The sequence below is a fragment of the Herpailurus yagouaroundi genome, unplaced genomic scaffold (assembly GCF_014898765.1).
Source record: "Herpailurus yagouaroundi ecotype Mexico unplaced genomic scaffold, PumYag 140, whole genome shotgun sequence".
Lineage (NCBI taxonomy): Eukaryota > Metazoa > Chordata > Mammalia > Carnivora > Felidae > Herpailurus > Herpailurus yagouaroundi.
The window spans coordinates 51,376,506-51,448,594 of record NW_024412395.1 but is presented as its reverse complement, the minus strand read 5'-3'; the positions used below and the strand labels follow the sequence as shown (position 1 = coordinate 51,448,594).

Genomic DNA, 72,089 nt, shown 5'->3' with positions numbered 1-72,089 from the left:
CAGCTTAGGTTATGATCTCAGTTTGTGAGACCAAGTCCTGTGTTGGACTCTGTGCTGACAGTGTGGGTGGGGCCTGCTTGGGATTCTCTCGTTCCCTCTCTCTCTCTGCCCCTCCCCCACACATACTCTCCTTCTCTCTCTCTCTCTCTTTCTCTCTCAAAATAAATAAATAAACTTAAGGAGCAATTGGGTGGCTCAGTCAGGTGAGCATCTGACTTCGGCTCAAGTCATGATCTCACGATTCGTGAGTTTGAACCCCGTGTCAGGCTCTGTGCTGACAGCTTGGAGCCTGGAGCCTGCTTCAGATTCTGCCTCCCTCTCTCTCGACCCCTCCCCTGATCTCTCTCTCTCTCTCTCAAAAATGAATAAACATTAAACAAAATTTTTTAATAAACTTAAAAAAAAAAGCCATTTGGAGGAAGGCAAAGCAGTTCTGGAAAGCACACATTGTGGAGCTGGCTACCAGAGCCAGCAGGCAAGGAACTGCCCCATTCAGAGGGCTTTCTCAGGCCTCTCCATGCATAATTATTCTCCATACTCCAAGATGGGATTGTTGACATTTTGTTTTTGTTTCGTATTTACCTTGTCTGTCTCCCTGCTTTTATAACTCCATTGCCTAATACAGTGTTGAGCACATGAGAGGCCCCAGTAAAATTTCAGTGAATAAATGAAGGAATGAATGGTAGGCTAAGCAAAAAGAGGAGCCAGAATGAAACAGCATCTAAATTATTTTACCGTCTTTGATCCTGCCATCAAATAGTGATCACCCTCCGACTCTCAAGCCACCTTCCTCAACTATCTGAGCAGGAGTAAAAATATGAGACACCACTGTGGCTCTTTCCAAGTTCTATCTGCCTATGCTGCTATCTCACACCACCCCCAGATTCCATCTGCTCTCCCTGGGAGAACACGGACCCCTGGTTGAGGCTCAAGGTAGCCTTGTCTTTGAGGGGAAGGTGTTGCGCCCCTCAAATTTAGGAACTTTGCTCTGAACTCACCAATTCATTGATCGTAAAGTGGACACAGACAGCAGAGGAAGGGAGAGGGAGAGGAGCACCATGGTACCAGCATCTGGACACACAGCAGTGAAAATGAAATAGAGGCTCGTTTGTTAGAGCCAAAATCTCTCAGATTTTTCACTCCACCTCCTCCCATGACAGACACCGTAGTTTCACCATCCGATGTTGGAGAAACACGTACTAAGTTACTATGAATTTAGTAACACTTTTAAATGAATTTCTGTTTCATTCTTTGCAGGCACTAGAACATCGGCTGTGTCTGTTTTACTTTATTTACAACACATTCTGGAGGGACTTGTGGATTTGTTGTCCCTCTGTGATACTGCTATGGCCTGGGCGCTGAGGTGAATGTGGAGTAGAACACAGATAAATTTCTCTACTGCAAGAGAAAACAGGAGAAGTGGAAATAGGAGCTCTGATCCAGAGAAAGGGTAAATACAGAACAGCATTAGTAAGCCCAAGAGCAGCTCTGTGGAGTTTGGTTTTCCATATGTGGGGCTAAAGATGAGGAAAGCCCTATGGCCACTTGCCAAGACATACATAGACTCTGAATACTTTGAGCCTGATTCTGTGTACATTAGGCACAAAGCAAAATTAAACAAGGATGATCTTTTAGCTATTTTTAAATTTTAAATATCATTATGTGGGTTACCTCAGTCAGAAGGAGAAATCTGTTATTTAGGAGAAGTTAGATGTAGAAACAAAATGGTTTAGTTAGTGCATTTAGATAAGACTGTATAAGCCAGGGGTACCTGGGTAGCTCAGTCGGTTAAGCATCTGGCTCTTGGTTTTGGCTCAGGTCATGATCTCACAGTTCATGAGCTTGAGACCCACATAGGGCTTTGTGCTGATAACATGGAGCCTGCTTAGGATTCTCTCTCTCTCTCTTTCTGCCCCTCCCCTGCTCTCTCTCTCTCTCTTTCTCTCAAATAAATAAGTCAACTTAAAAAAAAACAAAAAGAATGTACAGGCCAATGAGACCTTGGAGAGATTAAGGGAAGAGGGAAAAGAAGCCAAGAGACCTTTTTATAGATTTTCTTTTATTGTTCCCACTGCCAGAATGAGAAGAGCCAAGAACACCACGTATGATCAGGTAGAACAAAGTCTTCACAAAAGGTTGAATTAGCTAGGTGAACCCCTCCAGGTTGCCCTGGCAATAAGGCAACACTTTATGATGATATGCTAATGAGAAAATGAGGGGGAAATATGAAAATGAAGAAAATTGTTTACGTGGAGGCAACATTTAGCCTTAGCAATTAAAAAGTAAATCTATTTCATAACTCTTAAAATAGGTCACATCGTCTCCTTATAACTTAATTTTTGTCCACAACTCAAAAATTTTGTAAATCCTAGCCAGACCTCCCCCCCAAAGAGGAGGAACTTACCAGCCTACTGGTTCTCAACTCTGCCTGCACATTGGAATTAAATTTTTTTTAATTTTTTAATTTTTTAAATGTTTATTTTTGAGAGAGAGAGAGAGAGAGAGCACAAGTTGGGGAGGGGCACAGAAAGAGAGGAAGACACAGAATCCGAGCAGGATTCAGGCTCTGAGCTGTCAGCACAGAGCCCAACACAGACTCAAACTCATGATGAGATCATGACCTGAGCCAAAGTCAGATGCTTAGCTGACTGAGCCACCCAGGTGCCCCAACACAGGAGCTTTTAAAAACACAAGACCTGGCTCTACACTAGGCATTTCTTATTTAATTGGGTCAGGGTGGGGCCCAGGCACCTGTCCACAATGGCTGATATTATTAATAACAACAATAGCGTCTTGATCATACAGAAACAATTTTATTCAAGTAGTTCCTTAAGACTTACAGCGTGTTGACTATTATTTACTATGCAGTTAGCAGACCAGATGCGTAGAGCCGGGAGCTACCACTATATATGAACAGATTAGAGGAAAAGGAGCAGCATTGTGCATTTTATACTATTAGCATAACCTGAATGAGAGCAATAATTGGGGGCACATTAAAAATCCTGTAAAATGAAGTCTGCTGCTCCCATCCCAGATGCCAGGGAGGGGAATGATTGTCATGCAAATCCAGTACCACTGATATGCTTGTGTGAACAGTGCCATATGAAGGGCCCACCACTTTTCTAGCTCCAAATCTTGTGGATCTGGAAAGCACGGGGCTGGAAGTCAGGAGACCCGGGTTCTACTCCTGCCTGCCTGCTGAGTTGTCTCAGGGGAGTCGGTTGAATTCAAATGAGGTACTGAGCCCCTTCAGGGCAAGGGATGGTGACTGGATTGATTTTTGTATTTAGATAATTTTGGAGGACAAATAAAAGCTCAAAGTTTGCATAGGACATAAGGAGCATTCCAGAGAGAGGGAATTCTAGGTGGCAAAAGAAGGAAGCGTAAAATGGCATGACATGCTTGGGGGACCGCAAGTGCTTTAGCACAGCTGGAGCATAAGTATCCAGAAGAAGAGGAAGCAGGAGTGTGGGGACATAGACAGACTGCCTTCTGAGGGTCTCATGAGCCATGCTGCAATTGTAGGCAACTGGAGAGTCGCTGGTTACCGTCAAGAGTGAGATAACACAATCATGTATATGGTTTAGGAAGATCATTCTGGCATCAGAGAGAAAGGGGGAAGAGCAGGCTGGAAGTGGGGGAAAGGGGAAAAATCCCAACCCGGTGGCAAGAACTAACTAGGAGTCTCCTGCAGTCACTTTCCTGTACTGTCAGTGTCTTCATGTATAAAAGGGGGAGTATATTAGTAAGGATGCCATTTGTAAGTGATAGAAACATAACATCAACTGGCTTTTTTTTTTTCAAGCTGGCTCTTTTTCTTTTTGTTATGGTTAGAAGCAAGGATGGTGATGAAGATGCATTTCTCTGCAGTCATTACAGTAAAATCTTTATAGGAGTATTTTGTGATCAGCGAGAGAATTTTACTGATATTAGTGGTAAAGGAAGGAGAAAAGAGTGAAAAAATTAAGCTAGCTTTTTAAACAAAGGTAGTTTCTTGGCTTATATTTCAGAAATGTCCAGGGATAGATGGATTTCAGGCATCACTCAAAGAATTTGATCAGAGTTTTCACTCTAACAGGATTTTCCTACATAAAAACCAGATGCCCACCAGCAAGCCATTGTACCCAATCTATCTATAGTCCCCTCAGTGGACTAAGAGCTCCAAAGGCAATGTCCCAGGGAGGACTCTGGTCTGATTTGGGTCATGTGTCCAGCGCTGAACCAATCGCTATGAATCAAAAAATGAGCTCTCTGAATGGCCAGGTCTTAGTAGATACCCACTTCTGCAAGATGGGGGCAGGGTCTGTCCCACTCAAGCCACATGGAATGGGTTCCCCATAGGAAATGGAACTTATGTTCCAAGATGACAGGAGAAAGGATACTGAATGGGAAAAAACAACAGATGTCCAGTAGAAGTTGGACTAAATGGCCTTTAAGATTTCCATGCTATAAGCCGTGTTTTCACCATAACCTCATTCTACTTTCTTCATCAGGCCAGGTTCCCAGAACCCCAAGTCCCAGTTCAGGAGGGGAATTTGGACATCTCTTACTGATGTTGGATAAAGTTAGGTCTTTTGAGAGAAGACAGCACACACATGGATGCCTGCTGATGTGGAATAATGAACAGACTCCATGACTTCTTTAGTTCTTGTACAATTCATCTTTACACTAAAAGAAAAGGGAGGAGGACAGATTCCAATGAAGCAAGTTCCTTCTAGAAAAAGCACTAGGTATCAGAAACCCTACTTAATTACTTTTGTTGTGGAACTGGAGAGAGTTGAAAAGAGAGCTACAAAATTAAAGTCCTAGAGAATAAATTCCCGAAAAAGCTCAAGAATCTAGAATTTTTCAGTGCGAAGAAAAAATTAAGAAGATTAAGTAAATGGCTTGTACCAGGAAGGTGACTTGGTCCTTATCTGCAATACTGAAGAGCTATACTAGACATATGAAAAACTGTATTTATTTTTTCCTCTTTTCCCCCTCTTTTCCTGCTCTGCCTTTTGAGATGAAGAATTTTGGGGTATCTTAAATTGATAGATAAAATCCTACTAGTGAAAGGTATTGGAAATTAAAATGGCTACTAGGGTGAGTTGAATGTTAAAGAAAAAAGAGAAAGAAATTGAGAGAGAGAGACACAGAGAGTTTCTATAGATCCAGTGGGTAGATTTGAAATTGCTGGTTCTTTCCAAAGGTAAGAACTAAAAGATGTTAAGGTTTCTTGAGGTTTTCTGTCTAATCTTAACATTAAACTAGGTGATCGTTTATATTCTTCTCATTTGACTTTTGGTCATTTTTTTTAAAGTCCCCCTCATGCATGAAAATATCCAAGTGCAAATAATTTAATCAAACAATATTCTGTTTTCACATCTTGTAACACTTCAAGAAAACAACAAAGTACTATATTTCTAACATTTTCTGTCTCAAAGTACCAAATAGGATGAATGCATTGCTAATGAGACTTCCAAATCTTAAAAATGAAACAAAGATCTCGCTAAGAAACCAAGTAACACTTAATTTTGTTCTTAAACCTCATGTTACCCATTTTCGTTTAAAGTGGCTTATGATTCAATCAATAGATGTTTACAGGATAGCTATCATGTGCAAGGTATTCTCCCAGAAACAGTGGGGAACACAAAGAAACAAAATGTAGGGTCTCTACCTCTCTGAAACATCTAATTAAGTCAAGTAGACAAACCATAAATATTGTGACAAATTAAACCAAAATGCACAAGAATGCAATATAAGAACTATCATCTGGCAGGTCACAAGGAACTACAAAATGAGGGCAATACACTCTAGGTCCCAGCATGGCCCACTGCGGTGGGCTGGGGAGATTGCCTGGAAAAGGAGAATCCTGAAGGGGATCTGGATGATGGGTAAAAACACAAGAGAGGGAAGGGCAGTCTGAGAAGGTATGTGAGGCTCTGCAAAACACAAGACACGTTTGATCACTCAGAGCCAGCAGAGGATTCCTCCCCCTCGGGGGGGAGGGGGCGGGTGGCAGGCAGCAGGGTCAGCCTGGGTGAATATTTTGGGATAACCCTATCATTAAATTCTTCAGGGTTAAGAAGTTTCTTAAGAGAATCCCAATGTCAACATGTGAGGATGTCTGGCCACAATGTATTTATTCTTACATACCGCTTACTATGTGGCAGAGCCAGTTCTAATGGCTTTATAAACAGGAACTCAGTTTACCCTCATGACAACCCTTTGAGGTAGATACTAGGAAGCCAAAGCACAAAGTGATTACAGAAACTTGCCTGTGCCCACATAGCTAGTAAGGGGTTGAGCCAGTATTCACAGCCAGCAGTCTATCTCCAGGGTTTGTGCTGTGAACCACAGTGCTATGCCTTGCAAAGAACAAGCATAAAGGAATGTGCCTCCTGGAAGCAGATTGGGAATCCCAACCCTGGGAGCTGAGCACTGAGTCAGAGCAATGGTGGAAGGAGAGGAGGAGAAAGGACACGGTAGAAGTATAACAAACTGGACAGAATGACGAATGGTTGGATATGGGGGAAGGGGGTGATGCTAAAGGTGATAAGAAAGGAAGAGTCAAAAAGAATGTGGAATTTTTTACTTGTAGGCTCCCTCTGGAGAGGAGGAAGTCTGTTTGGGGAAGACGAGTTCAAATGTCGATATGAAAAGTATGAGCTCCTTGAAGTTTAACAAACCTGAGTTTGAATTTAGCTGTGTGACTTTGGGCAAGTTACACGATCTTTAAGTCTCTCTTCCTTCATTTGAAATGGGAACAATCCTAGGAAGCGAGATAATGCAAGGCAGGGGGTAGCATAGTAGCTGGCAAGGAGAAAGCCTTCCATCTGATGCCCCCAGCCCACTGGAGGTGTGGAACCCAGAGCACGGGGATGAGTTCATGGATACGAATGTGGATATGGAGGAACGGAAGAGCTTAAATAAGCAAGGACGAGCAGTGTGACTGCCACTGTTCTGGGCTCTTTGAATGCCTTATTACATGTTATTCTCACAACAGCTGAGTGAGGCCATTTATAGATGAGGAAACTGTGGCTTATGAAGGCTGAGTAGGAGAGACAGATCATCAAGCCAGAGACACCAGACAGGGGGAAGAAGGATGAGGAATGAACACAGGAAAGGAAACCAAGAGGAGCCGTGGGAGCATCTGCCCTGCCCCAGGGTCCTGTAGTCATGGCTGCCACCTGCAAACTGTAGGTATAAGCTGGCAAGCAGGGTTGTTATTCAGATGTCCAAAAGTCAAAAGAGGGTAAGACCATAGGCAGCAGTGGTCTTGTCCACATGGCCTACCAATGAAATAATAGGAAAATAATAATAATAATAATAAAATCTGTATATCTGTATATTGGTCCCTCTCCCTGGTTTCTGGTGCAAAACTCCTAAAACATTGTAATTTTCTAAATCATCAGAGCACCAGGAGCATTTTTTTCTTCTAATATTCGGTCTTTGACCTTGGTTCCTGACACAGAGTTCCTAAATCCCTTCAAATTTCCCTGGTGATAAACAAGTGTCTTTTGTTCTGAGGCAACTCTTTGTGGGCTCCTGGCTAGCTTCAGAGTGGAGGCACGTCACCAGAAAGACTAAGCCATGATTAGAAGCTTGGAACTTTCAGGGGCATCTGGGTGGCTCAGTTGGTTAAGTGTCTGATTTCAGCTCAGGTCATGCTCTCACCGTTCATGAGTTAGAGCCCCGTGTTGGGCCCTGTGCTGACAGCTCAGAGCCTGGAGCATGCTTCAGATTCTCTCTCTCTCTCTCTCTCTCTCTCTCTCTCTCTCTCTCTCTGCCCCTCCCCTGCTCGTACTCTGTCACAAAAATAAATAAACATTAAAAAAAATTTTTTTAAAGAAGCTTGGAATTTGCAGCCTCTCCCCCTATCCTCCCAGGAAGGGGGATTGAGTTAATGATTGATTATGACTATGTAATGAAGCCTCCATGAAGATCCCCAAAGTAAGGAGTTTGGAGAACTTCAGGTTTGATGAACACATTTATGTGCCAGGAGGGTGGTGTACCCTGATTCCACAGGGAAGGACAGAAGACCCTTCCAGACTTTACCCTATGTATCTCTTCATCTGACTGTTCATCTGTATCCTTTATCATATCCTTTATATATAATAAATCTGTAAGTATAAGTGAATGTTTCCCTGAGTTCTGTGAGCTGTTCCAGCAAATAATCTAATCCAAGGAGGAGGTCATAAGAGTCTCAAATTTGTAGCCAAGGTGGACAGAAATTGTGGATAACCTGGTGACCCACTTCTTACAACTGGTCCAAAGTGTGTGTGTGTGTGTGTGTGTGTGTGTGTGTGTGTGTTGGGGGAGGGGGGAGGTTAGTCTTGTGGAACTGAGCCCTGAACCTGTTGGGTCTGCTCTAGCTCCAAGCAGTTAGTACCAGAATTGCTTGGTGTGGAAAATCCACACATCTGGTGTCAGAAGTGCTATGAGTGTGGTAAGTAGTGATAGTAAAGGAGAAACAGGGAGTTTTTCCAAGTCACTATCCCACATGAGGGCTCTCCAATCAACTCCACACAGGGACTTGTTCCAGGTCTGGTACCCAAGAAAAGCCCAGTGCTGCACCCCAGAAGCCAGGTGGGGTGGGGGAGGGGGTCTGCTTTCTCTTCTTCCTGCCAGTCCTATCACCAAGGCTGGGTTTATTTGCTGAGAGTCCTCTCTCTACCTCTAGAGACTTGACCGAACACAGCCTGTTCTGCAACTGAAGTCCCATAGCTGTCTACCCTCTCAGAGATGCACTCCCATTCTGCTCCCTTAAATACTGACATGGGTCCAGAATTGAACTGGAATTTTCCATTGCCTTTTCTTTTCCAGAGTGTTCTAACCCACTGGCCATTGGCCTTTTCCTGGGAAGGAGCCACCCCTTCTGCCCCAGGGCTTTCCTTACTCTTTAAGCCCAGTAGTCTCTATGTTCATATTCTCTGCCTGTCTTGCAAGTGTGAACTCCCTTCTATAAAATATTTCTGGCAGAGCAGTTAGTGGGGATCCCAGCCATAGACAGCAGAGCTTCAAAGACAGAGCTGTTAGGGGTGCCTAGGTGGCTCAGTCAGTTAAGCAGCCAACTTTGGTTCAGGTCATGATCTCATGGTTCATGAGTTCAAGCCCCATGTCAGGCTCTGTGCCAACAGCTTGGAGCCTGGAACCTGCTTTGGATTCTGTGTCTCCCTCTCTCTCTGCCCCGCCTCCACTCAAGCTCTCTTTCTCTCATAAAATGAATAAACATTAAAAAAAAATTTTTTTTTTAAAGAGAGCAGTTAGTAGTGATAAAGGCTATGAGAAGACTGAGGAACAGAAAAAGCCATTTGACTTAGCTTGTAAAGGTTAATGGTGTCATTCAAACATGCTGAACGACGGAGGCAGGATCCACATTGCAGGGGTGGAAAACAGAGGAGTTGTAAACATATCAGTGACAGGAAGGGAAAAACAAGATGATGTAGAAAGAGGGCATATGACCACATGATCAACAGAAAGCTTTTCTCAATTTAGAAAACAACCTGGGGTTATTCTTGAGCCTAGGATAAAGAAATAGAATATGAAACCAAAGTCTAAAAGTAATAAAATTTCCCTCTTGTTGATGAAATATTTATATCTATTTGTCATCAAAAATTAACTTCACCTTCCAAAAGCTTTCATGAGTGAGCAAAGTATATATAAATATAAGTATTTTTTTTCACTTGGATTTTGAACAAGGTGCACATAAAAGCTAATATATGCAAATCCTTTTAAAATTATAAGCCTTGTAGTACTCTCTGACTCCTTCTGATTAAATTCGACTGGCATAAAAACAAGTAATTGAAGTATTAAGAATCAATTAACAGCGATCTGGCTGATTGTCATTACACCTTTAATGAGCAATACTGGTTTCAGTATCACAGTGCAATGGTGAGTGGCTACGAATGAATTGATTGCCCAGCCACCAGCTGACATTTCGAGAACCTTGATACATCATCACTTTTTCCTGATACTAATTAAGATTTATATCTTCCCCTGTATTAATATTGCAAAGGCTTTTGTGATGGAGGCAGGGTTTTTCCACTGCCTTTGTGTCCGTGGGTCTCATCAGTTACAGCGCACATGCTGGGATCACTGACTGGTAAACTCCATGCCAGGGACTCAGTTCCAACTGGAGTTCAACAAAGATTTACAAAACAATGACCATGTGCAAATCACTGAGCTAAAGGCTAGAGCAAGCGAGGAAAGACAGCACCAAGAAGGATAAAACGAGCACCAAGAAGGATAAGACACTGGCCTGAATTTAGGGTGCTTGTCATTTCCAGGGGAGACACACATACATGGTATTCACAGTAACACAGTAGGATGCAAATTATAATAGGATGGAAATAATGCAGATGGGGGCACAGATGAGGGAGCAATTCTTCCAATTTCCAACAAGTGGTGTTGCTTTTTTTTCTTTTTTTTTTTTTTTTTTTTTTTTTTTTAATGCTACTGTCACCAAGATTCAAGGGCTCACCTGAATCCATACAACTGGGAAGGGGAATTTCCATGGATAATTCCATGACCCATCTGAATATTCGTGGAAAAGGCTGCTCATCCCATCTACAGCTGTAATTCCTCCTCTGCAGGGAGCAGGGACTGGCATTGGCTTGGCTTTCCATCCACTGATCAGAGTGGTACCTGCACCTCAAAGGGTATAAATTCTCCCTTCCTCCCACAGCACCTCAATGCCCACTGTCTCCCACAGCACTTCAATGCCCACTGTTGCTTATTTAGTTACATAGGTACAGCTACAATTGAATACATGTGCCTTAAGAAGCACTTTGGAAGCATTTTTAAATGCCCGTCTTTAGGCCCCAATGTAAAAGATTTTTTTTGAACTGATAGTCTAGGTTATTTGATGCTAGAAGTCTCCAGGCCACATTTTGAGAAAAATGGCCTAACCCAGCTCTCTAGCTTTACAGCTGAGGGAACTGGGACCATACAGGTAATTGCCCTAGGACCCACGTAGTGCATAACAACAGCAAACACTGCTCTAGCACTCACCGTGAACAGGTACGGTTCCAGATGTTCCCTACCCACGCAGAAGCAATTTCTTCTATTCCCACAACAGCTCTACGAGGTACATATGGGCATCATCTCTTGTGTATATAGGTAAGGGAACTGAAGTACAGAGAGGTGAACTAAATTGCCCAAGGTCACACAGTGAGAAAATAGCAAACCTGCCTTTGAACCCAGACTCCCTGACTCCAGAGCACACACAGAGGCAGATGCGGGTCGGATCCCAGGCCGTCTGACTCCCAGACCAGGGTGCACTCCACCACACCACACTGCTTCAGAGGCTGTGATTCTCAAGTGAGGACTTGGGGGTTCTGTTGGCCACTGAGAGCTCCAGTGGGTTTTCCTCTGAGAAGAGCTGACTTCTTTTCGGAGACTTTCCCACACCACTTGTTTCTCCACAACATTCCACGCTTCTCTTTGCCTGGGGCTCTTTAAGAAGGAACCAGTGACTTTAGGGCTACGAGTAAGCTTCCCTTTGACACATTCTTTGAGCAATTCAACTGAAGCATCTCATGAGCAATTCCAGTAGGGCCCGGAAAGAAAAAGATGTCACACACCCATTGTTGAGTGTGTGCTGAATATTAGAACCCCCCCAAGTTATATTTCCAACTCGGCCTCATCATTGAACTTTTCTTTTTTCTTTTTTTCTGCCTGAACTAGGAGACCAAACTTCTCAAGGAAAAGTTTGGAAAAGTCAGAAGTTCCAGGTCATTAAGAAGAAAGTATAGGGCATCTGTCTGACAGAAATAAACTCAAGAGAAAGCAGAAGAGCCTGACTACAGACTCGAGTGCACCCATCTGCACATGAGAATAACCTTCATGAGACATTTCTCTTTATGACTCTGCTGTTTGGAATCTCTGGCAGGCTGTAACATTAATTAAGCAAAGCATTTTATTTGAGTCCCTTCATTACAAAAAAAAAAAAAAAAAAAAAAAAAAAAAAAGCTACCTGGTCTCCTTAGTGAGCCCTTTCTTGCTACTTTGTTCCTTGGTGCTGCGAGCTAAAGGTTTGTGTTTCAGCTCATTCTACAGCCCTGACTCAACTGCAAACTACTTACTGACTTTCAGAAATCTAATTTCCAGGTCCCCGCTGTTTTCCTGGGTGAGGATGAGTGTCAGCTCTAGTTTCCAGGAGGTACCCAGGCTCAGCTGAGCTGCCAGCTTCCTGCCACACGGCCTTGCTCTCAGAGCCTCTATCCTTGTTCAGCAAACTGCTTCCCCGCCAACCTAATGTTGCCTTCACCATGCGGTTCCTGCACAATGTCATCGCAGAAAGACATCAGTGTGCAGTCCTGATGCCAGTGTCATGTGAGACATGGAGCAGAGCTCACTTTTGCTGCACCTGTGCTCTCCCCCAGCTGCTGGTCTCTGAATGGTTCAGAACTAAGAAGCACAATTCAGGAAGTGGTGTTTCCTGGGACTTTACTGCTGGACCACACCTGGACGGGGAAAGCAACTGTCATGTAATGTTGTCTGGGATCTAAGCGGCCTTCATTGGTTTTGCCACATTCAAGGCTTTTGTAGATGCCCTGTATCAGGTGGAGCTGTTCCCCACCATTCCTTGTTTGCTGCAAATTTTTAATCACAAATCAACTTGAATTTTGTTTTCAAATGCTTTTTCCTGCAATAGTTGATACGATCATGTGCTTTTTCTTCTTTTGACTATTAAGAAAGTGGATTACATTGATTTGTGTTCAAACATGGAACCAGCCTTGCATTTCCAGGACAATTTCCACTTGGTTGTGGTGTAGTATTCTTTCTTTATGTAAATGGCTGGATTTGATATGCTAATGTTTTCTTGGGGATTTTTGTGTCCATGAGGATATTGGTCTGGAGTATTTTCTTGTACTGCCTTAATCTAGTTTTGATATCAGCGTAGTCCTGGCCTCATAAAAAGAGTTGAGAAGTGTTTCTTTCTCTTGTGTTTTCTGAAAGAGATTATGTAATATTTATTTCTTCTTTGAAATATTTGGTGGACTTATCTAGTGAAACCATCTGGTATTTGGAAGGTTTTTGACTATGGATTCAATTACTTTTGATCATTATATGACTATTCAGATTATCTTTTTTTATCTATGGGCTAGTTTTGGTAGTTTCTGGTTTTTTTGTTTTTTGGGGTTTTTTTTGAAAAACTGGTCCATTTCACCTCAGTTGACAAATTTATTTGCATAAGAAACTGAAGCCTCAGTCCTGCAGCCTCGAAGGAATGAGTTTTGCCAAATAACCTGATGAAGCACAGGTGCAGCCTGGTGAGAGCCTGAAGGAGAGAATGCAGCTAAGTCATGCCCAGATCTCTGACCTACAGCAACTGTGAGACAATAAACATATGTTGTTTTTAGTCACTAAATTTGTATTGTTATACACCATAGAAAGCTATTATAATCTTTTCCCGTCCTCTACCTGTATGACTGTATTTGAAGTGAGTTTCTCAGAGACAGAATATAATCAGTGTGTTCGGACATAGTTATCAAGAAGTTTGGGTTTAGGTCTATTTCATTGTTTCATAGGTTCTACTTTTTGTTTCTCTGTTGTTCTTGTGTGTGTGTGTGTGTGTGTGTGTGTGTGTGTTTATTTATCGTGACAATCTCTGCCTTTAATTAACATAGCTGGAGTTAGTTCCCTTTTCTCTGCCGTCTTTTGGAATTATTTGAACATTTTTTAGTATTCCATTTAAATTTATTTATGCATTTTCTCACCATAAATGTATAGTTTTTTCAGTGGTTGCTGAAGTGATTACAACTTAACCAGCATTCCACTTGAAGAAACACAGTGGACTATGAAGCATCATAGAGTATGAGTCAGTGTTACGAAATGGAAAAAGATGTGGTGGAACGGGATGGAATGAATGGCATGGAATGTAATGAAAGAGAGCCTGTGTTCCACCCTTTCAACTCAATCCAGAATGCCAGCATCAAAATGCTCAAAAACAAATTCTCTTTTACACTACCAGACCATCAAATAGAATTCTTTCCTAAACCATTTATCTCAAGTATGAGATGGGTGTTACGTTCTTTGGCAAGATTTGATAGACTCTGGAAGTTAAATTTTTTAGTGTTCACTCTGTAGAACTACCTACCCTGCCTAGAGGCAGCTCTTGTGGAACCTGTGGCACTGTTTTTAAAAAGTGATCACAATTCACAGCCGGGAGCCCCAGCCAAAGCATCATTCATCATTGGTCAGTCCTCACTGTGTCTAGCAGACCATACACATTCACCACTGGAAGCCAACTCTGTGAGAAAAAGTCAGGTTAAGACAGTAGTTCAGACCCTCAGTTTGGTGAGTACATTGGGAGAGGCCCAAAAGCAGACACCAACCCATTTGCCATCATTTTAAGTTGCACCAGTAGACCTCTCTGTTCATGCTTTCCCCTTCCCCTGAGCGAGGTAGGGGAGTGACCATGATTTCCAGCCTTCTCTCTCCTCCTTGCATGAATTGTGTTCAGCACCGTGCCGAGGATCTCTCAGTCCCTGGGCCCTTAGCACTGTCCTCAATGGTAGAGATGCCAAGATCTCTTGAGAGTCCAACATAGAACAGCCCCACACAGTCACCAAAATAGCAGAAGGTAGAGAAAGGTGACTGAGCAGAGAAGTGCCATATGTGCAACCAGAGAGAACTACTCAGAGGCCTCACCCTCAGCCAGACACGGACTGCACCTGGAGAGTGCCATCTGGGTTACTTCAAGGTCTTAATAAAGTCCTTAATAAAGTCCTTAATAAAGTCCACTTAGATATACTTTAAAGGTGCAAGGGAGAAGACACGGGCACACTCTTACTGTTCTATGAACCCCTGATGACTCTGACCCTAGATGCCTGAGGAGGTTGTGTTCCAGTTTTGCTTATACTGCTTCTTCCACATTCCCTCCCATTGACTTACACTTAGGTGACAAGGTGACAGAGTTAATTACTTAAATGCATAATGTTTAATTCTCTTTCCCCTAAATTTATAAAAGTCAAAGAGGACATGTATACGGTTGTGGGTATACCATTTACAGAATTCAAGGGGCACAAATGATTACTCGGTAGTGAAAAGAATAAACCATGATGCCAAATGGGGAAGCACATTATAGCTAGTCCTATCTGTCTGTAAATGGGCAGCTGTATACATGGACAGGAGTTTCCCTTTCCCCTCCCTCTCTCCCTCCCTGCCTCCTTCCCTTCCTTCCTTCCATAAATATTTACCAAATATTCCCTCCATACTGGGCACTGTGTTAGGCACTGGGGTATTTATAGTCTAAGAATCATTCTGTAAGAGTTTAAGAACACTACTGTACATCCAAAGCTGTTCTTTCTTTCATAGTAATGTGATTGCAGCGGGGGATGTGGTTAGACTGATTTCCTAGCCTCGATTGCAGTTATGTGTGGCTATGTATCGACATTATCCCCAATGGAAAATGAGAAGTAATATGTGCCATTTATGACCAAAACCTTTAAGAAATAGATATTTTTTTCTCCATGCTCTTTCTTCTTTTATCCAGTAGGTGCAGGTCAAAATGAGAGGGTGGCAAGACCCCAAGAGGGAAAGGAAGTAGATTCACAGTCTTGAATCTCCATGTGAAGGAGAGATACTCTTTGATCAGGAATACTTGCCTTAACTGTTATATACCTACTTTCCTATTAGGTCTGTGCTATTACACATCTTGGGGTTTGGGATGGGGGTGGGTGTTAGCAGTTAAACTCACTGACACAGAAATCGGTATCTCAAAGTGGGGAGCTGCTGCATGAAAAATGTGTATGTGAGAATTGATTTATTGGTTTGGTACCAGATAGCAGGCTGGAAAGGTGGCAATTCCTCTTGTCCTGTGGCCAAAACATTTAATAAAAGTATCCTTTATTGTTAACATAGGAGGTTAACCCAATATCTATCAGGCCTGTAGCTTTAGGGCAAGGGCTAGAAAACTATGACTCATGGGCCAAATTTGACCTGATGTCTATTTTGGTAAATAAAGTCTTATTGGAATATAATCATGCTCATTTCTTTACATATTGTCTATGGCTTCTTTTGTACTGTAAGGGAAGCATTGAGTAGTGGCAAGAGAGATCATATGACCCCCAAATCCTAAAATATACACTACCTGGCCCTTTAGGAAGAAGTGTGTCAACTCCTGGGGTTGACAGTGACAATGATGGGACCTAGGTGATGATGCGGCTAGACAATGGAAGGTCCCTGGGTTCCTGGATCACTGTGTCAGAAGAGCCACCCCGTAACCAGGACTTGTACTGTTAAAGAGAAATGAAACTCTATGTATTTGAGCCACTAAATGTCTTGGGAATGTATTTGTTTCAGGAGTGTGGCTTCCCCTACCTATGGCAGAATGAGAGCAAAAATGGCTCCAAATCCTCTTTACTTCCTGGATCTCTTTTTTATATGACTTTGCAGTGCCTTCCCATTGTGGGTGTGGTGTCCCAACCCTTGGCTCTGGGTTCAGCCATGAGACTTACTGTGATCAATGGGACATTAATAAACGTAACACAAATACTTGAAAAAGCACTTACACATTCACTTTCTCCCTCTTGTTGCTCTGACATTGTCATGAGAACAAGCCCAGGCTAGACTGTTGCAGGATGAGACACACGGACCAGGGCTGAATTGGCACAGATGTCTCAGCAAGGGCCCCCAGACACACGGGAGGGCCCAACCAAAATCAGCAGAGCCACCCATCCAACTTATAAACTCACAAGCAAAAATAGTGTGTATTGCTGTAGGCCACAGAGATTTTTGTGTTGTTTGTAACACAATGTTTCCCTGGGGTAATAAATACCCATATACTTACTACTATATACATCCATAAGTATGTTGCTCATTCTTATTTATAAACTGAGGTCTTGGGGCACCTGGGTGGCTCAGTCGGTTAAATGTCCGACTTCGGCTCAGGTCATGATCTCACGTTTCATGGGTTCGAGCCCCGCATCGGGAGCCTGCTTCAGATTCTGTGTCTCCCCTCTCTGACCCTCCCCTGCTCACTCTCTCTCTCTCTCTCTCTCAAAAATAAACAAACATTAAAAAAAATTAAAAAAAAAACTGAGGTCTTTATCTTATATAAAGCCTTTACAAAACCTTATGAGGCAGTTACCAATTTCTATTTTGCATATAAATAAAAAGACTCAAAAGGTAAAGTGATCTGTCCAAGTTGGCCCAGCTGAAAAATGCCAGAGCTGTGGTTCCAGCTCTGATCTTCACACTCCAAATCCAATGTGTTCTTTTTAATGTTTACTTATTTGTTTTTGAGGGTGGGGGAGAAGAGAGGGAGACAGAGAATCCCAAGCAGTTTCCATGCTATCCTTGCAGGGCCCAACATGGGGCTCAAACTCACGAAGCATGAGATCATGACCTGAGCCGAGGTCAAGAGTCAGATGCTTAACCAACTGAGCCACCCAGGCATCCCCCAAATTCAATGGTTTTTACCACGAAGTCAAAGCAGCCTGTCCAACATCTTCCTCAAGCGTCACGAACTCTAGCGCACTGGAGCCAGGCAGGCACACAAACAGCAAAAGGAGCCGCTCGCATTGTCAGGGAAGGCAGGGATCGAGGGAACTGGAAACCCTGCGGCCCACCTAAACTCAGGCCAACTGTTGCCACATAGAAATGGGGCCTATGTTTGCCACAGGGCTTGCTTTTTCAAGAGAAGCCAGAAACCCAAAATGTTATGTAGATCGTTCCATTTTTAAACGTTAGGTTTATTTTTAAAAATAGAGTGCAGGCCAAATACAATGCACACACAGTGTTTGGCCCAGAAGGTGTCAGCATGTGGCTGCAGCCTCATATCTGCACCACACTCTACAGTTTAACAAGTCGTTTGACATCCTTTATGCCATTTCTCCTGTATAAAGCTGCTATAATGACTGGGAACATAGACACTATTCTTGATACGCTTATAGATGTAGAAACTGAGGCTTTAGAGAAAGGAAATAATTTGTCCAAGTTCACATGGCCAATTAATATCCATCAAGACTAACATCCCCAGGCCTTCAGGTTTCTGTACCATTTTCCTTCTTTTTCATATCAAACGCACGTGAGGGTTCAGGCCTGGGGTGTCTCATGTCTACAGCACAGTGGGCAGGTTGCTGAAGGCTCCATTATTTCAGAAGCCATGGTCTCACCAGGTCTGCAAAGCTCTGTTCTGTGGGCAGATCTTCGTTTAAATTAGGAAACTGATTATAGTCACTCCCCCACATAGTTTACTTTCTCTGATTATTTTCTTCTTTTTCTCTGTAAGTGAACCATATCTACTTATTTATAAAACGCTGCCTGCCCATCAAATAGCTTAGGGCTACAAAAACAAAGAAAATTCATAATCAAAGTATTAATAGAGTTCTAAAAGCTAGCAGAAATAATGATAAAAACATAGGCATCAAATATATAAATTAAGCACAAAATTACATTCAGAAATAATTTCCTCCCAGTATCCAAATCGAGGTGGCTCAGCAGACTGCAAAGATAATATAACACGCAGCAAAGCATCTAATAAATAAATGGCCCTTATCAAAACAAGCATGTAATTTCTATACAGGAAGCCATACTGTTTTTACTTACTCACTCTTTAACCATTTTAGAAAACTTATATTTGAATAAGGAGAGACAGGGGGGAAATGTGGGAGGCAGGGAAGATGAATAGACGGTTTTTCACAGTTCCCAGCTGGTCGGGAGTGGCCACAAAGGCTTTAGAAGGTCGGGGTCTTCCTAAACTCAATTTGTCTCCATTCTGAGGGCTCTGGGTTTTCAAATGGGCTGAAAGCTAAAGAGAAGTTTACAGTAAGCACAGTGGGATGGCAGCAGGGACACACAAGGGCACCCATTCTTCCAGGAAGGCACCCATCTTCAGGAGAAAGACCATTCACAAGCAGTCATATTTCCGTGAGCGCTCATGAGATATTAGACACACCAGCTTGTAGACTGACAGCAAACCACAGATTGCCCACATACAAAGAAACACAGCTGAGTTAATGCTGGGCATAAAATGTGCTTGAGGAATCCCCTTTGTCGAAATTTCCATCTTTTTTATTGTTATTTTGACATTAAAAATATACTTCCTTTGGACTCACTGTGGGGGAAAAGAACTCAAGGTCTTTTTATAAGACCAAAATAAATCAAAATCACTTGCTCACAAAACCATTTTCATCCTGCCAAGTAAGTAAAGTGACCACTTGATGAGCAGGAATTGCACACAAGTCCTTAGACAATTATCCATCAATACAAGCTCTGTGAGTTCTTACTGATCGCTTCTTTTTGTCCTAAGCAACTCAGCAAAAATATTCTGAAAACATCAGAGCAACAGAAGTGAGTTCTATGGAGACAGGACACCTAGATAAGTGGTTTGAGGAGAAAGGCTATGAACATAGACTCTCCACCATTACAGTCTCAGAATGTTCTTCTTTAGAACTGGAGTTTCTGGAAAGATTCCTTTGGCAGAGCTTTAACTGCCTGTCAAAGTTATAGCTGGGGTGAATCTCCCATTTGAAGCAGGTTAACATTTCCTAACTGGCTAAACTTTTGTAGTCTTCAGACCAGATACTTGTAGGCATTTGCTTCCAGAGAGTTTGGAAACTACCTACAAGGGCACTTTGCTGAGCCAGGCAGACATCTCAAGTCCCGCCTGGCTGAACACCCAGATTATGTGGAATGGAGAGACTGTAAGGTCAGGTTCCTTCCTCTACAAGCAGGTTTGGCACTGGACAAATCCATTATTTCCCCTTGAAAGAAACAGGCTTGTCAAACTCAGAGAGGATGGAGCTTCCCCTACATCCTGCAATTGCTGCTACAGATATTTTTAGCATGGAACCAAATACTGGTATTTGGGATTCCAACAAAGGACACTCTTGGTTAAAAACTATATGCCAGATTTGCTCTTCCACTGAGGCAACCACTTCTGGACCCCATCTATAATATTCTCTCTAATAAAAGACTACTGGGGCTTAAAATGAGAGTTTTATTAGATCCTTCCCAAGTTATATCCAATTAGAGTATTTTCGTTCCGATCCATTGATTGTCCTTTTGACGTCAAGTAGACTGAATCTCTGGCAGCACCGTTAGTTGCCTCCTCCAAAATCACCTTCTTTGCACCATAGATCCTTCTCTAATTATTCATTCCACAAACACGTGTCCAAGCCCACGCTGTGAAAGCTGCTCTGCCAGGCCTGGGGAGAGGCCAGCAAACAAAATGCTGTCCCTGCCCCGAACACATACTATTACAGCTGAGTCAGGGAGAATCTTGTGCAACCTGCTTTTTCACATCCCAAGGAAAGTTTCCTTCCACCTTCATCTTATATGAGACTATTACTCAGTATCCTACTTCTTGGTTTTATCAAAAATTTCTGATGAGAAAAGATATACATACTCACTGAAAAAACTGAAAAATATAGACCTGCATGAAGGAAAAAGTAAAATATTATGTAATGCTCTCATTCAGAGATAACTGTTAAAACATCAGGGGGGTATATATTTCCAGACCTTTTTCAATGTGTGTGTGTGTGTGTGTGTGTGTGTGTGTGTGTGTGTGTGCTCATGCACGTGCAATTATATATACTATTTTTAATTTTTTAAAAGTTTATTTATTTTTGAGAGAGAGACAGAATACAAGCAGGGGAGGGGCAGAGAGAGAGGGAGACACAGAATCTGAAGCAAGGCTCCAGGCTCTGAGCTGTCAGCACAGAGCCCAACAAGGGGCCTGAACTCAGGAACTGTGAGATCATGACCTGAGCCAAAGTCAGATGCACAACTGAATGAGCCACCCAGGTGCCCCTATACACACTGTTTTGTAAAATTTACTGACAGAATAAATGGTATGAGAGAAAACAAAGAAGAGAGAAACAGAAACAGAAAGAAACAGAGTGGCTAAAGCAAAGAACCAGAGACAGAGAGAGACAGAGAGAGAGAAAGAGAGAGAGAGAGAGAGAGAGAGAGAGAGAGAGATGGCAGGCTGGCAGTTTCCCTGAAACCAATTTAAGGCTCCTTCTGTTCCAGGAAGAACAACCAGTCTCAGGGGCCTGGGCCAGCCAGTTAATGAGCCAAAAGCCATTCTCCTACTTGTCTTTCCAAGCACACTGTATCTATAAACTGACCCAATCCTGCAAGAACCTGGCCACAAGCTCAAGGCCACTAAAAATTTACACGGGGACTATTAATAGTAAAAAGCCTCACTGCCTCCTGTCTGGTTTAAGAAAACATTTATTTAAAACATTTTTAAAGGAATTATGAGTTTAACAGTGCATAGAAAATTGAGAAAATGTCAATAATTTCTATCATGAATTTTTGACAGCACATTTTTTTTGTTTTCTTTATGCTTATATTTCAGTATCTGTTTAATTTGTCACATCACCTCCTATTGTGACGTGAAATGGGTTTATTTGGCAAAAAAGAAAAAAAATGCCTAGTCACAATCCAGCCAGATTCTGCCTGAGCTCAAGGTCATCACTGAAGAAAAAGCAGATTGATGGCATTCAAATGTACTAGAGCAAATGTTTTTTGGTTAAAAATACACCCAAGTCATGTGTCAGAGCCAAGATACCAAAATACATCATCTTTTTAGGCACAAGATCCTTATGATACAAAAAATACCTTATGATAAGGTATTTCTTGCTCATCAGTGAGGGTTTTGAGGTCATATGGAGAATGACTGATTTCATTCTGGTTAGAAATGGAAAGCAAAGTCTCTGATGATCCCCACTGGGGGGTCTCCCATCTGCCGGGGTATCCTCCAGGAAAACATTCTTCATGTTTCCAACTCAGGGCTTGACAAGCAGTTACTTCCAAAGAAGCTGCCCCTGAGGGTCTGGGGGTGGGCTGGGGTCGTGGGGACGAGAACACAAAAGCATTCAGTTCTTCAGCAGGAGAAGGAGCAAATGCTTGGGAACGGCTGCTCCCAACAAACTGCACCGAGCATGGCCCTCACCTGGTTCTCACAGAGCCCACTGTCTTGGAAGAAAATGTGCTCACTCAACCCACTGCTGCCTCATTACGAGAAGGGAAATGGGTCCAATCACCAGCTTTTCTGTTAGGCGTTACCAAAGGTGAACACACTGAGCTCTTGATGTGTCTGTGATCACAGAGCACACCCTGCAGTCACTTCAAAATCATAATAAACTCTCAAAAAAGGCTGTGTCTTTTTTGAGTGGGCTATGTAAGCATTAAAAGATCACCCTTGGGGGGCGCCTGGGTGGCTAGCTTGTTTAAGCGTCAGACTCTCTCGACTCAGGTCATGATCTCATGGTTTCATGAGTTTGAGCCCTATGTCAGGCTCTGCACTAAAGATGCTGAGCCTACTTGGGATTCTCTCTCTCCCCCTCTATCTCTGCCCCTCCCCTGCTCATGCTGTCTCTGTCTCTCTCAAAAAAATAATTAAACTTTGGACTTCAAGCTGTATTACAAAGTTGTAATCATCAAGACAGTATGGTACTGGCACAAAAACAGATACTCAGATCAGTGGAACAGAATAGAGAACCCTGAAATAGACCCACAAACGTATGGCCAACTAATCTTTGACAAAGCAGGAAAGAATACCCAATGGAATAATGGCAGTCTCTTCAGCAAGGGAGTGGTGCTGGGAAAACTGGACAGCAACAAGCATAAAAATGAATCTGGACCACTTTATTACACCATACACAAAAATAAATTCAAAATGGATGAAAGACCTAAATGTAAGGCAGGAAGCCATAAAAATCCTCGAGGAGAAAGCAGGCAAAAACCTCTTTGTCCTTGGCCGCAGCAACTTCTTACTCAACACATCTCCAGAGGCAAAGGAAACAAAAGCAAAAATGAACTACTGGGACCTCACCAAAATAAAAAGCTTCTGCACAGCGAAGGAAACAATCAGCAAAACTAAAAGACAACCGATGGAATGGGAGAAGATATTTGCAAATGACATATCAGATAAAGGATTAGTATCCAAAATCTATAAAGAACTTATCAAACTCAACACTCAAAAAAACCAATAATCCAGTGAAAAAATGGGACATAAGACACGAATAGACACTTTTCCATCCAAATGGCCAACTGACACATGAAAAAATGCTCAACTCACTCATCATCAGGAAAATACAAATCAAAACCACAATGAGATACCACCTCAAACCTGTCAGAATGGCTAACATTAACAACTCAGGCAACAACAGATGTTGGCGAGGATATGGAAAAGAGGATTTCTTTTGCGCTGCTGGTGGGAATGCAAACTGGTGCAGCCACTCTGGAAAACAGTATGGAAGTTCCTCAAAATTTAAAAATAGAACTACCCTATGACCCAGCAATTGCCCTACTAGGTATTTATCCAAGGGATACATGTATGCTGTTTCGAAAGGACACATGCACCCCAATGTTTATAGCAGCACTATCAACAATAGCCAAAGTATGGAAAGAGCCCAAATATCCATCGATGGATGAATGGATAAAGAAGATGTGGTATCTAGATACAATGGAGTATTACTCGACAATCAAAAAGAATGAAATCCTGCCATTTGCAACTACGTGGATGGAACTGGAGGGTATTATGCTAAGTGAAATTAGTCAGAGAAAGACAAAAATCACATGACTTCACTCATATGAGGACTTTAAGATACAAAACAGATGAACATAAGGGAAGAGAAGCAAAAATAATATAAAAACAGGGAGGGGGACAAAACATAAGAGACTCTTAAATATGGAGAACAGAGAGTAACTGGAGGGGTGGTGGGAGGGGGGATGGGCTAAATGGGTAAGGGGCATTAAGGAATCTATTCCTGAAATCATTGTGGTACTATATGCTGACTAACTTAAATGCAAATTAAAAATAAATAAATTAGATAGATAAACTTAAGAAAAAAAAATCACCCTTGGAAGGCAGGCGGTTTTCTGCGACTACTTCTTGGTTACCAGCCCTCTGGTCTCCCTGTTTCCCCTTGTCTGCAGAGAGGCTGCCCGCAGGATGCTCCCACCCTGGCTTTGCAGCCCCTCAAAGGGTCCACATCGATTTGGGAGCAGGGATTGTGATGAGAGGAAGGAATGCCACCTGCCTCTCTGGTGTCTCTCTACCATCCTGAACCTTGTCATCTCACACTCCTCTCCTGATGACACAACGTGGCCTTCCATCAGCCACCTGCCCCTCTACCCTGCAGATGCCTGCCTTGGGAGATAGGGAAGAAGGGAGGGTGCAGAGAAGGGGACAAGGCCTCCTTCCTTCCACCACCTACCCAGGCTGGCAACCCTGGAGCCCTCCCAAAATGTGGTGAGAACTCACTGCAAGCTACAACATGGGGACTCTAGAGGAAAAAACAGGTAGATGATTTCCTCTAAGCCCTGAGAAAGAGCAAGGTCTGAGCAATTCAGCAGCCTGCCTGCTTCCAAAGTTCCTGTTCTGCAGGGACAAACCTGTGGCCTCCATCTGCATGGACCCCCCCCTCTTGCACCACTACTCAGGGCTCCTCTGCAAAGGGGAAGGTCTCACACAGCCCGCAGAAGGGAAGGCTGGACAGCAGGACCCCCACACAAGAAGAACAGGGGGCACAGAGAGCAGAGCAAACGTTATTTCACCAAAGGACCTAATGAGAAGGCAGAAAGTGCATATTTACTATGCACACCTAGTTGCACTAAAATTCACAGCTGCTGCTTAACATATTTCTGACAAGAACATGTTAAAAATATATGTGGAGGGTTGCACAGGGAGTAGTTTGCAATCGTACTTTAAATCACATTTACTTAAACCTCCCTAATTTTAATTCCCCTTACGCTGCAGCTGACATAATCATGATCACATGATTAGCAGATGTAGACTTATTCTTTTTAAAAAGGGAAATTCTTCTTTGGGATGAAAAGCAGCACACGCCAGAAAGATCAAGCCTGACTTGGGCACATCAGCTAGGCCTACATACAGTCCGGTTCTCCAAACTGGAAGACATGGCTTAGGGAATTCTTTCCCTTACCCTGTTTTGTTTCCTTCGGGGCTTTCGCTGCTCACCTCCGAGGCCACTGAAACAAACAAGCAAAAAAGGAGACTTAAGACAGCCACCCGGCACCTGCGGGCCTCAGCCTGTGCCAGCCTGCTGTGGCCACCTGGACGCCAGGGTCCAGGCACTACTTTTCACTCACTCAGCTCCTGGCCAGAGGACAAAGAACCTTACCTGCCATTGTTCTACTCGACCCGGTGAGACTAACCCGGAGAAGTCCGGCTCCCAAGATAAAGGACTAGGAGGGATGAATAATTAATCATTCACTGGAACTTGAAGCAGACGGTAAGTGTGAGGCCAGGGTGAATAAAAGAAAGAAACACTAAGCAAAAAGGCCAAGTTTTATTCCATAAGGAAGCTCAGACCAGACAGGGAGGTGGTGGGGAGGTGGTGGGAGGGGGGTATGTTGAACTTCTGGGAGCTGGAGTCTTTTTCTTCCAAACACTAGTTTTGGACTGAGAGAAATCAGACCTTGGTTTCCAAACAACTCCAAGAGGATACTTGCTGTTAAAGGAAAATGCCATCTTTGGAGCCGGTCACCTGGTTTCTGCACCTGCAAGTGGGTGACGAAGAGTTCATCATGTTCCTCGTGCCCAAGTCGTCCCCATTCCTAGGAAACTTCCTTTTCATTCCGAAAGCAGTTGACTATTGCAGGCACAACAACTCAACTAAGCCATTTGCTGATTCTTTTAACCATGTGTCCTTCATTCAACAAATCTTTAGGAAGCCTTTTCTCTGTGCCAAGATCTGTGCTGAGACACTTGGGATCAAAAAGAAAAATAGGACCAAAGCATCTCCAGACAGACTTGCGGGCTTGTGGCATTAAACACCTGCCTGTGTTGGTGACTTCCACATCACTGTCTCCAGCCCAACATCTCCCCTGCTCAAAAATCAGAGCCAACATGTCTCCTGGATATCTCATGCTATCTAATAGGCATCTAAATGGAAGTTGTCCAAACCCAGACTCCAAACCTGCTGCTCCCACAGCCTCTTTGTACACACGTTTCTAGGAGTCATCCATGCTTTCAGCATTGGTCAATCTTTTGGGGAACTTGAAAACACAGCAGTTTTTTTAAAAAATTATTTTGATGTTTATTTTTAAGAGGGAGAGAGAGAGAGAAAGAGCAAGTATGAGCAGGGGAGGGGCAGAAAGAAAAGGAGACAGAGAATCCAAAGCAGGCTCCAGGCTCTGAGCTGTCAGCACAAGAGCCCAAGCACGGCTTGAACCCACAAATGGTGAGATCATGACCTGAGTCAAAGTCAGAAGCTTAACAGACTGAGTCACCCAAGAGCTGACTAAAAATCATTGTTAACTGGGCTCCTGGGAGGCTCAGTCATTAAGTATCTGACTTCAGCTCAGATCATGATTTCACAGTTCCGGAGTTTGAGTCCCACATCGGGTGAGCTGGAGCCCCACTTCAGGTAAGCCCTGCTTCTTTCTTTTCTTTTCTTTTCTTTTCTTTCTTTCTTTCTTTCTTTCTTTCTTTCTTTCTTTCTTTCTCTCTTTCTTTCTCTCTTTCTTTCTTTCTTTCCCTTTCCCTTTCCCTTTCCCTTTCCCTTTCCCTTTCCCTTTCTCTTTATCTCTCCCCCCCCATCCCTCACAGGATTCTCTCTCTCTCTCTCTCTACTACCCCTCACTCACTTGCGCTCTCTTCTCTCAAAAAAATAAATAAATTTAAACTAAAATTAAAAATCTTAAAAAAAATAATTTTAACAAGGTAATAGAGAACTGAAAAGACAAAAGAGGACCCCTGAGGTAGCACAGAGGCGGTCATTGCTCAAAGAAGCCACTACCCCAAGAGCTAGGGGAACAGAAAGGAGGGTTGGGGTTATCTGAACCTACAGTCTGTGAGGAGGGGCCCACAGAGCTAGACTTCTGAGGAGGGAACCAAAGTCAGAAGGTGCCGGTACCTCTGAGGGGGCCCGGTGAGGCTGGTTCTGGGAGTGTGAGGAAATTGGAACCATCTACTGTTGCAGTGTCACTGACAGGAACAGGAAGTCAACATGATGGAACAGCGCCCCCTTCCACCCCAGGCTTGGTGTGAGGAATCGCCTCTAGCATCTCCTTTCAGCAGAACTGAAAGTGGACCAAGCTAGAATAGCTGAAGGGTGGTCTGCAGACAGACACGAGCCTCGAAACAAGAACTTAAGAACCAGCACAGTCCACCTCTTTAGCTACTCAGCATCCACACACCTTTCTACCAAACTTCTTTCTCTCGAATGCCACCTCCAACTTGCCAACGGATCCTCTCGGCTCTACCTCTAAAATATCTCTAAGACTTGACTGTTTCTTACCCCCATACTGCACCAACTGTGTTCCAAGGACCAGTCTCACCTGGATTGCACAGTAACCTCCTGACAGGCTTCCTTTACTTGACCTACTGTCAACTCTCCACACAGAAGCCAACATCACTATATTCATGAGCTAGGGCTGCCCTCACCAATTATCACCAATTTGGTAGATTAAAACAGAAATTGACTCTCTCATACTTCTGGAGGCCAGAGGTCTGAGATCAAGGTCTCAGCAGAGTTGCTTACTTCCGCATGTTTTGGAGGGAGAACTTAGGTGTTCCATACCTCTCTCCTAGCTTCTGGTGGTTGCAGGCAATCCTTGGTGTCCCTTGGTCTTGTAGACAGATCACTCCAATCTCTGCTTCTGTCTTCACATTGTCTTCTTCTCTGTGTCTCTAGGTCTTTCTGTGGCCATTTTTCTCCTTATAAGGATGATAGTCATTGAGTTTAGGGCCCATCCTAAATCCAGTCTGGTATTATTTTGAGATCCTTAACTTGATCATATCTGCAAAGAATCTATTTTCAAATAAGTTCTCATTCACGGGTACTGGGGATTAAGACTTGAAAATCTTTTAGGGGCCACTGTTCAACCCAATACAGTGATAGTGGTAAAACACAAATCAAATCACGTCACCCCTCTGCTCAAAATCCTGCAATGGCTCCCATCGTACCCTGGGTAAAAATTGCACTTCTATACAATTCTGGATGCTACACCTCTCTGACTATTCTTGCCTTTTTCACCCTGCAGGAACTACGTCATTCCTCACCACTTCCTACACATGCCAGCCTCAAGTCTCTGCACATGCTGTCCCTCTACAGGGAACATTCTCCCTCCAGATATCCCCATGGCTTTCTCCCTCAGATTCTTCAGATCTTCTCTCAAAAGTCACCTTCTCAGCGGGGCTTCCCCTAACCTCACTGTATAAAATTCCACCTCATTTCCTGCTTTATTTTTTGTCATAGAATTTAATAATACATCATCCTATAAGTGTTGAGTTCTATTACTTTATGTCTCCTGCCATTAAAATATAAGCTCCACTTGGGGCACCTGGGTGGCTCAGTTAGTTGAGCATCTGACTTCGGCTCAGGTCATGATCTCACAGCTCATGAGTTCAAGCCCCGCATTGGGCTCTGTGCTGACAGCTCAGAATCTGGAGCCTGCTTCAGATTCTGTGTCTCCCTCCCTCTGCCCCAACCTACTCGCATTCTGTCTCTCTCTCAAAAATAAATAAACATTAAAAAATTATAATATACATATATATGTGTGTATATGTATATATATAAGCTCCACAAAGACAAAGAATTTTTTTGCCAATTTCATTCCCTGCCATACCTGAAGCACCTAGAATGTTGCCTGGTGCCTATAGGCACTCAGTAATTATACTTTAAAAGGCAGTTTATTCAACTAGAACTGCACAAAACAAAAAGTATAAAAGTTCCTGTGTTAACGGGGCCCAATCCTAGAGCAGCACTAAAGCTAGCAAGTACGTCGTAAATCACAACACACACAAATCTCGTTTTGGTGTATCTGATTCACCTTATACTGGTGATGTCTAATGATACCATAATTGTCACCAGCGGAGTAAAATAGTTGAAACTTTTCTCAAATATAAAAAATAAAAAAAAACAATTTTAATTAACAGTGATAGAGGAAAGACTGAATTCTTTCTATTTTTGTTGTAGAACATAATGCTACAAAACCTTTGCCATATTGAAAGGCAATTAAAGAGTATTCAGCAAAAATCCCTAGGAAAAAAATTCCTTTAGAGATGTGTCAGAAGGTTAATTAATGAAAATATGTTATTTTCTGGTTTAGTTTACATTTGCAGCATCTATAAGCTTTTTAAAAGACTTTTTAAACCACTTTACTGAGATATAATTGACATAAAATAAACTGCACATATTTAGAACATACAATTTGATAAGTTTTGACATTTCTATAAACCCATGAAATTATCCCCCTCAAGAGAGTGAATCACATCATAAATAAGATAGTGAATATAACCATTACCCTCAAAACTTTCCTTGGGACCCTTTACAACCCCTTCTAACCTGCCCTAACCTGCTCTTTGATAGTCTGTGGTTTTATTTGCATTCAGTATAAAATACTTTCTAATTTTTCTTTTGATTTCTTCTTTCACCCATTTAGAGATATATTCTTTAGCTTCTAAAGATTTGGAAACTTTCCAGAGATCTTTCTCTTGTTGGTTTCTTATTTAATTCCATTATGATTACAGAGCATGTTTTGAGTGATTTAATTCCATTATGAAAACAGAGCAAGTTTAAAAGGTGAATCCTTTTAAACGTATTGAGACTCTTTTATGCAGCAGAATATGGTCTATCTTAGTAAATGGACCATAACATAAAAAGAATGTGTATTCCACTCTTATTATATGGCATGTTCTCTAAATGTCAATTATGTCTACTTGGTTGATAGTGTTGATTTGATTTTCTATTTCCTCACTGACTTTCCTTTTTTTGTTGTTGTTGTTGTTTTTAATTTTTTTAATGTTTATTTATTTTTGAGACAGAGAGAGCCACAGCATGAATGGGGGAGGGGCAGAGAGAGAGGGAGACACAGAATCGGAAGCAGGCTCCAGGCTCTGAGCCATCAGCCCAGAGCCTGATGCGGGGCTCGAACTCACGAACCGTGAGATCATGACCTGAGCTGAAGTCAGACGCTCAACCGACTGAGCCACCCAGGCGCCCCTTTCTTTTTTTTTTTAATAACTTTAAGTTTATTTATTTTGAGAGAGAGAGAGAGAGCAAGTAGAGGGGGTGCAGAGAGAGAGAGAGAGAGAGAGAGAGAGAGAATCCCAAGCAGTATCCACACTGTCAGTGCAGAGCCTGATGCTGGGCTCAAACTCACAAACCACAAGATCATGACCTGAGCTGAAGAAGGACACTTAACTGGCTGAGCCACCCAGGTGCCCCTTCTTATTGATTTTCTAATTTTCTCTACTTATCCTATGAATTATTGAAGGAGGGGTATTGAAATCTCTAGCTATAATTGAAGACTTGTCTACTTTGCATTTGTTAGTTTTCACTCATGTATTTTATTCTATTTTTTTAAATTTATTTATTTATTTATTCTGAAAGAAAGACAGAGTCGGGGAGAGCAGAGAGAGAGAGGGAGAGAAAGAGAATCCCAAGCAGGCTCTGCACTGTCAGCACAGAGCTGACAGGGCTCAAACTCATTAACCAGTAGGTTATGTCCTGAGCTGAAATCAGGAGTTGGATGCCTCTTCACTTCATGTATTTTTGTTAGTAGGGGCATAATACTTGGGATTTTTATGCCCTCTTAATGAACTGGCTCTTTCACCACTAGAAAAGGACATTTTGTATCCCTGGTAATACTCTTTACTCTAAAATCTACTTTGTCCGATAGAAACATAGCCACTTCAGCTTTGATTGGTATTAACATGGTAAATTTTTCCCATTTTTTAGAAAATGTTTATTCATTTTTGAGAGAGAGAGAGAAAAAACAAGAGTGTGAGTGAGGGAGGGCCAGTGAGAGAAGGGAACAGAGGATCTGAAGCAGGCTCTGTGCTGATAGTAGCAAGCCCAATGCAAAGCTCAAATCCACGAACCATGAGATCATGACCTGAGCTGCAGTCAGACACTTAACTGACTGAGCCACTCAGGCACCCCTACAATTTATGCCTTTCAATTGAAGTGTTTAGACTATTTACATGTAATATAAAGCTAGCTTTAAGCCTATCATCCTGTTTTTTATTTTCTATTTGTCTCATCTGTTCTTTATTCTTTTCCCTCTACTTTTCTTCCTTTTCTATTGAGTACTTTTTACAATTTAATTTTATCCCCTTACATGGTTTATTGACTCCTTATTTTCTTATTTTAGTGTTTGCTTTTGGGGGTTGTACTATATGTCATTAATATAGCATGATATGCTTTCAAGTAAAATATCACTTTACATAGAGAATCTTATAATAGTGTATTTCCAATTCTTCCCATTAGGCCTTTATACTATGTTTCATGCTTCCTACTTATACATATGTTATAAAACTAACAATTAATTGTTATTTTTGTTTAAACAATTATCATTTTTGTACCAGCTTTATTGAGATGTAATTCACATGCTATATAATTCACCCTTTGAAAGTGTACAATTCAGTGGTTTTTAGTATATTCACAAGATTGTGCAACCATTACCACTATATAATGCCAGAATATTTTAATCATCCCAAAAGGAAACCCCTTTTAACCTCTATCTCCCAAATCCCCCATTCTTCCAGCTGTTTCTTTTCTGTCTCTATAGATTTGCCTTTTCTGGACATTTCATATAAATGGAATCATACAATATGTCATTTTTTATGATTGGCTTCTTTCACCTAGCATACTTTCAAGGTTCATTCATGTTGTCATATGTATCAATATTTTATTCCTTATAATTGCTGAATAATATTCCATTATGTAAATATATTACTTTTTAAATCCTTTCATCAGTTGATGGACATTTAGGTTATTTCCACTTTGGAACTGTTAATGAATAATGTTGGTATGAACGCTCTGAAAATAAATAAAGAAACCTTATTTATTTATTTATTTATTTATTTATTTAGGAGGAGGGGCAGAGGGAGAAGGAAAGAGAGAATCTTAAGCAGACTCCAAGTCTAGCACAGAGCCTGACATGGGGGCTCAATCTCATAACCATGAGATCATGACCTGAGCCAAAATCAAAAGTTGGACTCTAAAATGACTAAGCCACCCAGGTGCCCCAAGGAAACCTTATTTAAACTGGAGTCAGGAGCTCTTATGCACTACCTCTCAAGCACTATCAATCACTGTTAGAAAGAAGCATATCTCATATTCCCCGACAGGAAGAAGCTTACTCTACATACTCTATCAAGAAGAAGGAAGAATTTCTCCTTGCCTAGCAACAGCCCAACCAATGAGAAACCACCACATTCAGCCAATGAGAAGCTGTCACAGCCCCTCACAGCTTCTTTTTTTCCCTTGTAAAAGCAAGCCCCTCTTCTCTGTTCTCTGAACTTGCCCATGGTTCACCATAGTTTGCTTGTCCCAAATTGCAATTCTTTTCTATTCCCAAATAAACTAATTTTACTGGTAAAATATCTGGCTATTTTATTATTTATTATTTTTTATTTCTTTTTGAGAGAGAGAGAGAGAGAGTATGAGCAGGGGAGGAGCAGAGAGAGAGGGAGACACAGAATCTAAAGCAGGCTCCAGGCTCTGAGCTGTCAGCACAGGTTGTTCTTTTTTTAAGGTTAACCATACTCATGTACATGTTTTTGTGTGGACATGTGTTTTCATTTCATTTGGGTGTGTACCTATGAGTAGAATTACTGAGTCATAGGGTAACTTTATGTTTAACCCTTTACGGAACTGCCAGACTATTTTCCAGAGCAGCTGCACCATTTTACATACCCATCAGCAATTATAAGGGTTACAATTTCTCCACATCCTCATCAATACATGTGACTATTTGTCTTTTTGACTATAGCCTTCCTGGTGGTATTTCATCATGGTTTTGATTTGCATTTCCCTGATGACTAATGACCAATCAATTATCTTTTATAGAGCTATTTTAAATATAGATTCAAATCATATATACTTACCCATGTAGTTATTACTTTCAATATTCTTCAGTCTTTTTTGTAGATCTCTATTTCCATCTAGTATAATTTGCTTCTGCCTGATGGACTTTCTTTACTACTGCTTGTACTGTGAATTTCTAGGTGATAAACTCATTCAGCATTTGTATGTCTGTAAAGTCTTTACTTTCCCTTCATTTTCTGAATGGCATTTTTCGGGGTATAAATTCTTGTACTGACAGGGTTTTCTCCAGTCCTTTTAAGATGTTGCTCCACTGTTTGTGCTTTGCTTCTGTGTGTGTTTTCTGATGAGAAACTTGCTGTCATTATCTTTGCTCCTCTGAGTGTAATCTGACCTTTTTCTGCTAAGCTGGTTTTAAGATTTTCCCAGAAATCTTATTGGGCTGTGCCTTGGTGTAGTTTTCTTCCTCTTCCTCCTCCTCCTCCCTCCTCCTCCTCCCTCTGCCCTTTTCCTCCTTCTTTTTTGGTTAGGGTCATTATGCTTCACATAGTTTTAATGAGATTTGAAAAATTGGGGACCATTTTTATTCAAATAATTTTTTTTAATGTTTATTTATTTTTGAGACAGAGCATGAACAAGGGAGGGTCAGGAGAGAGGGAGACACAGAATCTGAAGCAGGCTCCAGGCTCTGAGCTGTCAGCACAGAGCCCGATGCGGGCTCGAACTCACGGACCGTGAGAACATGACCCAAGCCAAAGTCAGACACTTAACCAAATGAGCCACCCAGGCGCCCCTCAAATAATTTTTCTTTGCCCACTTCCTTTTCAGAACTCTAATTCCCCCTATATTAGGTAGGCCACTTGAAGATGCCCCTTAGTATATAGATGCTCTGTTCAATTTTTAAAAATTATTTTTCCTTTCGTTGCTTCATTTCAGAACTGATAAATGTCTCTTTGTCTTCAAGTTTACTACTCTTTTCTTCTGTAATTAATTATTCTGCCATTAATTCTAATATATTTTTCACTTCAGTCATTAGAGTTTTTATCTTTAGAGATTTAACTCGAATCTTTTAATAACTCTCATGTCTCACTTTTTTCTAAGTCTTATTTATTTTGAGAGATTCTCTTTGGGGAGAGAGAATCCGAAGCAGACCCTGTGCTGCCAGCACATAGCCCAATGTGGGGCTTGAATCCACAAAGCCATGAGATTGTAACCTGAGCTGAAACCAAGAGTTGGACGCTTAACCATCTGAGCCACCCAGGTGCCCCTCTACTTACTTTATTAAACATATGTCATGCAGTTATAATAAATGCCCTATACTCCTGTCTACCAATTCTAACAGTTGTATAAGCTCAAGGTTGACTTTTATTGATTCTTCCCCTTAATACAGATCATATTTTCCTGCTTCTATTCATACCTGGTAATTTTTTATTGGATACTAGTTATTATGAATTTTTCTTGTTGGCTGCTGGATATTTTTGAATTGCCATGAATACCATTGGCTGTGTTATGAGATGCAGTTAAATTACTAAGAAACAGTTTGATTCTTTTTCATCTTGTTTTTAAGATTTTTTTAGATGACAGCAAACCAGTCTTCAGTCTAGAGTTAATTATTTCCCACTACTTAGGCAATGTGCTTCTGAGTATTTTATCTAATGTTTTGAAAATTATGAGGATTTCCAGTCTGTGTGGTGGGAATAGGTACTAATCTTGGGCTTGTACAAACTCTAGGTATTGTTCATTTTAATCCTTTTGGTGGTTCGTTGGCCTTGTGTAGTTTTCTCACTCACACACATTGCTGAGTGCTCTGCCAGATTCTTAAAGGGAACCATCTGCTCTTTGGAATTCTCTCTGCACAGCTCTGTCCTCTCCAGTACTCTGTGAACATTAGCTGTCTTGTCCCAGGCCCTCAACTCAGCCTCTTTAACCAGGGGATCCACCAGGTTCTGCCTGGATTCCCTTTCTTTGCACTACAGCCTAGAAACACTCAAAGAAGCAGGTTAGGGCAACTGTAAGGTTTATTGGATTTTTTTTCCCATTTCTTAGGGAATAGTGTCCTTTGCTGCTTGATATCCAGGCTCTTGAAAAATTGTCTCATTTATTTTGTCCACTTTTTTTGCAGTGTTTTGGTTGTATATGGTAGGAAGCAAATGTGGTGTCTGTTACTCCATCTTAGCCAAAAGTGGAAGCCTCTGTCAGCCCTTTACACTTTCAATTTATTATGATTTCTTTTCTCATTCTAAATAAATGTTCACTTTTCTATTTAATTCTATCTGTAATTTTGCATTATTTTTCTTTTTTTTAATATTTATTTTTCTAGTTTGAGAGAGACAGAGAGCAAGCAGGGGAGGGGTGGAGAGAGAAGGGGACAGAGGATCCAAAGCGGGCTCTGTGCTGGGAACAGAAAGCCCGACACAGGGCTCAAACTCACAAATCATGAGATCAGGACCTGAGCCGAAGTCAGATGCTTAACCCACTAAGCTCTCCAGGCGTGCCTGTATTAAAGAGGGCGTCCACTGTTGTATAATCTCCAGCCCCATACTCAGGCTCTTGAGTTGAACCACGTGGGTTGGAATTCTGGCTCCACCTCCTATTAGCATTGTGACCCTAAGCAGCCTCTCCTTCTCCATTTCTTCATCTATAAAACCAGGATGATGATAGGACCTACTTCATGATGTTGAGCATTAAATGAGTTATTACATGTGAAATACTTAGAAGACAGCCTGAAACCTAGAAACCACTCAATAAACTGTTATTATTTGAGCTTCTTCAATGTATAGGTGGTATCATAAATTATGGAATTACCTATACGGAGTGTTAAGAGTCTGGATAGAGGACACCACCCTCCATAACTGATGAGAGCAGAGGAAGTATAGATCACAAAAGAAACAACATGGCCAGGAAATGGGATAACCAAAAGAATATAATGTCCTAAGAGAACAAAATAGGTAATCTCCCAAAGAAGGGAGAGATTAATATAGTCTATGCCACTCAAGATCAAAATGAGAACTTAAGAATGATCTCTGGATTTGTCATGATTTCTTAGAGACTCCAGGTTATTTATAAAAGTATCAATAAGAGAATTGCATATAGTTAGCGTAAATGGATTCCGAATGGGGCCATGACAGACTTTACAAGTAGACAGTCTAAAGTTGCTCTAATGCTATTTTTGAAAATATGTAGGGTATAAAAAAATAAAACCAATGGAACATCTTGCAATATCAGTTCTGGCTTCTCAGTTGCTTTGTTGGTTTATTTTGCTTTTCTTGCTTTGTGATTCTTGGCCTTGTCCCGTACTGGTAAAGATGACGAATGACAGGTTTCCCACAACAGAGACTAGGCTCCAGGTGCTTCATTCTCTCCATAGCATCATGAGCATCATCTTGGTTGAAAATATAGCCAGAATTGCTAAAAGCATGAGTTCTTGTCTCAAGCCTTATTGGAAGAAGAAACTTTGTTCCATAGCTTTGGATATGAGTGGGCTGATTCCCCATGAGGAGAAATCAGGCTGTTAGACACCACACTCCCGTCCTGCAGAAATGGCTCCCAGGCAGGGCTTTTTCTCTTGAAGTGCACCATCCGGCCCCAGAATTTCTCTCTACCAGGAAAAACCCCTGCCCAACATTTCAGTATCATCCTGGGGAGCATTTTCAATGGATGAGTGAGCTTCCAACCATTTAATTCCTTAAACAGCAAAACTTCGGCTGTTCCTGGGAGTCTGTGCATTGGTTCAGAAAAAGCCATGCTGCTTCCATTCCCTAAAAATCCACTGGCACAGGACCTCTGAAGCATCCATCATCTGTTAGCACCATGGCTGTGTGTGTAGGGGGGTGGTCCCCTGGAAAGGCAGGGGCTCTTGTCCTGGAGTCTGCATCTCACAGCTCCACCCTTGCTCTCCAGACAGGCTGGCCTGTGAGATTTTCAGCCTCTTCCCTCTGGGCAGCTTCAGGCTTACTTGACCTATTTTCCACAAGCTCAAGACAGAGGGCATAGGAAAGTGCTGAATCACTCCAGGGTCTGCATTGTGTCCAGTTACAAAGCCCAATGTCAAAGTGAAATACCGCCCTTTTAACAGCCCCATATCTCACAGATTTAATGGTCAATTCTAATTAAAGATAAGCTTATGTTCTTTATTTCCTTTCCCTAGAGAAAAAGAAAAAAAATTTCTTTTCTTCTGGGAGACTCTAGATTCCGTATTTATAAACATCATTAGAGGCTATATATTTTCTTAACGATTGGAAAAGTAAAGATTTCATCTATTCGCCCAATCAGAATAGAATTATTTCTCCTTCTATTGTTAGGAAGTTTTCCCCCTCCCCAAGCCCAGCTTAGTGTCCTGGGTCTCCAGGTACATAATAGTCACCTGGAGTGTACTCCAGGTACACAATAGAAATATTCACTGGTTGAAAAAATGAATGGAAGGACGGTTGGATAGAAAACTATCTGTGCACTGTTGTCTCCTAGGACATCCTCCTAACTAGGTAGAGAACCCTCACAGTGCTTCTTGGCAGTTCTTCTTCAGGGACTATAGAAACAAACCAAAATGGAATATCTTGCATCAGGGACAAGATGGAAATGGTCATAAAGGAAATCTAACCTAACTTTACGGGGATTTACAGCTCTTAGAAATCAGCAGAGGGCATCAGCCAATTCTCAAATACCAAGTCTGTTTGTGACATCTCAGAACTTCCTTATGCCCCTGACTGATCTATCTTGATCCAAATAAGGAAGAAGACCACTAGGCCACCAATCAGCTGAAAAAGCCAAATAACTTCTGCATTTACCCTGTAAAATATCCCTTGGTCAGTGAAAAACTTTGCACTCATTTCTCCCATAGCCTTGAGCTTCCTGAGTTAAAAGCCTTGCGATAAGCTCATCTTTCCGTTTTGTTTTATTCATTGTAGAGTTTGGTTTTTGACAGGACCCACCACTCAAAGGTGGGTCTAGTCAAAGGCCCATTTGGGGTTCATACAATAGAATTTAATAATGAAGACACTTTTATTTACTTCTTTGCTCTGTTTTGCAGAAGAACTGGGTGAAAACCTGGTCCCCTGAGTCCTGGGCAGAATTTCTCAGTGAATGGTTGGAGAATTGTGTGTTTCCAGCACAGCTCAGCTCAGCTCTGTCAGGCACCTTGGCATCCACTCGGTCCTGGAATGGCTGTGCCTCGCCGGGGTCTGAACAGGAGCTCAAGTGGCTCTTCTGGGGCTCTGAAGCAATTAAAGTTGGGATTTGTTCTTCTTTGTCATGAGGCTGTTGGATTTTATGGTCTTTTTAGAAGCCTTGGTGACTGCTGGCTCCACTCCAGAGGGCATCCTTCCTCAGATGTTCCAGGATGCTGCAGCCCACTGAGAATTTTGCAGACAAGGTCCTGGGCCCACAGAGTCAGAGGCCAGGGGCTCAGTTTAACAGAACCAGGCCAGACTTTACCAGTACAGCTCAGTGACTATGATTCCTTTACTCCATCCCCTCCAGTCTGTTTCTCCCTTTCCTGGAGCTGAGCCAGGCTTCTGGAGGCGGTCTCCCCCTCTCAACAGGACCCTGTAATTAACATTTCTTCTCTCCTCTTTTTCTCTGCTCCAGTTCCATCTGCAGTTGCCTAATCACAGCATTAGCAACTGCAGATCTGATCCCACTCCTGATACGGTCTCCGCAAGGGAGGGCTTTGAGCCAAGAGAAGACAGGCTTGTGGTCATGAGAAACGAAAGGAGCCTCCCCAGGATGAAAAGAGGCCATGTCTGTAACCCACAGTGCTCGGCACGGGAAAAGTGCTCTTACAAGGGTTGCTGGTCTGATGTTAGTTGTGTAGTCTTTTTTTTTTTCAAGTTTATTTGTTTATTTTGAGAGAGAGGGAGAGGGTAGAAGGGGGCAGAGAGAGAGAGAAAGAGAATCCCAAGCAGGCTCTGCAATGTTGATAGTGGGGAAAGCAATGAATGTATGGGGGCAAGGGATGGGCCTTCTCTGTACATTCTGCTCAATTTTTCTGTGAACCTAAAAGTGCTCTAAAAAATAAGACTTATTTTGGGGCGCCTGGGTGTCTCAGTCGGTTGAGTGTCCGACTTCAGCTCAGGTCATGATCTCGCTGTCAGGGAGTTCAAGCCCCACGTTGGACTCTGTGCTGACAGCTCAGAGCCTGAAGCCTGTTTCAGATTCTATGTCTCCCTCTCTCTCTGCCCCTCCCCCACTCATGCTCTGTCTCTCTCTCTCTCTCTCTCTCTCTCTCTCTCTCTCTGTCAAAAATTAACAGACATTTAAAAATAAAACCTATTTTGTTAAACTCCATATACTCACTGCCAACTCCCAAATTTCTTTCTCTCTTTTTTTTTTGAAAGAGAGGGGGAGAGCATGAGTGAGTGAGGGGCAGAGAGGAAGAGAAAGAAAATCCCATAAGGGGCAGAGAAAGAGAGAGAGAGAGAGAGAGAGAGAGAGAGAGATAATCCTGAAGCAGGATTTGACCTCACCTGACATGGGGCTTGAACTCATGAACCGTGAGACCATGACCTGAACCGAAGTAAGATGCTTAACCGACTGAGCCACCCAGGTGCCCTCAACTCCCAAATTTCTATCTCTAACCCAGAGCTCACACCTAAATACTTGACTCAGTTAGTTATTCAATGATTTGCTCAACATCTCCATTTGGTTACCTAAAAGGAATGGCACATTTAACATGTCCAAAAACAAATTGTTGATTTTCCTCATTTCAGCAAATAGTAATTCTATTAGTACTTAGATCAAATACCCTTGGAGTCACCCTTGACAGGATGGAGACCGACGTGGGGCTTGAATTCATGAACTGTGAGATCATGACCTGAGCCGAAATCAAGAGTTGGATGCTTAACCACCTGAGCCTCCCAGGTGCCCCTTAGTTGTGTAGTCTTAAAGTGACTCCCCATATATTGTCTATTAGTGTCAAGGAAGGGGAAAAAAACAACAAGCAATGGAGAAATTGTACAACAGCTTGACCAGGTGGTCCAAATTATCATCCGCATGGGACAGATGACATCATGTGGCTCCAGATGTGGTACCTTGGACAGGACACACCTCACCTGGGCAGCATTCTGGCTGAGATTATATAACCAATGTAAACATGAGGAAACACCAAACACATAATGAGAGACGTGCTATAAAACAAAATGGCATGTGATACAGATATTTAAAGTTGGAATAATACTGGAAAGATTACCATTGCCCCTGCACAAAGATGATATACAAATTTGTGAAGAAAAAGAAATGGTGTGGGGCAGACAGGAGATCAACATCATAAAAGACAGATTAAAGGAGGCTAAAGGAACATGACAGTCAAAGGTGGTACCTGACTTTAGACTGGAGCCTGTACTGAAGGGAAATGCTATAAAGGACACTGACAGGTCAGCCAACAAAACTTACGTATGGAGGGTAGATTAGATAAAAGCACTTCATCAGGCATTATGGTTATGTAATAGAATACTCCTACTAGAAAATATACACTGAAATATCTAGGAGTAAAGGGCCATGAAGTATACAACTTACTTTTACCCTGTTCAGAAAAGAACTACATTGTGTGTGTGTGTGTGTGTGTGTGTGTGTGTGTATACACACAGATATATAAATAACTGTAGATGTAGATTATATATATAACAATTTTCTCTGAACAATTTAAAATTGTTTTAATGTTTACTTATTTATTTTGAGAGAGAAAAAAAGAACTTGAGCAGGGGAGGGGCAGACAGAGAGGGAGACAGAGACTCCCAAGCAGGCTCCATGCTGCCAGTGCAGAGTCCCGACGAGGGGCTTGAACTCAAAATGTGAGATCATGACCTGAACCGAAATCAAGAGTTGGATGCTTAACCAACTGAGCCACCCAGGTGCCTCTCTCTGAACTATTTTATATACATGTATATAGAGAGAGTTGGGAAGAAACATGCAAATGTTAAAGTAAGTGGAGTAGAATGAAGAAATATAGAAATGTACCTTTTCTATTTTTGCAACAAACACATACTGATTTTAAACTCCATTGTTTAAGGGACAACTGGGTGGCTCAGTCGGTTAAGCACTGACTTTGGCTCAGGTCACGTCTCACGGTTTGTGAGTTTGAGCCCCGCATTGGGCTCTATGCTGACAGCTCAGAACCTAGAGCCTGCTTTGGATTCTGTGTCTCCTTCTCTTTCTGCCTCTCTCTCTCTCTCTCTCTCTCTCTCTCTCTCTCTCTCTCTTTCTCTCTCTCTCTCTCAAAAATAAATAAACATTGAATTCCCTTGTTTGAGCAAAAAAGTAGAGATGCAGCATAACACAGAAATTGAGTGTAGTATGGGGGTCCAGTGGACCTGGGTCTAAATCCTGGCTCTGCCACTACCAGCCGTGACCCCTAGGGCAAGTTACGCTGCCCCTGAGTCTCAGTTTCCTTCTCTGTGGAGGAACAGTCTACAAAGTTCTGTTACAAAGATGAAGGGAGGCAGCACCTAGCAAGTGCTCAGTGGAGGGCATGACGTTCAGGTCATGGGCCAGGGCATGGTAAGAGCTCTCCAACCATTAAGTGTTATGATTATGAAGATGCTCCCCCCCCACTCAGTGATGCTGCCAGATGCAGTTTCACAGAAGTATAAAGGCTCTGGGGAGTCAGAGGGCAGGGGCATCCAGGGGATGCAGTATTGGGGTCATGGCTTGTGCTGGAAAAAGAAAGGTTCCCTGGTGGGAGAAAGCCTAATCAAGAAAGCCACGTAAAGCACACTGTATGTGTTCCAAGGAGCTTCCCCAGACTAACATCATGGTCTGCTCAAACCTTCTTCCACTGTATAATAAGGACAGGTGCATGTGCGCACGCGCACGCGCGTACACACACACACACACACACACACACACACACGCTTTATTTGATCCAAGGGCTGTGTGTCTTGGACAATTTTACCACAAAAGCCTAATCTCTGCTATAAGAATTATCAATCCCTTCACTTAGGTCAAACTTTCTGGCCTCCAACAAATACTTCTAAAAAAATCAAAATGCCTTTAAATAGGGGCACCCGGTGGCTCAGTCAGTTAAGCATGACTCAGGTCATGATCTCGCAGTTCCTGAGTTCAAGCCCTGTGTCAGGCTCTGGGCTGATAGCTCAGAGCCTGGAGCCTGCTTTGGATTCTGTGTCCCCCTCCCTCTCTGCCTCTCCCCTGCTGACTTGTTCTCTCTCTCTCTCTCTCAAAAATAAACATTAAAAATATTTTTTAAATAATTAAAAAATAAAATGTCTTTAAGTAATTAACTCCCCTCTAAGAAATCCTGAAGGCATGAAGAAACCAGAGTCGGGCAGGGGGGGGGCGGGGAAGGGAGAAGGAGGATAATACCCCTCTTTCTGTAGCATTAGACCCAGGTGGCTCACCTACATTGGCTTCAACGTTGGCCTTACTTATCATATATACCCGGTTAGTGGATTCTGTCCCGGAGAGATCATGTGGTGACAACTAGCCCATCCTGCAAATCTGTTGATAGCCAGCCAATCAGCCAGCTTCCGACACTCCTAACTCAGCACTGCTTCGTTCCTGACCTCTATGGTGGGTTGTGGAAACCACACTCGCTTTAATTCATTGAATCCTGGCTATGCAATGAACTCATCATGTGACTTTGGGAAAGTTATTTACCTTCTCTGAGCATCGGTTCCCTCTTCTATTAAACTTGGGCAATAATATGTACCCCTTAGTATTGATTAATAAATACCAGCCCCTTTTCATTCTCTATAGTTTAGTGTCATAACAGGCCCATGAGTTGCTATTTGAAAGGGCACGTTTATAATCAGTCATTTTGTTCATATTTTCATATATTGATCTCAGTTTGAACATTTAGTTAATAAGAAAAGACTTTCGACGCAGCAGGAAATTCTCCAAAGATATTCTTCAATGGGTGGTAGGTTTTAAAGTGTCTCTAGGCCTCTGGAATGGATGGCAGTCAATTAGCCTGCCTCTTGCCTGAGAAATCAGACTAATTACTGTGAGGCTTGGCTAATGGGGTCTTTTGTGAACTCCGTCCCTAAATGAGAAATCTTTAACTTTTCACAAAACCTCAATCTCATTTGTGCTGCTGATTCCTAATATTTCTAAATAAATGCTTGGCCTCTGGGCTTTTGTAGTCAAATAACCCAAATCAAACCAAGCTGCTCTGCCAAGGGAAAAATTTATTTTGCGTAAATCTACTGGAAGAAACTTTTAGAATCAATTTGAAATCACCAAAGGCAAAGACTAGCTGCAGTCCACTCTGGGGCCAGTTTTGTGGATGTGGGCTAAAAGGTACGAGTTTACTCCGTTTGGGTTTAAATGACTTGTTGAGATGCCCAAACAGTAAACAGTGGCAGGTTTCAGAGCTCAGAGTATGCAAGAAGCAGGCTTGTCCCCCAACCCCAAGTCGACTGCCACATATAGACAAGCTCAGGGTTCTGTACCTAAGGCAGAAGACACAAAATCCAGGGAAGCCATTATCTGTCCCACATCAACCTAGAAAGGAGGTGAAAGAGTCTGGAAAGGCAAGAGGAGTTTGAGGCAGGAAGTCACTTGAAGACAGCCAAACTTGAAACAGAAATACACGTAAATGCCAAGAGAAGGAGAGGGGTAAGCAATTCAGAGCTTGGCAGGAATCTGGAAAAGATTCCAAAAGTGAAAACGGAGCTGAGGTGTAGCCTACATGGTTGGCTAGAGGGACCTGCTCCAACAGAATCTCCAGTGACCATGGAGGGGATATCTGGAATGGCCTACATGAGTCTTTCCTTCCCACTTCTTCCTCATCAAGGACTTCCACAACAACTCTTGAAATGCAGGATCAAAGTAGAACTTGGGAATGCTGGGTGCCTTTGGATTCCTGTTATTGTATTAAATTACATTGAATTGCCTCCTAGGAATCCCTGAGGTCTTCTTCTATTGGATTTTTACCAGCTCCATTTGTTCTTCCCCCAAAAATTTGAGAAGACACGGTTGTCCATCGCATAGCTGCTTGGGATACTCTGGGTCCTCAATCTATTCTGACTACGTAATGGGGGAACAAAATCCTTCTTTTGGGTAAAGAATTTCAAGAAGATAAAATAAAGAGGCACAACCATGTTTTCAAGACATAGTTTTTTATTGTAATGGGAATTCCTGTCAAAAGTTAGGATGCAGTGAACCCCTGTTTCATTCCCTCTCCTATACTTCTCCACTTGGCCTGGGATATCCTAACCAAAATCCTCTTTAAAGCCTTCAGCACCTCCATTCTCTAGTCCCATTCTTAGCCCATGTATCTCCCCTCTAGGAACAAGCTTAGGCAGGGGTCTCAATCAGCACATCCAAAACTACATATGTCTCAAAGGCCCATCTGTAGGCAGAACAAGAAAGCCTCTCATTTCTCAATGACTATGGCTGTCAAGCTGCAGTATACATATGGACTAGTTAGAGAACTTGTTAAAATGCATATTTTGGGTAACTTCTTCTAGAGTCACTAAGTCTGGGTGCATTTTTGAACAGTCATTCTAGGTAATTCTGATTCAGGTATAAAAAGGACACGTTTGAAAGACTGTTTGAGGGCTACATTAGTATCATAAGTCTTAGAGAACCACCATCAACTCCAAAGAGGAATAAAGGGTCATTTCCGTCCACTTCTCTAGACCAAAAGGAATCATCCCCAGGATCTAGACCTCAAGAAAGCCACCTGGGTGAATTGTCCCACTCCAAGATGGTGCTTTGGGAGTCTATGTTACCCATAACAGCAGCTGCCCTCTCCTAAAGATCTTGAGGGGGCAGGATTCCATAGCCTCCCATGCAAAGCCATTCCAGTGTCTAATTGCCCTTCAGTTAAGAAGTTCTTCCTTACATTTAATCAATTCTTTGCAAGTCCTTGCAAGACTCATCAACTCTTGCTCTATTCTCTGTGTAGATGGAAAAAAAACAAGTTATTGTGCAATTTCTATCCATTCATTGAATCACAGAGTATTGGAGACAAAAGGGATTTCAGATATAAACTGGCACTGTGGTTTTATTTGACCTATGAAGGTGCTTGCCAAAGACACACATAGATTCAGGAGACTATTTAGTTTCCAGGAGATTATTTAGTTTCCAGTGGGTAGGGATGGGAGCAATCCTTTAGCCTTCTCCATTTCAGAATATACATATGAACCTCTTCATCATTCCTCCAAAGAGATGTGTTTTCCATCATCGTAATCATTTTAGCTGCTTGTCTTCAGATCTTCCTTTGCTCCAAATAGGGTTGTCAGATATAGCAAATAAAAATTCAGGATGCCTAGTTAAATTTGAATTTCAGATAAATGACTAATATTTTTTAGTAAGTGTCTCCATGCAATATTTGGGACATGCTTATACTAACAACAAAAATTATTATTTATCTGAACTTCAAATTTAACAGGGATTTGTATATTTAATCTGGCAACTGTCATTCCAAACATTCTAGAAGTGTAGCAATTAAAACTAGAGACAGAACTTTCACATCTTCAGCAATTCCTCATACTCACTATGAACACCCTCAGTCTCATGGTCTTTATGTTTGAAGCTCCCTCTGCTAGAATGTTCTGCCCCAAAATATCTGTATAGCTTGATCCCTTACTTCAGGTCACTTTCAGATTTCTATTTATCAAAGAGGTGTTCCTGACCATCTTACAGAAATCTCACCATTACTTCCAACCTTCTCACTCTGATTTATTTTTCTGTCATCACTTATTAACACCTGGCAAAGTATATGTTCACCTACTTATATAATTTCCATCTCTTCCCTTAAAGTAGAACATAAACTCCATGACAGAAGGCACTTGGCTGTACTCACTGCTATATTCCTATCATGTAGAACAGGGCCTAGCATACAATAGGCCATATATTAGTTACTTAATGCTGCATTAAATGACCCAAAAGTGAGTGACTTAAACAATAATCATTTAATCATTTATATCTCTTACTGTTCCTGTGCTCAGGAATTCAGGAGACTGGGCTAAATGGTTATAGCCAAGAGTTTCTCATGAGGTTGTGATCAGATGTCAGCCAGAGCTACAGACATCTGAGGACTTGTTTGGGGTTAGAGGATCCACTTCCAAGGTGGCTCACTCATGTAGCTAGACAATGATCCTGGCTGTTGGCAGGAGAGCTTTGTTCTCTCCATTCCCCTTCACAGAGCTGTTATGAGGTTGACTTCAAAGTCATACGCTGTCACTTCCTCCATATTCTATTGGTCACATAGGCCAGTAGTGACTCCATGTGGGAGGATACCTATATTAGTTTTCCATTGGTGCATAGCAGATTATCACAAAATCAGCAGCTTAAAATCACACAAATTTATCATCTCATGGTTCTGTAAGTTAAAAGCTTGGGAAGGAATTTCTAGGCTTTCTGCTCAGGATCTCACAAGGCTGAAACCAGAAACATAGACTCACAAACAGAAGGCAAGTACTAAAATTATAAACCTAAATCTCAACACCTTAATAATTACCTTAAATGTAAGTGGTCTAAATACGTATATCAGAATGATTTTTTAAGTGCCCCAATTATACACTATACCCAAGAAACTTACTTCAAATGTAATGATATAGACAAATTGGAGGCAAAAAGATGAACAAAATATACTGTGTACACATTTTCAAAACAGAAAAAAACCTAAGTGGCATTATTAATTATATTATTACAAAGTAGACTTCAGAACAAAGAAAGTGATTAGGCATAAAGAGGGTCATTCTATTATAATACAGTGAGCATTTCACCAAGAAGACATAACAATTCTAGATGTGTATGCACCAAATAGCAGAGCTTCAAACATGAAGAAAAAACTAACAGAACTGAAAGGAGAAATATATGAATCCACAGTTATAGCTGGAGACTTCACACTCCTCACTCAGCTATTGACTGAAACAGTACACAGAAAATCAGCAAGATTATAAAACTGCTGATTTGAATAGTCACCATCAGCCAAATTATCTAATTGGCATTCATAAAATACTTCATCCAACAATAGCAGAATAGGTATTCAAGTGTCCATAGAACATTCACTAAGGTAGACCATATCCTTGGTCATAAAATAAACTTTAACAAATTTAAAAGAATTTAAGTCATATAATGTATGTTCTTTGACCATAATGGAATTAAACCGGAAGTCAATAACTGGAAGAAAAACCCAGAAAATCTCCCAACATTAAATGCCTATATTAGAAAGGAAAAAGATCCCAAACCAATTATCTAAGCTTCCACCTTAATAAACTAAACATAAATAAATAAAATCAAATAAACCTAAATAAAGCAGAAGGAAGGAAATAATAAAGATCACAGCAGGAATTAATGAAATTGAAAGCAGGAAAAAAGAATAGGGAAAATCGACATAACCAAAAGCTAGTTCTTTGGAAATAACGATAAAATTGATAAGCATCTTGTAAGACTGAAAAGAAAAACGATAAAAGACACAAATTCCCAATACTGGGAATGAAAGAGAGGACACCACTGTAGATTCAAAATGCATTAATAGGATAAGTAAACACTATGAACATCTCAATGCTTATAAATGCAAAAATTACATAAAATGAAGTAATTCTCTAAAAACCTCAAACTACCAAAACTCCCCCTAAATGAAATAAGCAACCTAAGTAGTCTTACAACAATTAAACAAATTAAATCCATGGTTAAGTCTATGTGAAAAAGGAATTTCCAGGCCCAGATTGTTTCACTGCTAAATTCCATCTAACATTTAAAGAAGAAATAATACAAGTTCTACATGCCTTTCCAGAAAACAGAAGAGGAGGGAACACCTCCCAACACTATCATACCAAACCTTGACAAAGACAGCGCAAGAAAACTAAAAATATCTCTCATAAACATAGATACAAGTCTTCAATGACATATTAGCTAATCCAATCCAGCATAGATATTAAAAAACAGTACACCCCCACCAAGCGGAGTTTATCCTAGAAACGCAAGGCTGGCTTCAATAATCAAAAATCAGTCAATGTAATCCATCTTATCAACAATCTGAAGATAGTATCAATTGATGGAGAAAAAGAATTTGACAAAATTTAACATCTATTTATAATTAAAGCTTTCAGCAAACCAGAAAGAAAAAGAAACTTCTATTAAAGGAAATCTACAAAAAACCTAGGACTAGCATCAAACTTACTTAGTAGGTGAAAGACTTAATACCCTCTCCCTCAGATTGAGAACAAGGGGAGGACGTCTGCTGTCACAATTCCTATTCAATACCATACTCCACATCCTAGCTACTGCAACGAGGCAATAAAAAGTAATAAAAGGTATACAAATTAGAAAGGAAAAAACTGCCCCCATTCACAGATGACATGATTGTCCGCAGGGAAGATCCCTACAAAGCTATAAAAAGCTCCTAGAACTAATAAATGAATTTGATAAGATCATAAGATACAAAGCCAACACACAAAAGTGGTTTCTTTATAGTAGTAATGACGTTGGAAACTAAAATTTTTTAAAAACACCACTTACAAAATGAAGTCTCAGGTATAAATCTAATCTTCAGCCTTAGATTGTTTTTCAAAATCCTGCTGTATTAGGGCATTTAAAAGTGCTAAACTGAAGTTCAAAAACAGACAAAAGCTATGGTACCAGAAGACAGAAACGTCATGGGGAGGAGAAAGGATGTAGGATTTGGGGTAGAATATAGGGGGACTTCTGATTTCTCTGGTACTATTCCTTGGGTGATGATATGTTTCTTTTGTGATCATTCACTAGAGTAGACAGCTATGAATTGTGTACTTTTCTGTTTTCTGACTGTATGTTCTCCATCAAAATTTTTAAAAAATAATAGTGACAAGCATAAAAGGAAAATATAGAGTGCTATCATGTCTTGAAACATTGTAAAACTGCATTTTGAAACTGCATTTGGCATTAACCAACTAAATGTTAGCAGAATGATTTGAGAAATGTTTATTTAACTTCATATAAAATATTTTTGTTTCATAAAATTTGTATCATCCTCATCCATATTTTCCTCACATTATTACCTATCAATGCCAGTAACTGTTGTTACAATGGCTAACACCAATCATCCTTACAAAACTCAAGGATGCTTTCCTTTGTGGGATAGGTGGTCTTAAGGTCATTGAGTTGGGATAATCCCTCAACTACACAAGGCCCATCTTTCATTTATTTGTTTCCAGCATCCCCAATTCCTCTATTTCCCTCTCTCCCCAGATATAGGTAAGTAGAGAATGCCCTTGTGATTATCCTTGGATGTTACTTTATTCTTTAAAATTATAAATCATAGAAAGTTTTAGTTATTAGGATGAATAAACTCTAGAAGTCTGATGTATAGCATGGTGACTATAGCTAATAATACTGTATGATATACTTAAACTTTGTTAAGAGAGTAGATCTGAAATGTTCTCACCACACACACACATATACACATACACACACAAATGATAACTACGTGAGATGAGGAATAGTTAATTAGCTTAATTGTGGTAATCATTTCACAACGTATACATGTATCAAAATATCACATTGTGCACCATAAATATATACAATTTTGTTAATTGTATTTCAATAAAACTGGAAGGATTATAGTTTTCTATGTGTGTAAAATTTTAATTTATATAAATGGCATATACCATAGATATTTACTCGTTTTTTCCACCTGACACCATGGTTTTGAACAATTATCTCCCATGCTATGTGCACATCTAGCTCATTATTTCTGACTGCTGCAGCATTCATTCAGTGTGTATCTTCTACTTTGCTATCCACCTTTTTCTTCCGTGATGAACAACAGAAAGTACTGCGCACCTCCTATCCATCTCCTGCACAAATGTTTCTCTGGAATATATATTGAGGGTTGGGATAGCTGGGTCACCAAGTATGTACATTAATCTTTGCTTGGTACCACCAAAATGCAGCTCTAAATAGTATCTCTTTATGCTTTCAGTTTGTATTTCCCTGTTAGGTAGAGCATTTCTTTCACAGATATTAGTCATTTAGATTACTGGTTCTGTGAACTGCCTATTCATACCCTGTGCCCATTTTTCTACTAGGTTTCCAAGTACTCTTTACTGATTTAAACAAGTCCTCCCAAAAGTGTAAAGTACAAAGTAAATAATTTGATGTCAAACATTAAACATTTTTCTTCCATGAATAACATTATGGGCAGAATGCAAAGTATACACAGATAACCAAATGTGGGAAGATATTTGCAGGATCTAAAGTATCATGGGGCTCTCCATTTTATCTTATTTAAGCCCCCCAATGATCATAGAAGTCAGTGCCCTTATAACTCCCATTTTAGAGATGAGAAAACTGAGGCCAGAGGCTAAATAACTCACCTACAATCCAATAGCTAAGTAGAAGATTATCGGATTTTCAAGTCTATGCTCTGGGACGTCTGCTTTTCCTTTCCACAAGTAAGAAGCTTGAAAGTCATCACTCGAACTGAACAAGTAAAAAGCTGAACTGACTGAAAAACAAGTCTTCTTGGATAAGAGAGGGGAGGATACAGGGCAAACCGCCACCCCCAACACTTGAGAGGCAAATACAGGAAGGCGCAACTGACTAAAGCAGAGACTCAGGAGGAGAAAAGCCTGTGGGAACCCTTGAGGGGATAGAAAAGCTGAATTGGAATTGACAAATTGCTGGAGGCTCAGTGTGGACAAGTCTGAGAGTTAAAAACTCCAGAGGGACCTGGTCACGAGGGGCGCCCACAATATTATGAGATTTACCTCCAGCAGCTTGATCGTGTTCCCAAAGTAAGTATCAGAGAAAAATCCTTCCTATTTCTGGCAGAAGGAGCAGAAAAGAAACCTTTTGAAATGCACCAGAACACAGTGTTCTTAACAAGGCCTGCCCTAGGGTGACATTAGTTAAGCCAAGCCTAACCAGCTGGGGTTATCAGAGCCTAATTGACCTGAGGAAGAGAAATACCAGCTGTAGCCATTTGTTCCACAAAAGAGAGAGAAAAAGACTGAGAAAACCTCTGAAGTTCAGTCCAGAGGCACAGGCTCACTAAAAGACTGAGACCTAATCATAAGACTGTAGAATACTTCCCCTCCCCCAACACCTTACCACCATATTACTAAAGGCCTACTTACAACAGTTTCTTTTTCCCAGTACATCATGTCTGGCTATCGAGAAAAAATTAAAAGACATACCAAAAGGTAATAAACACAACTTGGAAAGACAGGACAAGCATTGGAACCAGATATGGCAGGGATGTTGGAATTATTAGACTGGGAATTTAAAACAACTATGATTAATACGCTAAGAGCTCTAATGGGTAAAGTAGACAGTATGGAAAATCGGAGGGGCAATGAAAGAGATTGGAATTCTAAGAGATGGAATTCTAAAGAGATGGAAATTCTACGAAAGCACCAAAAAGAAATGCTAGAGATCAAATACTCTAACAGAAATGAAGAATACCTTTGATGGGCTTGTTAGTAGACTGGACACAGTTGAAGAAAGAATCTCTGAGCTAGAGAAGATCTCAATAGACCCCTGAAACACTGAAAAGAGAACAAAGACTGGGGAAAAAATGCAGAACAAAATATTCAAGGGGGCTCCTGGGTGGCTCAGTCCGTTGAGTGTCCAACTCTTGATTTCAACTCAGGTCATGGGATCGAGCCCTGCATGGGGCTCTCCCTGAATGTGAAGCCTACTTGGGATTCTCTCACTCTCTCTGCCTCTCCCTCTGCCCCCCACCCCACTTGTGTGCTCTCACTCTCTCTCCTTCTCTCTCTCAATTTAAAAAAGATGTTTAAGCAGGGTGCCTGCGTGGCTCAGTCAGTTGAACAACAGACTTTGTTCGGCTCAGGTCATGATCTCACAGTTCGTGAGTTTGAGCCTCGCATTGGCTCTGTGCTGACAGCTCAGAGCCTGGAGCCTACTTTGGATTTTGTGTCTCTGTCTCTCTGCTACCCGCCCCCCACCCCCACCCCGCTCATGCTCTGTCTCTGTCTCTCTCTCTCAAAAGCAAATAAACATTTAAAAAAAATTTTAAATATCCAAGAAATGTAGGAGAACTACAAAATGGGAATACAAGAAGGTGAAGAGAGAGAGAGAGAAAGGAACAGAAGAAATATTTGAATCAATAATGACTGAGAATTTTTCCAAATTAGTGTCAGACACCAAACCATAGATCCAGTAAGCTTAAGAATAGCACGCAGGATAACGAACAACAACTAACCTAGGCACAGCATCTTCAAACTACAGAAAATCAAAGATAAAGGAAAAACCCAGGGCGGGGGGGGGGGGGGAACACCTAAAGAGGAACAAAGATAAGAATTACATCTGACTTCTCCTCAGAAACCATTCAAGGCAAGAAGAGAGTGAAATGAAATATTTAAATTTGAAAGAAATATCCCCACTGGCTTAGAATTCTGTACCATGTGAAATTATTCTTCAAAAGTGAAGGAAGATAAAGACATTCTCAAACAGAAATGGAGAGAATTTGCCGTCCAAAAGAACTGCCTTGCAAGAAATGTTGAAAGAAGTTGTGTAGAGAGAAGGAGAATCATATAGGTCAGAAACCTGGATCTACAAGAGCACTGTGGCATAGCAATTTGTAAATGTGTATGTGCCTAACAACAGAGTATCAAATTATGTGAGATAAAACTGATAGAACTTCAAGGAAAAACAGATGAATCTACGATCACAGTTAGAGGCTTCACCACCCCTCTCTCAGAAGTTGACAGATCCAGCAGGCAAATAATCAGTAAGAACACAGCTGAACTGCACAGCACCAATCAACCAGACAATATAATCGACATATACAGTCTATGTCATCCAACAACAGCAGAATATGCATTTTTCACAAGCTCCCGTGTAATATTCACCAAGATAGAGACATTGTGGGCCATAAAACACAGAAACACCTTAACAAATTTAAAAGAACAGAAAGCAGACAATGTTTGCTCTTAGGCCACAGGGAATTGGAAATCAGTAACACAAAGATAACTGGAAAATACCCAAATAATTAAACAACAAACTTCTTTTTTTTTTTAATTTGAGAGAAGAGACAAAGGAGGGGGGGCAAAGGGAGAGAAAGAGACAGAAAGAGAGATAAAGAAGAAGAAGAAGAAGAAGAAGAAGAAGAAGAAGAAGAAGAAGAAAAAGAAGGAGAAGAGGAGGAGGAGAGGAGAGAATCTTAAACAGGCTCTGTGCTGAGCACAGAGCCTGGAGTGGGGCTCCATCCCATGACACTGGGATCATGACCTGAGCCAAAATCAAGAGTTAGACACTCAACCGACTGAGCCACCCAAGCGCCTAAATAGCACATTTCTAAATCACACACAGGTCAAAAAAATCTGAAGAGAAATTTTAAAATATTTTGAACTAAATGAAAATAAAAACGCACCTTATCAAAATTTGTTAGATGCAGTGAAAATAGTGCTTTAAAGGGAAATTTATAGCGTTGGATGAATCTATTAGAAAAGAAGAAAGATCTAAAATTAAAAATCTAAGTTTCCATCTTGAGAAACTGGAAAAAGAAGAGCAAATTAAACCCAAAGTAAGCAGAAGAAAGGTCTATGTTTTAACTAGTTTCCTTCTATTCCTTCTAGCACCAGTCCTCCAAATGCCTACCTTCTCTCATATCTTTTCTTCCCTTTCCCCTTCATCAAGGTCCATACTCCTCAATAATATCAGTGATCAGGGGCGCCTGGGTGGCTCAGTCAGTTAACCATCCAACTCTTGGTTTTGGCTCAGGTCATGACCTCATGGTTCATGGATTCGAGCCCCACATCAGGCTCCACACTAACAGACCAGAGCCTGCTTGGGATTCCCTCTCTCTCTCTCTCTCTCTCTCTCTCTCTCCAAATAAAATAAACTTAAAAAATATAATATCAGGGACCCTGGGTGTCTGAGTCAGGTAAGCCTCTGACTTCGGCTCAGGTCACGATCTCACAGCTTATGGGCCCGAGCCCCTCATCGGGCTCAGTGCTGACAGCTCAGAGCCTGGAGCCTGCTTCAGATTCTGTGTCTCCCTCTCTCTTCTGCTCCTCCCCCACTTGTGCTCCTTCTCTCTCTCAAAAATAAACATTAAAGTTTTTTAAACATAATAATATCAATGTCTCCAATCCTAGGAAGATTTTTTAGTTTTTTTTCACTATATGACATTTATAATTTTCTTTTTATTGTGCTAGCCAATTGTGCTTTATACTATAATTGCAGTGCTAATTACTTTTTAAAAAATTTTTTTAAATGTTTATTTTTGAAGGAGAGAGAGAGACAGAGCGCTAGCATGGGAGGGGCAGAGAGAGAGGGAGACACAGAACCCAAAGCAGACTCCAGGCACCGAGCTGTCAGCACAGAGCCCGCTGCGGGGCTCGAACCCACAAACGGTGAGATCATGACCTGAGCTGAAGTCAGATGCTTAAGTGACTGAGCCACCCAGGTGCCCCTTTTTTTGTTTTGTTTTGTTTTTTTTTTTGAGAGAGAGAGAGAGAGAGAGAGAGAGAGATTGAGGGCACAAGTGATCAAGGGGCAGAGAGAGAGGGAGAAGAAGGGCTCCCCTGAAGCAGGGCTCATTTTTACCTGATGTGTGGCTTGTGCTCACCCAAAGTGGGGCTCGTGCTCACTCACCTGAAGTGGGCCTCGAGTTCACCTTATGTGGGACTCAAACTCACAAACTGTGAGATCATGTCCTGAGCTGAAGTCAGATGCTTAATGACTGAGTCACACAGGCGCCCGATCATTCATTTGCTTGTTAAATCATCTTAGGGCAATCATTACAGGTACTGTTTTAGTTTTTTTATTGTAAAGATGTGCAAGATTATATGCTTCCGGGTCTTTGGATAGAAAAATACAAGAATATAGAGCCTACATAAACATGTGGATAGTGAGTTAAAAAAAAAAAAAAAAAAAGCCCATCCAGTCATTATTAAACCTCTTGACTGATGAAGCTGTATACTATAAATCTATATATATGTGTGAACATATGCAATTATATCTTATTTATAGTATATCTTTCTATCCTTTCCAAAATAGTAAAATATATATAATGGTGGCAACAGAGTGTTATTGGAATTGCAAGCCAACCAGATCAAAAAGCAAGTAGAACTGAAACCAAGGTGAAAAGCACAACCTTCACACAATTAAAGGGGTATTGAGAAAGGCCCCAAATTTGTTGTCAGTCAACAGGTCAAAATCAAAGATATCACAGAGAGATTGTCCATACAGAATCATCTGCCTTTTCTTTTTAATTTTTTTAATGTTTATTTATTTATTTTGAGAGAGAGAGAGAGAGCATGAGCAAGCAAGTATGAACAGGGGAGGGGCAGAGAGAGAAGGAGAGAGAGAATCTTAAGCAGGCTCCATGCTGTCAGTGTAGAGCCCCACAAGGGGCTCAATCTCACGAACCATGAGATCATGACCTATGCCAATATCAAGAATCAGAGGCTTAACCAAGTGAGCCACCCAGTCGCCTCTCACCTACCTTTTTTAAAAAAAAGCTTTTAGGGACACCTGGGTGGCTCAGTCCATTAAGCGTCCAACTTTGGGTCTTGTCATGACCTCACCATTCATGGGTTTGAGCCCTGCACTGGGCTCAGTGCTCAGAGCCCGGGGCCTGCTTTGGATTCTGTGTCTCCCTCTCTCTGCTCCTCCCCCACTTGCACTCTGTCTCTCTCTCAAAAATAAATAAACATTAAAGAAATATAAAAACAAAACTTTTTATTTTGAAATCATTACAGATTTCAACAGAGACAACCCCATTTCCTTCTCCCAATGTTTACATCTTATAACACCATAGTCTGATATCAAAACTAAGACTCTAATATTGGTAAAATATGGGTGTGGTTCTTTCATCTTATCATGTGTGAATATGTATAAACACTACTACAATCAAATACAGAACCATCCCATCCCATCCCATCAAAATCTCCCTCCTGCGGGGCGCCAGGGTGGCTCAGTTGGTCGATCGTCTGACTTCGGCTCAGGTCGTGATCTCACAGTCCGTGAGTTCAAGCCCCTCGTCGGGCTCTGTGCTGACAGCTCAGAGCCTGGAGCCTGTTTCCGATTCTGTGTCTCCCTCTCTCTGACCCTCCCCCGTTCATGCTCTGTCTCTCTCTGTCTCAAAAATAAACAAAACGTTAAAAAAAATTTTTTTTAATTCTCCCTCCTTGCTACCCTTTATAGTTCAGTTTGCTTGTAAGGAAGGTAACAATAAGAAAGAGAATGAATTAAGAGCCCAGTCTGGGAGCATATTCATGGAGGTGGATGTGGAAGCAGTAAATGGAAGAAGACTATCAAGGAACTGTCACTAAGCCAGACTTTCTACTGCGTTAGGGATTCTTGGTTGGGGACCTGCAACCATTGCTCATGGCTCCTCTGAGAAGACGAAACTCTTAAGTAGAAAGAGAGTAACATTGCTTCTGCTACACTGCCCCCAGATTGTCAGCTTAACCTTCATCTCCTGCCCTGCATCTCCCCAGCCTGGCCGATTCACTCACTCTGACTTCTTATTCACCAAGAGCTGCACCGAATCCTCAAATCCCTCAGTCAGTGACGTTGGGCTGCCTAATCTAACAACCCCAGGTAACCATACCCCGCATTTACTGAGCCACCCAGGCACCCTTCCTCAGTAACTTTTAATAACCTCACTTTCCTCACCTCTGGTATCCAACAGACTGGGCTTTTGAGCACCTTTTCGTGGTCTCCTAGTTTTTCCTCCATTTCTCTCCGACCCTGATTATTTCTCATGTGCACCATTAAAATAATAATTTCATTCTCCTTCACAGTGATGCAGGGCTCTTTCCCTCAAAACTCAGCATGGAGAACATCACTTCCCTGCTCAAACTCCTGTGATGGCTCGTTGTCTATGAAGGTAAACTTTTGGCGTTTAAAGGCATCCATTCCCTAGATACAGTGTGTGCTCTATAGCCAATCACCCCTTTCTTCTGCTGCTTCTTCACTATCTTTTTTACCTGTTTCATGAAATTCTATGCATCCACAAAGGCCACTTTCAACGCCATCTTCTCTGTTAAGCTTCTTTGACCGCCTAGATGGAATTAATCCTCCATGGCATTCCTGTTACTTCATTCTTTTTTAAAAAAAGATTTTATTTTATTTTTAAATGTTTATTTATTTTGAGGGAGAGAGAGAGAGAATCCCAAGCAGCCCCAATGTGGGGCTCTATCCCACAAACTGTGAGATCATGACCTGAGCCAAAATCAAGAGTTGGACACATAACCGACTGAGACACCCAGGTGCCTTCATTCTAACAATTATTTAAGTCTGCCTAGAAATATGGTTCATGAACATTTACAACATTGCAGTTGCCTCAGTCATTTTCGACACAGCAGAATACTAAAGACAGATCATGGCTTTTATATTTAAAGTAGGGTTTAAATCCCAATTCCTTTGCTGACTATGTGACATTGCACCAATTAACCTCTGTGAGCCTCATTTCTTCATCAGTAAAATGGGGAAATAGTATCTGTCCAATAAGGTTCCTGTAAGAATTAAACAGGATAATGTGGATAAAATGCCAAGCACAATATCTTCTTACTCATAGTAGGAACTAAAAATATTAGCTCAATTCTCCACTTTGTATCATACCTAGTACCTAAGGCAAGGCTTTTAGGAACAGCAGGCTGTTTAAAAATGTTTCTTGGATAAAAAGTTGATAATATTGAGATTGTATTAAAAGAGTCTAAGGAATTATAGCTAAATTCACAAAATAGCTGAAAACTGAGAAGAGATCAGGAGGAAAACATTTTTTTAATGTTTTTATTTTTGAGAGAGAAAGAAAGAAAGAAGAAAGAAAGAAAGAAAGAAAGAAAGAAAGAAAGAAAGAAAGAAATAAAGAAAGAGAAAGAGCGAGCATGAGCAGGGGAGAGGCAGAGAGAGGGAGACAGAGAATCCAAAGTGGGCTCCATGCTGACAGCAGAGATTCTGGCATGGGGCCTGAACTCACAAACCTCGAGATCATGACTTGAGCTGAAGTTGGACACTTAAGTGACTGAGCCACCCAGGCGCCCCAGGAAAACAACATTTTTAAAGAGAGAGAAAAGGGAAGGATGAGCTTTAGGAAATAGACCAATAAACAGGGATTCCTGGGGTCAGGGGCCAGAAGGGGGCAGTGTGTGTGTGTGTGTGTGTGTGTGTGTGTGTGTGTGTGTGTGTATGTGTGTTTAACTTCTTAATGAATACCAATAGTAATAATATAATCAACTTCACCTTTGAGGCATCTATTCAAATTGTGCCCATATTCTCAAATGTTCTCTCATCTTTCTATCTTATCAGAAGTGCCGGGCAATGGACATTTCACTCAATTCTCTGTATTTATCTGTTTCAGATTATTTGCAACAAGAACAAGTACTCTTACAAATGTTTTTCTCAATCACAAGAGTAATTAGTTGACAGGCTTACCCTTCCTTGTCCACCAATTCAGGGTCTTAATCTGACGTGCTGACTCTATTGCACCCTGTAGGTGGAATTGGTAAGACGAATTATGGGATAGGTGAGGTATGGGAAGGGCACTTCAATATTAGGGTAAATTGAAAAAATCCCCTAACCTACCAGACTACATAAGAGTGAGTTTACAAAACAGGTATGGGAAATGCCTGATGACATATATGAGAAGAGACCCACCTGCTAGCTACCATGCAGCATTTGTCTTATTTTCCTCTATAAAACCAAATTGATATCCTGAAGCATCAAAGAGAAGAAAAGACATAGAAGAACCAAGAGAATAATTTCCCTAACAGATTTGAGAGAGCCTGTTTATATCATCCTTTAGAGAAATAAAATTATGCATGATAAATTTTATCAGTAGCAGAGTTACTGCACAGTAATAATAACATAGATGAGAACCATAGGTTCTTATTTTATAAATAATTGTGGAAAATTACAGAGAAGCAATTTTTTTTGAAGAAACTCTTCAAATAAACAAGAACATTTAGGAGAAATTGCTTGCCTATAATGTCCATTCCAGGCAAGCAACCAATCTGTGTATATCTGGGTCTCCAAGGTGATGGAATTATCTGTACATGATCATTCATCAAGGATATCCCCTTTGGAAAAATTAAAGTGAAGAGTATTGATCTGAAGAAATGTAAAGGTCATTGAAAAAAAAAAAAAAAAGCTTAAAACAACCCAAATGTTATATAAGGAAAGAAAACCCTGAGGATAAAGTTACATAATTATGATTCTTTTAAAGAATCCAGATGATACAACTAGTTTGGAAAGTTAGAAAATGTACTAGCAAATGGATGGCAAAAGAAATATAATCTATTTTTTGAAGGCAACAAACTAGAGTATCTGAGTCAACATATGGGTCAATATAAACAACTGACATTGAAATAAAATATTTGACCTCAGATAGAAATTCTCAAACATTTTAGGCCAAAAGCATTTAGTTTTATTTCATCCAAATTTTCTCATTGACCTTTATTACTTGCTTACGTATATTTTACTTACCATAGTTATAATCCTTTCAGGTAAATATTTTACTTAACTTTGACATCTTCTGCTTTACATCTAAAGTCGGTAATCTCTGGGGGTTTTATTTTAATGATTACTTCTCTTTAGAACACTCAAATAACAGAAATATAAAGTGATTTTGTAAACATTTTAAGAATTAATATTTATTTTTTAAAAACCTGTTACAGAGGAAAATGGTAACTTTAGTTAAAATGTCTACATAGAAAAACATAAAATGTGAATATCTAAGTGACTATAATAAACACTTCCATTTGGAAAATAGAAAAATTAAAGAAATACAACAGTTATTGACAGCAATTCTGAAATGTGCCTGGCAAGATATTTGAAGGCCCTTTATCTGATAGGTGTGTATTTCTTGATTAGGTCCAGATTCTACTTCTTGGGAGGATCTCCCTTGTGCATTGCTCTTTGTGGCCTATGGCTCCACACTCTGGGAAGATGTTCCTTTTCCATTATACTACTTGTCTCCTTGGGAGCCGCACAGCTCTCTGACAGCCTACTTTTTTTTTCAATATATGCTTACCAAGTCATTTCAAGTTCTGAAGAGTCACAGACTTCTAATATCCTGATTCATAGTTTCTTTACTATAACTCTCTTGAAAATATAGTAAGACTTTTTTTTTTTCTATTGGTGTTCAGTCAGTTCCATGTTTCAAAAGCTCTAACAACAGCTCTTTTCTAGACATTCTTCTTAAATTTTCTCTGTATCATTGCTTTCTAGCTTCCAGGACTCTCTTTCCACTTATTTGCAGGTAAATTAAGCTTATGAGACCTCAGTGTGAGAGCCACAATTTTAGTCTCTTTTCCACAACCATTTTGTCCAACTGAAGGGATATACTGCACGCCACACCCTTAGTTTGATCTTTACTCTGAAACAAGTACTTTCAGAAAGTCTTTTCAGAGGTTTTAACAATGACATCAAGACCGTAATCTCATTTCATCTTTGCCAGAAGACTGAGTTTAATGTTACTCAAAGCTTGTTCAGTTTTATCTTTTAGTAATTGTGGTTGAGAGAAGTTGCGCTTTCCAACTCTTCAACTCCCCAAATTTCTAGACTGTGTTGTTGTTTATTCCTGCTACAAAATGGTCAGTTCTTCTCTGAGTTCATCTTCTCTTGTAATACCTTGTGTAATGCAGCCAACAGCGGGCAACACATTCTGTTTTCCAACCCTCTCATTAGGTATCTTATCATCTTATAAATTATTGCAGACAACAGCTTAACAAATATTTTGTCCTTAGATAACATAGATCTCCCTTTCATCCTTCAATATCAGCTTTCTTGCTATCTACCTTCAACTCTTAAACCATTGACATATATTTTATTTTTTTTGTTACAAAAAATCCCATTCCTCATAGCAATTTCTCTTTCAGTAAGTATAATCCAGGTTATATTGCAATAACAAGCAACTACAAGAATCTCATCATATGAAAACATTAGGCTTATTTTAGTTCATGTTTATTTTGCTTATCCAGCACAGAGTTGGCTTGTTTTCAAACTGGGACCCAGTAGCACTCTGGGACAGAGTAGCCACCACCCAGAGCATCGCCAGTTGCCGTGACAGTGGGATAAATAACAGGATGAATCATTCACTGGCTTTTAAAGATTATAAAGGAAGCACACATCACTTCTAATCACATTACATTGGCCAAAGCAAATTATATGGCTATATCTAGTTCAAGGGGGTAGGAATTACAATCCTAACATGAACCTGAAAGTAAACAGCATTAATGACTCCAATATATTTATTATTTTGCTTTTCACATTTAGGGGTAGCATCTATCTGGTACAGATTTTGGTATGGTGTGATGGGATCCAATGTAGATACCAATATCATTTATTGAAAAGCCCATTCTCTCCCCCACTGTTATGCAGTGCTACTTTTGTTATAAATCAAGTGTTCATATATGCACAACTCTGTTTCTGGGCTCTGTACTCTGTTCCTTTTGTTTATTTATCTATCCTTACCCCAACTGCACATTATCTTTTTTTGAGAGAGAGAAAGCACACATGCATAAGCTGGGGAGGGGCAAAGGGAGAAGAAGAGAGAGAATCTTAAATATTTTTTAAAATTTTTTTATTTATTTTGAGAGAAGGGGGTGCAGAGAGGAGAGGGAGAGAATCCCAAGCAGGCTCTGCACTGTCAGCAGAGCAGCAGCCTTACGTGGGGTTTGAACTCACAACTTTAAGATCATGACCTGAGCCAAAATCAAGAGTTGGATGCTTAACCAACTGAGCCACCCAGGTGCCCCTCAATTACATATTGTCTTAATTCCTTATTGAACTACTGTTAAGTCTTGATAACAAATAGAACAAGTCTTGTCCAGAACCTTGTTCTTCTGTAAGAATATCTTGGCTTAACTTGGACCTCTGAATTTCCATATAAAATTTAGAATCAGCATATCTTTGAGTTTTGATTGCCTGGCAATGTAAGGAAAAAGGACATCTTGGAGTGCCTGGGTGGCTCAGTTGGTTGAACCTCTGACTTTGTCTCAGGTCATGATCTCCCGGTTCGTGAGTTCAAGCCCCACATCGGGCTCACTGCTGTCAGTGCCGAGCCTGCTTTGAATCCTCTGTCCCCTTCTCTCTCTGCCCCTCCCCTGCTTGTGCTGTCTCTCTCAAAAATAAATAAAACATTAAGAAATATAACATCTTAATGAGTCTACTAATTTATAACATGTAAGTCTGTTCAGATTTTTCTTATTATCTTTGATTTTTCACATTAATATAATTTTATCTAAAGAAGTCTTGCAAATCTCTTATTAGATTACCTTATAGGTATTTGATACTTGTATGCTTTTGTAGATAGTATGTTCTAAAATTTTATTTTTTGGTAAATAGAAATAATTGATTTTTGTATGTTGATTTTATTTCTAGTAACTATCTAAACTCTAACTGGAATAATTTATCTATAGATTCTTTTGGATTTTCTGTGTACACAATCACATCATTGTTGAATACTGACTTTATTTTTTTCCTCTTCAATCATTATTAGGATATTAGTACAATCTTGAACTAAGTAGTAGTTCAGGACATCTGATCTTGTTGCCAATCTCAAAGGGAAACATTTCAATGTTTCACCATAAATATGATCTTTGCAGGTTTTTTCTTGGTATGTAACCTTTATCAGATTAAGGAAACTATCTTCTATTCCTTATTAATAATTTTAACTGTGAATGCATGTTACATTTTTGTCACATGATTTTTTTTTTGTATCTACTGATGTTAACATTTTCTCCTTTATATGTTAATGTGGCCAATTACATTGATTGGTATTTTAATGTTAAACAATCCTCCCATTATTTGAGAGATAAACTCAACTTGGTCATAATTTGTTATGGAAAATTTCAAACCATGTAAAAGTTGAGAGAATAACATAAAAATTCCAATGTACCCATCCTTCAGCCTCAATAATTACTAGTACATAAGCAACTTTCTTTCGTCTCTATTCCCATATTCCCATTTCCCACCCTCACCTCAGATTATTTTAAGGCAAACCCTAGACATTATGTCATTATCATATATACATCAGTGTATATCTCTAGGACTCTTTTTCAAAATATAGGCATAGTTTTTTCAGATGGGTCTCTTGTAAACATCATATGTTGGTTTTCTATTTAATCTGGGCTCACACCTTTTTCTTAACCAGGAATTCAGACTATTTCCACTTAATGTAATTTCCGTAAGTATGGATTCAAATGACTACCTTCTTATGTAATTATATTTCTACTGACTACATTTCTTTTTCACTCCTTTCATATGTTATTTTTGATTGTTTTTTATTATTCCACTCTCTACTCCCACATTATTTTGGAAGTTTTACCCTCTTTGTATTCTATATTAAAGATTTTAAAAATTACCCTAGAAATTTACTTTCCAAGGTATAATGTTAATCTTATTTCTTTTACCAGAAAGTATTGAGTATGTCCCTATATCAGGTGAAATAAAAACCCACAGGGGCAAGATGATTAAGCAGTCTGTTCCTTGAGGAACTTTAGTCTAAGCCAGTCCCTTTATTTTTCTTTTAAAGAATCTCTAGGTTTCCCAAGTTTAGACTACTACTTTTTTTCATTATGTAAACACCATATATTTATAAAAAGAACTAAATATTTTATAAGCTTATTGTAGAGATTGTCAACAGTCTATGACATCTTTTTCACATATTAATTTTTTGGTTTCAGATCGCTATTTCAGAGAATCCAGCTGCTCTGGATCTTGACAAATATCTTTCTACACATTATATCTATCCTCATAACAACCTTATAGGGAAGCATTATCATCCAATCAGGAATGTGATTTCAGTGAGATTAATTTTCCCAGGATCACATGGCTAGCGAGTGGTAGGCTGGATTTGAATCTAGATCTGCTTGTCTCTAATGCTTATACTTTTTTCCACCATATTACATGGCAGGATTTATCAAAATGAGGGCTAGAGAAATTGTAGTGTGTATTAATACTTTAAGAGTACATGATTGTCACTTGATTTTATCGAGATGTAATTCACATACCATAAAATTCATTTTCTTAAAGCGTATTGTTCAGTGGTTTTTATTATATTCACAAAGCTGTACAACCATCACCATGATCTAATCCCAGAATATTGTTATCTCCCCCAAAAGAAACCCTTTTTGTATTAGCAGTCATTCCCTATTTCCTCCTCCCCCAGGACCTTGGCAATCTTTAATCTACGGTCTGTCCCTATGGATTTGCGTATCCTGGATATCCTAGCTTTTTTCTGTAGCCTTTGTGTCTGGCTTCTTTCACTTAGCATGTTTTCAAGCTTCATCCATGTTATAACATGGATTAATGCTCCACTCCTTTTGGGGTTGAAAAGCATTCTATTGTATGGATATACTACCTTTTGTTTATCCATTCACTGGTTTATTGTGGAGAATGTTACTGTAAACATTTGTGTGCAAGTTTTTGTAGGACCATGTATTTTTTGTTCTCTTAGGTATATACCTAGGAGTGTAATTGCTGGGTCGTGTGGTAACTCTACGTTCAATTTTTTGAGGAACTGTCAAATACAGCAACATTATTTTACATTCCCATCATCGAAGCATGAGAGTTCCAATCTCTCCACAGTGTCAGCACTTGTTATTGTCCATCCTTTTGACTACAGCCATCCTAGTGGGCATGAAATAGTATCATACTGTGGCTTTGATGTGTATTTCCCTAATGGCTAATGACGTTGAGCATCTTCTTATGTGCTTGTATGCCGTTTGTGTATCTTCTTTGGAAAAAGTTTATTCAAATCCTTTGTCCATTTTTTAATTGGGTTGTCTTTTGGTCATTGTAGTTCTTTATATATTCTGCATATTAAGCATTATCTATATATGATTAACAAATATTTTTCTCCCATTCTGTGGGTTTCCACTTTCTTGATAGTGTTCTTTGATAAAGAAGTTTTTAATATGGATAGAGCCCAATTTTTATCTTTTTTTTTTTCTCGAGGAGCTTTTATTTTTAAGTTTGTGCTTTAGGTGTCATATCTAAGAAACTATTGCCTAATCCAAGGTCACAAAGACTTATAACTGTTTTCTTCTAATATCACCTTTACCCTTTTCTGAGACCATGTAAGAAATCTGAAACATTTCATTTATCCCTGCAGCTTATATTTTATCATTGTCAAACACTCACATACATACATATTGAAATCCCATATAATGCATTATCATATTTTGTGCAACATGTTCATTTAGTTATACTCACATATTTACCACAAATTTTGTTATTTCTTACTGAAATTTAATCTTCCACCAGGGTTATTTTCTCTTTGTCTGAAAACCTTTTTTTTGGGGGGGGGGGATTTCCCTTCTTTCCTTCCTTAAGGATCTGTTGCTATTAAATTCTTTCAATTTTTATTTTAATGTCTTTATTTTGCCTTCATTCTTGAAGAGTATTTGTTGTATAGAGAATCTTTGAGTCCTTTTCTTTCAACACTTTGAAGATATTTTTCTACTGTCTACTTGTTTCCAATGTACTATTCAGAAATCAGAAATCTGGAGAGTAGTTCATTCTTTTTCTAGTGAGAGGCTGTTAATATTTCTCTCTTCCCTTTTTTATTTTTTGGCAGTTTCACTATGATGTGTCTAGGTATGGGTTCCTTTCTATTAATTCTACTTGGGTTCTACTGACTTCTTGAATTTATGGCTCAATGCCTTTCATCACTTGCAGAAAATCCTGTCATCTCTTTCAGTATTGTCTCTGACACATTCTGTCTCTCCTATCTTTCTGGAACTTCAAGTATGTTTGACATTTTCATGATGTCCTCTAGGACTTTTACCTCTCTTACCTATTTTCCATCTTTTAGACTCTTCTGACCTATAATCCAGTCTACCAAGTCTTTCCTTAGCTGTGTCTCAAATGATTACACAGCTCCCTTGAGTTTTTTTTCAGTACCAGAATTTCTAATTGGCTCTTTTTCTAATTAAAAAAAAAAAAATCACAATTTTAATATCTAGAATCCCAGTGGCCTGTTACTATTCTTTTTCTATTGATTCTGGTTTATGTGTATCATCTCATCATGTTCCTTTACTTTATTTGAAATATTTCTAGAAATAACTTTAGAATTTGGATGGTATCTTCCAGAGAGGAAGTTCTTTCTTTCTGCTAGTCACTGGAAAGCATTAGCAGTCTATAACCAAGACTTTTTCTAGAGCTGGAATTGCTACCTTCACTCCAGCAGTTCTTCTCCCAAAGTTTTCCCAACTTGCGGTTGGATGAAGCCAATCTTTTAGTAGATTTGCTCAGAAACACTCACATTTGAGTGCTTATAATGGCTTCTCTACAGTGTTGGTACTTGAAAGGACAGCCTGACCTTAAAGAAAATGATTGGGTGACTTTCTTTCTTGGGGTTTTTGAAAGTTCTGCTTTGCATGTTGCCTTGCTTTACATGTTGCATGTGAAGTCTGACACAGCATACTCACCTTGTCCTTCTCAGGTATTTTCTCTTTTTGTGTCTGTAGGGCCTGAGAACTTCTATCTGTATAGTCTACTAGTGTTATTCTAGGGTGTGTCTTGGATTTGATTAAGGGTCAATTTTTCTGGTACTCTGTGGGCTCTTTCAATATGAACTTGAGTCTTCTTTTATTTGAGGAAAGTTCTCTTAGTCTATGTCTTTCTAAAAACTTTACATTTTGAACAAATTTTAGACTTCCAGAAGTTACATGAATAGTGAGAATTTCCTATATATTCCTGTTTCCTCTAATGTTAACAACTCATATAACTATAGAAAAATTATGAAAATCAGAAATTAGTATTAACTATTAACTAAACTCCAGATCCAATTTGAATTTCACCAGTTTTCTCATTAATGTGTTTTTAGTGTCAAGATCTTGTCCAAGATCCCACATATTACAGTTAGTTATTCCTCCTTTGGCCCTTATAGTCTGTAACAATTCTTCAGTCTTTCCTTGTCTTTTACCTTGACACTTTGAAGAGTACTGCTAAGTTATTTTTTAGAATGTCCTTTAGTTCGGTTTGTCTGATGCTTTCACGTGATTAAAGTTATGTACTTTTTGCAATTTTATTACAGAAATAATATATATTTCTCAGTAAATCATATTAAGGGGTTCATCAAGTCAATAAGCTTTATTCCTGGTGATAGTAACTTTAATTACTGCATTAAAGTGGAGTCTACCATTCTCTACTATAAAGTTACTATCTTACCCTCTGTGGTTAATAAACATCTTGGGAGGCCTACTTTGAGACTGCACACATACTGTTGCTTCTTCAACTTCTGTCCACTCATTTGGCTTTTAAAGTTTTCTTCACTAAGATGGGCCCCTAATAATCTCCACCTCCTGATACTTAAACACCCTTACATAAATCCCTCCCACATTGTACCAGAGTTGGTATATGTGGCAGAAGTGATCATATGCCACTTCCAAGATTAGGTTGTAAGACACTGAGGCTTTCATCTTGGGCTTTTTTATGTTCTCAGTCTCTCCTCCTTCTTTTGGATCACTTGTTCTAGAGAAAGTCGGCTGCTGTGCTGTTATCAGCCATGGGGAGAGTTCCACATGTCAAGAAACTTAAGTCTCTAGTCAACAGCCACAGGAGCGAGTCTGGAAGCAGATCCTCCAGCCCCGGCCAAGCTGCCCTGGCTGATGCCTTAATCTTATAAGGGACTCTGAGGCAGAAACACCCAGCTAAGCTACTCTTGGATTCCTAAACCACAGAATCTACGAAGTAATGAATATTGTTTCACTGCATTAATTTTATGGTAATTTGTTATACAGCAATTGATAACTAATGTAGTCTGAATAATTTAATCTGAACTGAAGAGAAGCCAGAAGTGTCTATGTTTTTTAATCATATTAGCTATTGTTTCTATTGTCCAAATGAGAAACCCAAGTGTGGGAGGCATTGAATTCGCGATCTAAAAGTCATTCACAACCCCTTTTTTCCTCCCTGTATTCCTCTAGCATAGAGGCTCAAAAGCTAAAACACTTACCTTCCCAGATTTCTTTGCATTTAATAGTAGCCATCTGATAGTTACTAATGAGATGTTATGTAAAAGTGTGCTGGGAAAGGGCTTCTCTTGCTGAACACTGGACAAAGCCTTAGGAAGAAGCCTTTGACCTTTTTTCCTGTCTAGAAAACAAAGTTAGCAGCCATCTTGGTTTTGTTTTTACAGCAGCCTGGAGACTGACAGCTGTTTTGTAGCCATGAGGATGAAAGCTGTAATCTAACAATGTAGAAAAGGAAAAAGGTAGGGGTCTAGATCAATAATTATTTCTTTGTGCAGCTTCCCCTTACTGGTGTGCCTATTTTGACTTCCTTTTCCTTGAAACTAGTAAACCCCTTACTTCTTCAAGCCATTGTTTTAGTCAGGTTTTTTGTTTAAAAACAGGGCACATTCCTAACTAATATAATGAGGTGCAGTGAGGTCATTCAAACCCAGGTCTGCTGACTTCAAGCCCTAGATTCAGATGGTAAACCATTCCATCTGAATACAAGCAAAAATTAACTGAAAGTAGGTTTTGATGCTGCACACATGGTCAGATGTCCTGCAGACAGGAGTATGACCTGGCCATTCTAGGGAGAGTCAGAAAATTGCGTTCTTCTCCTCTACTTCATTGTCACTTTTCTACTTTCTCACCTCCAGAAGCTATACTTTGGCTTCTACCTCTATCACTTCACCAGAACTAATCTTGGCAAACTGTGGCTGGCACCCTGTTTTTATAAGTGAAGTTTTGTTGGAACACAGCTATGCCCATTCACTTATGCATGTCAATGGATGCTGTTTGCATTGCAATGGCAGAATTGAATAGTTGAGACAGAAACCATCTGGCCCTTTATACAAAATGTTTGCTGACCTCTGCTCTAAACTAAGGCCACAGTGCTCTTTTTTAATATCACAATCTGCTCTAAAGTCTTACAATGACATCTTTTTTTTTTTTTTTCTTTTTTTGGTCTCGGCTTAAACATCACTTCCTCCATGTGGTCTCCTGTGAACTCCCCAAGATACACGAGTCCACTGGTTCCCACAGCCTTCTGCCTAATGTGCTAATAACATCTATTTACTTGTAATTACATACTTAGTATTGTTTTCCACTAGATAGTAAGCAAACACCCCTTCTGCCTTGTTCAGTGTGGTATCCCCAGCATTTAGCTCAGTATCTGGCACAAAGTAGCCACTTAATAAATATCCCTTGCTCTCCCTTACTTTACTGAATTCTGTCAAGTCTCTTCTGATACTATCCACTTCTGTGTCTACCACAGCTCACCTAGCTGAGCCAACCATCATGTCTTCGCTCTTTGAATGGGTATCTAACAGGTCTTCCCACTCTGGATCTCTCTCCACAGTGCAGCCAGATTGATTTTTCTAAGACACAAATCTGATTATGTCACTCTACTGTCTGAAGCCCAAAAATGGCTTCCCATGCTCTCTGAAAAAAGTCTAAATCTCTTAGAAGGCTTATAAAAACAGTTTGTAATTTAGATTTTATTCATCTCTCAAAAGTACCTATGTTCGAGTCACAATGATTCCCTTTCAGGTCTGTAAGTACAAGTTCTCTTTCAACCTTGGATCTTTGCCAATGGCATCCCCTTCAACTGACTGAAACACTACTCCCTACACCTCCACTTTCACCCAGGTATCTCCTACACAGTATTTGGGATCATCACAGACATCTGTATCCCCTGGAAGCCTCTTCATACTCCCAAGTCTGGTTTAGAGGTCCCTACAATAGTACCTTATACTCCACTTTCCTCCCTGCCAGCCTCCCCACCCCCAACACACAGCATTTGTAGCATTAATCACACAGAAAGCTATATGAGAAAAGGGGTTATCTGGCTTCTTTTCCATTGTATTTCCAGTATTCATCACTGCCTGTCACATAAGAGGAGCTCAATAAATATTTACTGAATGGATTCAAATGTTTCAACAGTAATTTGTCCTGATTCCAAATGAAAACTTTGAAAACTTGCATTAAATCTGCTCATTAAATCTTATCATGAATTCCAATCCTATACCCCTCAATTTACTTAGCATGGGCCCCACACTCATTCCAACCAGCACTCCTAATTCTCTTACCATCTGATACTGCACCCACCTAATTCCCAGTCTAACTTCTACCTTTAAGGTCCTGGATTGCTGATCTCAGGAGCTCTATAAAGTCATAGAACCTTTCTAATTGGGTCCATTAAAATGTTATGGCCTCTAACCCTATTGGGCTCTCAAAATGACTTCCGTGGTGCTTCTCCTTATTTCTAGCCTATTCTCTCCTAGCATATGTATGAATCACTTACCACTTAAGCCCCCAGATACACTAGGCCTGCTCACTGTCAACAGATGATCCTGCTCCTCTGTCACAACTTAAGAGGGAATCAGATATGAATCCTCTTAGTTTGCTCCAGACTTTCTTCCCTTTCCCTTTGTCTCTTTTCCTTCCTCTTAACCTGAAGCCTTTATCTGTGCTCTTGACCCTACTTCTCTGGCTTGCTTTTGGGCTCTGCCGCATCAAGCTTGGCATTGCCACATTTTACATGGTAACTCTACATAAGGTCCCATTATGCCTTTTCATTGTGTTGCCTCAGCTGGAGTCACATTCACTCCACTGCTACTTGATTATGGCACAGCAGAATGGAAGATAATAGCTCTTCTGTATTTCATATGCCTCATTATCAATGGAGCTTGAAGGGTCACAACTTAAGAAGTGATCCTGTTGCCATACTTCTGCCCACTCCAGCTCATCCAGCCAGATCATAAAGGAAAAGAATGATGTGCTATAGCACATTTATAAATGGGACTGAGACAGTCACAAGTCTTCTGCTCTCCCACCAACCATCACATGTCATACATAACCCCCAGTAAATGTATCTCATCTTGGTGATTTGATTCTAGAGCTTAAAACCCTGTTGTGATGTGTTTTGTTGTTGTTCAACATGCCCTTAAAGATAAGTCAACAACAGAAACTTGAGAGTCAGCCATTACAATTCCGGAGATGGGATAGACTCTTGTGTTGTATATCCTCTTATGCTGCTGTCACCTCTAAGTCTTCAAGTGTTTTCAAATCAGCATCTTTTCCAAGTCACAGAAATCAAATCAGTAAATATCCAAATACATAAAACAGAAAAAAAGATGTGTGAATACAAATGGATTCCTAGTTGATAACTGCCTGGTAAACTGCAGGGTGGGAGGGGTAGGGGTGAACACCGTCAATTCCAGCACAACCACAGATCACTCAAAATAAACACTCTCATAAAGCACTTCAGATTTCTGAAGTGTAGCTGGAATTTTCAGAAAGCAGCAAAGACCACACAGTGTTCCTCAGATCTGCATATGCACTTCCTTCTCTCCTACTTCCAAAAACACACACACTTATACCAAGAGCTTTGTATTCATTTTAAGACAAGGACAGAAGAAACAGGAGCTACCTATGTAAACAAAAGGTATTAAGGCAAAGCAAACCCTTTATATTCAACCCTACCTTAAAGCAACTATTAGTTATGTTATGCTTTGATCTTTTCCACTATGCTCACTTATATATATTATTGTCAATACCTTTGAAAAAAAGAAAAAACATGTAAGAATTAAACATTTTAAGGACCTTTCACAAACCAAATGACAGTAGGTTTTTATTAACATATCTTACAATGTTGATTATTCCTAGTTTTGTAATCTCTGCTTAATTATAAAGATTGATTTAGCCTCTACAGTAATGTACTGTATTTAAATGATCATTCATACAAGATATCACACCAGTACATTTTTTTTTTTTGAATAATATACACACATCACTCTAGCTTGGACCTGTTATTTTTAAAAGTGGGTTTATAAATGGGACTTATAAAAGTTATGGGGGAAAAATTAAAGTTCTAGTTTAGCAGCATGCATGTATGTAATTCAAGTACAATTTTCAACCAAGTGCTTTTTAAAAATTTACTGGTGACTAATTCACCAATATCAAAATAAACACTATCAAATACCCAAATTTTAATGTTAAGGCTAATATTTTCACTTCACATCCATATGCACAACCATAAAACATTCCATTTTAAATATGTAGTAATCAAAGTCGGAATACATTATACCATGTATATATAGCATCAGAGTTTCAAACTGTAGAATTATTCAAGTTCATGAATCCTGTAACAGTATTTACTAGAGATTTAAATTAGCATTTTGCTCTTCAACCACACTTACAAATGGTCTGGTATTCATAATGACCGATGCAAAAAATATGACAGGCTGAACTTATGATACAGTATTTAAAAAAGTAGCAATGTGTTGGAAAGGACAACTATTTAGTTAAACAGAATCAGTCTCATCTTTCAGAAAGTTATCTTAATATTTTGGAAATGTATATAAAAATAGCAAGCTATTTCCATGTATTTTATTGTAGAGCTATAGGTCATTTTTTGACATTTTGAACACATTTGAACATGTACTGTTCTGCTCTATTTTAATGCAAGACCATCATTTAATGTCCATTTTCACATTCTGTAATGTCATGTCATTTGATA

General features: G+C 40.3%; 1 protein-coding gene, 1 long non-coding RNA gene and 1 pseudogene across 5 annotated transcripts in view; 1 reads left to right on the top strand and 2 right to left on the bottom strand.

Annotated features, from left to right (window-relative positions):
* Positions 1-24,846: 24,846 nt before the first annotated feature.
* LOC121030257 (uncharacterized) lies at positions 24,847-50,259 on the bottom strand. Its single transcript, XR_005790138.1, has 3 exons — positions 50,006-50,259; positions 27,495-27,631; positions 24,847-24,939 (listed from the first exon to the last, which is right to left on the bottom strand). It is a non-coding gene; the product is annotated as an uncharacterized LOC121030257 (long non-coding RNA).
* Positions 39,886-39,983, top strand: LOC121031156 (uncharacterized; annotated as a pseudogene).
* A 20,911-nt stretch (positions 50,260-71,170) lies between the features above and the next one.
* The window catches only part of UBR3 (ubiquitin protein ligase E3 component n-recognin 3), a 244,688-nt gene continuing 243,769 nt past the window's right edge, over positions 71,171-72,089 (bottom strand). For all 4 annotated transcript variants that reach the window (XM_040475340.1, XM_040475341.1, XM_040475343.1 and 1 more), the window contains one exon: positions 71,171-72,089. This exon is cut by the window's right edge and continues 1,502 nt beyond it. The gene's annotated coding sequence lies outside the window, so the exon portion shown is untranslated.